General features: G+C 36.5%; 4 protein-coding genes across 4 annotated transcripts; 1 reads left to right on the forward strand and 3 right to left on the reverse strand.

Annotated features, from left to right (window-relative positions):
• Positions 1 to 16200: 16200 nt before the first annotated feature.
• On the reverse strand, positions 16201 to 18924 carry LOC109011068 (receptor-like protein EIX2). The gene is made up of 2 exons (XM_018992117.2): positions 17819 to 18924; positions 16201 to 17703 (listed from the first exon to the last, which is right to left on the reverse strand). Exon 2 carries the CDS (start codon positions 17608 to 17610, stop codon positions 16447 to 16449), a length of 1164 nt encoding a protein of 387 aa, XP_018847662.2. The 5' UTR covers positions 17611 to 17703; positions 17819 to 18924; the 3' UTR covers positions 16201 to 16446.
• LOC118347974 (receptor-like protein 53) lies at positions 17970 to 18887 on the reverse strand. Its single transcript, XM_035688683.1, has one exon. The coding sequence runs from the start codon at positions 18885 to 18887 to the stop codon at positions 17970 to 17972; it is 918 nt and encodes a 305-aa protein (XP_035544576.1).
• A 3694-nt stretch (positions 18925 to 22618) lies between the features above and the next one.
• On the reverse strand, positions 22619 to 34580 carry LOC109011067 (CBL-interacting serine/threonine-protein kinase 23). The gene is made up of 15 exons (XM_018992116.2): positions 33721 to 34580; positions 32787 to 32849; positions 32486 to 32557; positions 28339 to 28446; positions 28094 to 28174; positions 27692 to 27745; positions 27483 to 27608; positions 26546 to 26635; positions 26281 to 26400; positions 26061 to 26189; positions 25330 to 25446; positions 24638 to 24694; positions 24462 to 24536; positions 23384 to 23459; positions 22619 to 22991 (listed from the first exon to the last, which is right to left on the reverse strand). The coding sequence occupies exons 1-15, from the start codon at positions 33898 to 33900 to the stop codon at positions 22957 to 22959; spliced, it is 1383 nt and encodes a 460-aa protein (XP_018847661.1). The 5' UTR covers positions 33901 to 34580; the 3' UTR covers positions 22619 to 22956.
• Positions 34581 to 46932: 12352 nt separating this feature from the next.
• LOC109011065 (DEAD-box ATP-dependent RNA helicase 1) lies at positions 46933 to 57899 on the forward strand. Its single transcript, XM_018992108.2, has 10 exons — positions 46933 to 47157; positions 47740 to 47921; positions 49202 to 49436; positions 49608 to 49862; positions 50476 to 50630; positions 51376 to 51553; positions 53661 to 53848; positions 54298 to 54502; positions 56781 to 56886; positions 57339 to 57899. Exons 2-10 carry the CDS (start codon positions 47809 to 47811, stop codon positions 57440 to 57442), a joined length of 1539 nt encoding a protein of 512 aa, XP_018847653.1. The 5' UTR covers positions 46933 to 47157; positions 47740 to 47808; the 3' UTR covers positions 57443 to 57899.
• Positions 57900 to 63268: the final 5369 nt, after the last annotated feature.

Here is a 63268-nt window from a genome sequence, read left to right on the forward strand (position 1 = left end):
GGGTTTGAAATTTTGACACGAAATCCTTAACGGGTCGTGTTCGTGTTGACCCATTAAGTGTAATGTACATACATTGACACGACACGATCACGACCTGTTAAATCAAGATTTGACACCCCTAGTCCAGTCCGTTGACCCATTAAGAAAATAGACACGACAATCATCGAACACCCCTAGGTCCGTTGTTAGAAAAAGGAAAATCGAAACTGGACCGATTTTGACCGGTTTTAAGAAAAATGAAACCTGTACCAAACCGAACCAAACCCGATACAAGACCAAACCCACCAGCTCGGTCTGGTCCGATTTACCGGTTCACCTGTTTTTTTTTCCACCCCTAAACTCCACAATATTGAGCTCAGGACTTGATTCCTATTGAGACAAAGAATGGGGGGTAGGGTTAGGGGTGGGCAGCGGGGTCCCGCACCCCGTCGCCCAGCCCTCGTCTGCCCCGCCCTCACAAGGGAGGGGCAGGCCTCTGTGCCACAGATGCGAGGGGCGGGTAGCCCCTCACGCATATGAGGCCTCCAGCGGAGGCGGAGGCCCAGCCCTGTTAACAAAAAACCTCTCATAGATAAAACGATGTCGTTTTGTTTATAGGGTTTTTTTTTAAACACCCCAAACGAAATAACGTCGTTTTGTCATTATAGGCAAAACGGCGTCGTTTCATCTTGGTTAATTAAACCCCGCCCCCCTCCCCCCAACCCCTCCTCTTCTCTGTCTCTCTCACGTCACAGTTCTCTCAGTTCTCTCTCAGTCTCTCTTCGCTCATCTCTGTCGCTCTCTGTGGTAGTCGTCTTTGCTGTAGCTATCGCTCTCTGTGGCGGTTGCGTCATCTTCGCAGAAGGTAAGTCCTAAATCCGAACCTCTTAGTTTTAGTATTTTAAATTTTCCTTTTGTTGAGTTATGGAGATTGCAAGAAGGTTAGGATTAAATGGAGATGGAGAATGGGATTTGTGAACTGTGTGCTGTGGAGAATCTTGATTTTGCATGTGATTTGTTAATGTGAACTGTGAATGTGATTTGTGAATGTGCATGGGTTTCAGATTGAAACCCTAAATTAGTTTAGGGTACCAATCCTTTAGGGATTCGGATTGGAACCTAATTTAGGGTTTTCAAATTCTGATTTTTCAAATATTGGAACCCTAATGAAACTAATTTTTCAATTTTGGTTTTCTTTCATTTTAAATAGTAAATCACAGAAATGTCAGTGCATCATGTACAAGTGTTTGCACATATGCATGTGCTTGTGCATTTCTATGTGTGTGTGTACATTCGGTTTCATTAATTGAAAGTGGATGGACGTCAGTGTATGCCAAATTTCCCCAACTGGAAATTATTCCCTGAAGCCCATATGACTATCTCTACCATGAATGTAATTATAAAGTGAACATGTGATTCTGAATGCAAATTATGGTGTGTTGTATGTGCAAATGATATAAAAATAGCATTTATATTATATTGTGATGCATATAGAAATAAAGAAAAAAAATTATAATAAATCAGAGTTGATTGTGTTATTTGTGCATGCTTATTATATGATGTTTATTTTGATTTTGCATGCTTATTTTATAAAACAAATTATAATAATGAAAATGTTAGTGGCATGTTGAAATTTGATTGTGCATGCTTGTTTTTTAAAATAATTTAACAAATTATAATAATGAAAAAGTTTGTCGCATGTTTTGAATGTTGATCCCTAAGTGTTGATCGTTGATGTTAGTGGCATGTTTTTGTTTATTTTCATATTTATTGATTGTTTTGGAGATTGTCTTCCTCTACTCTTTCAGATTTTAGTACTAGTTGTCCTACCCCTATCGGGCCTACCCCAACACCTAACCCTACCCAGGCTACCCCAACACCTAACCCTGCACCCATCACTAACCCTAGTGACAGTTGTCCTGCCCCCAAGCCCATACAAAGCAAGAAACTCGTTTCCATAGTTTAGTCTCATTTTACCAAACTAGAGAATAGTGACCCTAATATCCCCAAGCAAAGTGTATCCATTGTGGTAAACTCTATGAATGTCACTATAGGAAACATGGTACATCACAGTTAAAGGTGCACTTAGAATAACAATGCAAGAAGAGTCCAATATTGAGATCCTTACAAGAAAATAGTCAATCTAGACAAGAAATTGGACTTAAAAAAATGGCGGATGGGAGTAGTAGGGTTTCTACGTTGAAGGGGTATACTAAGTATGACCCCAATGAGTGTAGAAGAAGGTCAACTCGTATGGTTATTGTGGACGAGCTACCTTTTCAGTTTGTGAATGGGAGAGGGTTCCAAGAATATTCTAGTTGCTTGGAACATATGCTTAATATTCATTCTCACCACACTGTGATAAAAGATATTAAAAAATATTACCAAAAAGAAAAATATTTGTTGAGGAGCCAATTGGCGGGTTAAGTTGTAAGCCTCACCAACGACACTTAGACATCCGTCCAAAATTATAATTACATGTCTTTGACTGTGCAATTCATTGATTGTGATTGGAAACTACATAAGAAAATTGTGAAGTTTTGTCTAATTTTCGATCACAAGGGTGAGATGATAAGGAAATCTTGGAGGCTGCAATAAAGGAGTGGAGGTTGGCACAAGTTTCGACAGTTACAATTATAATGCCTCATCTAATGATGTCACATTGGGATATCTTAAGACCTATCTTAGAGAGTCAAATAAGACAATCTCGGGGTGGTGATTGTTTGCATGTTAGATGAGTTGCACATATTTTAAATTTAATTGTGTCTGATAGCTTGAGAGATGTTGATGACTCAGTTGCACGAGTTAGAATGGCTGTGAGATTAGTGAGATTTTCTCCTACTAGATTGGAGAAATTCAAAGCCGCTGCAAAGAATGCGGGCATAACATCTAAGAAGAGATTTTGTACTGATGTTCTTACAAAATAGAACTCAACCTTCATGATGTTGGTGGCGGCCCAAGAATATAAGGCAACTTTGAATTATTGGGTGATGCAGATATTCAATATGTCAGATATTTTGATAAGAACGAAGGATTAAAAAAGTCTATTGATGATGATTGGGAGGTGGTTGCTAACGATGTCGCATTGGGATATCTTAAAACTTGTATTAGAGAAGTAAATAAGACAATCTTGGGTGGTGATTGTTTGCATGTTAGATGTGTTGTACATATTTTGAATTTAATTGTGTCTGATGGCTTGAGAGATGTTGATGACTCGGTTACACGAGTCAGAATGGCTGTGAGATTTTCTCCTACTAGATTGAAAAAATTCAAAGCCGTTGTAAAGAATGTGGACATAACATCCAAAAAGGGCATTTGTACTGATGTTCTTATAAGATGGAACTCAACATTCTTGATGTTGGAGGTGGCCCAAAAATATAAGGCAGCTTTTGAATTATTGAGTGATGAAGATATTTAATATGTCAGATATTTTGATGAGCACGGGAGATTAGGAAAGTCTATTGATGATGATTGGGAGGTAGTTGTTATCTTTGTAGATTTTTTAAGGTTTTTCTACGATGTGACATTAAAAATATCTAGTTCTTTATACCCTACCTCTAATGAGTTCACTCAACAAATATGTAGGGTGAAAGAAAAATTGGATGAAATGTGTATGAGTGACCATACTAGGATGCAGGAGATGTCATTGATGATGAGGGTCAAATATGATAGTATTGAGCGGATTTGGGTAGGACCAATATTTTGTTATATTTGACTGTTGTTCTTGACCCCCAGCTCAAGATTGATGGCATGATATATGGTTTAGGACTTGTACACAGGTCAGAGACACCCCCGATAGATTGTTTAATGAGTTTACCGTGACTAGGGTTGGTAGCACACCTACACCTACACCTACCCCAGCGCCTCCTCCAGAAGTCGGGACAGGGAAAAAGCGTAGGCCCAAATCCTCTCACAGAACCCCCAATTAGTCCGTCAATCTACAGAGGTGAAGTCAGAGGTAGACTGATATTTGGTAAGGATCTTCATCCATATACGGAAGGGTTTGATATATTAGCTTGGTGGAAGATCAATGTCGTGAAGTATCCCGTTCTTGGAGAGATAGCTTGCAATATTTTGGACATCCCTATTAGCACCGTAGTCTCAGAGTCGGCCTTTAGTACCGGAGGGCGCATATTGAATCCATTCCGGAGTTCTTTGTCCCCTACCACTGTAGAGGCATTGATTTGCATGTATAATTGAGTCAAAGGGATTCAAATTCATGTTCTGGATGTTCTTGACTTTAATGAGGCCGACGAGGAGGAGGGTGTTGATCAACTTGGATCTAGTAATCGTTGATTTCAATGTTTCATTTTATTATTTTGATTTATTTTATTTATATTTATTTCATCAGTATTAAATTATTAATTTGAAATTTAATTGTTGTAGCCATGCATGATACAAAATCTACCTCAACTCCAGTATGACTTCACCATATTGGACCCCGAACTACCATTGCCATTTGCCCATAGGTTTGTACAATTTGTATTGTCCCTTAATATTTTTTCGTATTTATTTTATTGTATCTAATTGTTTTTATAATCTTACTATCATATGCACACCTAAAGCCTCAATCCTAATTCCAAACCGAAATTCAAATGATATATTCTCAATATCGCATATTGATCCCCATCATTTCATCTTGGTTAGTCAGATTTTAATTTGTAATTTTTTAATTTGTTTCTTGTTTATAATTCTAATTTATCTTCCGATTCAATTGTTAATGTTTCAGATTTTATAATCTCACGACTCACTGCAAGCAGCACTAAATTCTATTTCCACTCTTGGCCCAGGCCACCCGCCTCAAATGTCAAAGTCAAAGTTCAACTTCAAAGTTCCTCATTGTCACTTTTTTCATTTATGTTCAATTGACAATTGTATTTAGATTTTACATATTCAATTCTTTGTAATGTTGATACAATCACAATGTCTCTTTTATATTTGTAGTTTTGTAATTATTTTCTCTTAAATTGTATTATTATAATAGTTTAGATATTATAGTTTTATTGTAAATTCTATTATTGTAAATTGTAATAGCTTAGGAGTATTAGTAGTACTTCTTTAATATTTATTCTCTTAATTTGTGTTTTTTTTTACTGTGAATTCAATTTATTGTTATTTCAAAAATTTAAAATTATTTTTATTGATGGGCCCAAAATGTCTTAGAAACACTGAAATGGGCCAAGATTTGGCCCAAAACAGCTTCTGGGCCCATGGCCAATTAGGGAGTGCAAACGGTGGAGGAATAGGGTATCCGCCCCCGCACCCAGGTACCCGGATGGGGTACCCCACCCTCGCACCACAGGGGCTGGTATCGGGTGGAGAAATCGCACCCCCGTCCCATGCGAGGAGGGGGCGGGGGCGGGGAGGGGGTGCCCTCGCACTGTATGGTGTGGGTAGCATCCCTAATAGGGGGCTTGGGGGGCTGTTGTATCTTCGATACTTAAGTTAGTTGTTGGCAATGAGAGAAAGAGTGAAACATTTGGTCAAGGAGAATGAGAGTTGGAGTATTAAAGAGTGTAAATCCTTCGCTGGTTGAGGGTGGGGGTAATTATACCTCGTTCGGGCGATTCCCGAGGTAGAGGTAGTGGGTGTGCAGCTTCGTACTGTGGTCGGGTGTCCCTGACATCCTGTTGTGCTGATAACTCTCCAGACTTGGTAGTCGGCCGTTACTAACACCCCAAGAGGCACGTCGTGGCATGCCAAGCCTCGGGATGCATTAAATGCGACGTGACTCCTTGTCATGGAGTGCCCGCCTCCATCCCATTAATGCGGCGTGGTTCTAGTCAGGCACATCCATCCCTCTGACATGTCCGGACACGAAGATTTAGGGACAGAGAATGTCCCTGAATGTCGGCCAGTAGTGGTGTCAGATTGTCCTGCCTTCTGTGTAGGGGTGTAATGGGTCCGATTTTGGACAAAATTTAGGATCAAACCGGTATGTACCAGTTTTGCATTTTTCAAAACTGATTACGCATCTGTTACCCTCCTAAACCGGTATCTCTAGTTTTACCAATTTTCGGTCCGGTCCGGTCCAGTTTTCCAATTTTTTAAAATGTTAGTTTGTCATTAAAATGCACTTATCAAAATTTAGTAATAATATTTGAGTGATTTTCTTTCTTTTTATATATTATATATAAAACTTATATCTAAAAAATATTTTGTATAGTATTATTTTTGTATAAAACTTATATATATATAATTATTTTTTATATTTTTTTTCTCCAACCGATTTGGTCTAGTCCGATCTCGAAAACCATGGAACCGGAATCGAACTGGGTCCAGCCGGTTTGTGTAATGCATGAACCAGACCTAGACCCAGACCCGAACCAAAAAACTAGAAAACCAGCCCAATCGCGCTGGTCCGGTCTAGCTCGGACCGATTTTCCGATTTGTCGATTCAAACTTACACCCCTACTTCTGTCCTCTGTCGTCAAATGTGTTTGTTTTATTTGCATGTTTGATTGATGCATCTGGCCGGCCGGCAGTATTAAATCCCTTGTCCATTTTCTGTTATAATATATTATGATCATGTAATTGATCACAAAACCTGTTTTAATCTGTATGTGCATGGCTAAACATAGATAGCATTAAAATAGATGAAGCACGAAAGACTGGCAAAGAATGTAATATTGCTGTCACAACAGTACTAGATTGGCTAGCCCATCTGATCATGTTCCTTCCACCGTTAAGTTGGATTACGGAAACAACAATTATATAAAAGTACAAAGGTCATTAAATACGAGTTCTATAAGCTTTAGTTTAGGGATTTGGGTCAATATCTGTTCATCTAGAAAATGGATGAAATGCTAGAAAAATGTGTAATAATGACCCGTGGACTTCATGGTTAGTTCACACTCGTATGTGCACTTTCGGATTATCCAATCGTTCAAAAGGGAAAGAACAAAAGAAAACAGTAGACAAAGAACAAAAGAACAAAGAAAATAAATTAGAGTAAAAAAACCAGCTACAACTCAAGAATTATCCATTGGCATTTCCAAACTGAAACATTATAATCATATCATCTCTTAGCAACACATCGGGACAAATACCATGTTTAACCCCCGTGGTAGGGTTATAAACCACCATTATACCCGTGGTTGGGCCATATTCCATGTTTTACCCCCGTGGTAGGGTTATAAACCACCATTATACCCGTAGCTAGGCCATATTTCATGTTTCACCCCCGTGGTAGGGTTATAAACCACCATTATACTCGTGGCTGGGCCGTATACCATGTTTCACCCCCGTGGTAGGGTTATAAATCACCATTATACCCGTGGCTAGGCCTTAACAGAAACAGAACAGATTTCATCGAAAATCCGATTACAATCATATACAGAATTAGAACTTCATGCCAAGGTTTTCAGATGACACATCATTTCAAAACAAAATACTGAAAAGTTTCAGATCATTTCACATGTTCGAGATAAACATAAACAAAATATTCTCATTTGTTCATAACAAAACTTCTAGATTTTCATATTCGCTCTTTTTGCATATTTCAGAAATAGAATACGTAAAATTAGCTCATGTCTACACCAATTATGACAGAAAAATACTTTCTCTTATATAGAATTTATGCATATGCAGAATAAATATCTGAGATTGTTTTTAGATCATCTCTTTTCAAAAAAATAAACACATTTATTCTCAAAGTCAACCTCATTTTATTTGTTTTATGCAAAACTAGTATATGAACCCCGCTTACCTGGACTTCTTAGCTTTTTCAGAATTTTCCTCAAAGATGTCGAACAATAATTAAGCGTCACCTATAAAATAACCACGTGATTCTCATAAATTTCCAATTAATCACGTATTACAATATATAAGCCTAAACTCCTAAATTAACCTATTTAATTCCTCAAAACCTAAAATCTCAAAACCTCGATTTATACAACATCGCTTTCTAAAATCATCAATATTGATTTAATAACCTTGACTAAAATATTTAAAAGTTGACCTATTTATTATTGAAAACAAATTATAAAGTTTAATACTAGATAATATAATTATCTCAAACTATTTTAAAATAAACCATAACTATTTTTAAAAAGACTAAATCATAACTAAAGTGTAAAAACAATATTACACCAATATTATTTACTCTATAAAATAAAACTTTACCTAATAACATGTTAAAATACATAAGTGATTATTCTGTAAGCACAAATAAAATAGAGTACACTAATACATATTTAAAAGTTTAAAGCACGCCAATACAACTTGTACTCAAAGGGTAAAGATATAACTTACCCCAAATAAAATATGCTTAACCAACCATACGGTAGGCTTTGCTATTTGAAACATGCACGTAGTAGTTTACGCGGCAGAGGCACACCGTGAGGGAAGGGAACGTGCGACAACGTATGGAGCTGGCGGAGGTTGGCGGTGGTGGGTGTCGCGCTCAGTGCGGTGGAAGGTGGTGAACTCGGCAGAGCACACACAGAGAGAGAGAGAGAGAGAGAGAGAGAGAGAGAGAGAGAGAGAGAGAGAGAGAGAGAGAGAACAACACGGTGAGAGAGAGCGAAGGCAGCTCGAATGTGCTTCCGATAGCTGGGCCAGGCTGTTTCCGGTGGAGGCTTGCGGTGGTGAAGGTCATGCAGGGGTTGATTAGGGGGTTGAGAACATGGAGGCTAGGTTTCAAAGGAGGTGATGGCGTGGAGGATAGGGGGTTGTCCGTGTTGCAACTACTCTGTTTCGGGGAGGAAAAACAGGGGAAATCCGTGGTTTGCAACAGAGGCTGCGAGAGGCGTTGGGCGGAGGCTTCGCGTGGCTGGGCACGGTGGCTTATGGCTCTACAAGGGGCTGGGCAAAGGCCAGAGGCTTCCTTCGTGCAGGGGGAAGCTTGCATGGGGGTGGTTTCCATTCGGCTGCGTGCACAAGGGTGCTGGTTTTTCTGATGCAGCAACACTCAGAAAATGACGCCAAGTTGCGTCTCGGCAGTCTCGTTTGCGACAGTGGAGTGGTGGTTGGTTGTGGTCTATACTGAGGTTCACGATGGGGGTGGTCTTTTTCCTAGTGGCTGAGAACCGGGCTGGAGGGTGGTGCTGCTTGCAAAGAGGAGTGGTTGGCTACGGTTTTGCGTGGCAGGGCAGCGGCGTGAGGTTCCTCGTGCTGGAAGTATGTGTGTATTTATAAATGTGATGAGAAAACCCTAGAGGGAAAGAGGGAGAGACGTGCGCGGATGTGCTGTGCGTGTGCATGGAGTGGACAAGAGGAAACTTACGGGAATTAAGAAAAAAAATACGGAAAGAGAAGAAAACAAAAAAAAAACATGCGGAAAAAAAAAATAAATGTGTGAAGAAAGAAAAAAAATAGAATAAACTAAAACAAAATAAATAAAAGAAAATTTGGGCTTGATTGGGTCCGGGTGTTACAGATATATTTGCAATGTCTAATCCAAAGAGAGTCAAGGCAACCAACAATAGGGTTCAGAATGAGAGGGTCAAGCAAAGGCAACACAGTCCATAATTGAGTACTCTAAACAATTTCACCCGGAGAAACAAATATTACCGCCAGAAGAAAACCCTTATTTAGATGCCACAACACCATCAAGTCCATCACCTGTAGAATTACAACCAATAGAAGAAAAAGAAGTAAATGTTATTTGCTTGTGTGATTATTGCCAAGGGAAAGCAAACACATAATTCTTGCTTATGTATAACACTAGAGAACATCTCCAAGATCTGCCATCCGCGGGGGAGGGGAGGAGGGAGTTAATGTGATATGCCGTCTACTTTTCTGGTTAAGAAAATCTCTTGTTTGTCAAATCTAAAAAGTAAGGGCATTCACTAAAAGGTATCGGCTTAGAAAATAAGAAAATGGGCCATTCATTAGAAAACTGATAAGACATGTCAACTGACAGCTTCCATAAAGAAACATTTTGCATACTTTAATCTCCAGTAGAAAACTGATATATTTTTAGAAGAATCACAATCAATAGACCATTGGCAAATTGATTATAATTCAAAAGAAATATGAAAATAATCACCAATAATGAAAACTAACCTCCTTTCCTTTCCTCTGCTTCATCCCCAGTTTTCCAAACAATATCTTTCAGCCCAGTTGTGAGACTATTATAGAACTGCAACATTGAGATAATCGATTGCAAACTTGAGCTAATGAGGAAAAAACAAATGATTTCATAAGATGGAAAAATAAAAATATCGAAAGATTCCGATTCTAAAGTCGGCCTGTCCTGTCCAAGCCACATGCGGGAGGACGGAGTTTGGTTTTCGGCTGACAGACATAAAAGCCCAAATGGGCTCAGAAATACAAACAGTAGTCCAGATCTGCAGCCACGTGCTAGGTCCCTAGCCTGATGTGTATCTCATATACCAGAATTAAAAGTGGCCTGTATGTCCAGGCTTTTTGCCACCCCAAGTAGTGGAGGCAATGAGTTGGGTCAAAAGGTCATCCTCCCTGCTTCAGACCATATGGGACAGCTATATAATTTTACAAAATGAAAAGGGGAAAGGATGAATATGGGGTTCTGACAGTGACAGATTTAGGTTGCCTTGTCCCATGCCACATCACATCTATTTTTAACTTTGCCCTTCAATTATTACATAATTACAAAAATTCCATGCACTTTATGTATATGTAAACCCCAAGGTTCACTCTATTTCCCGTGCACAACCATCACATAAGTCACTAGACTCTCTCCCACACACACACACACACACTTATTATCTATAATTACTGAAGAAATGTTGTGGGGATGGGGACTGATAAGTTGCCCATCCTTGGTATGGGAATGACATGGAGGGAGACTTTCAGTTGTGAATTAATTGTGATGCAGGTACGTGTAAAAAGAGACCCAGAGCACTCCACTACCATCGCTAACCCCTCAGGCCTATGTTCCCTGAGTTTTGTCCTTCCAAAATCGCAAGCCATGAAAAGCAAGCAACAAGGACCTTGGTGAAGTCAATAGAGGCAGAATTTCAATAGATAAATATTTTTATAATAATAGATGCCATTAAGTGCAAACGACATTATAGACCATACCTTGTGAAATTCTAGAGTATCTCCTCCAGACTTGCGAACCTCAACCATGTAGTGTGAAGGGGCCACCTCAAAAATCTGAAAAAGAGAATTGTAGACAGTTCTGGACAAATAGATGTACTCTGTTGCCACAGATAAATGACCTTTATGCCCAATTTTTTCACCTTGAAGCTTCAACTGAGATGGGTAAAAAATCCGGGACAAATTGGGGGGGTGGGGGTGTCAAAAGTGAAAGATAATTGAATACTTGATTGATTAATACTAAAGTTGGACTTCTAGATTTCTCCAGTTGCCCTTCAAAATTTCCAACCATGAGAAAGTGAAGCAAAGAGATTAAATGAATCTCATTTGGAACCAGAAGATTAATACCATACTTTGCAAGTGAATACACTTTATTGGGCCTTTTTTATGCAACCAATCATGCAATATAAATATTCGACATTGTGGAAATATTTACTGAATGATTAAATATAAATATCAGAACAACAATATTGGAGTTCTCTCACTCAACTCTTTAACCCGATTTCAATTTTTTAAAAAATCCATATGGCGAGCCAACTTATTAAGAAGTTTGCCCAAGGAAATGCTGAAATATTGATTGTGATTAATGTACCTCGTCCCGTCAATTGCTTGAGTAACTTAACCATGAAGTTATCAAGATTTTGACAAAGAGATTACAAAACCCAACCATTGACAGTCATCAAAAAGCTAACAAAAGCAGACAATTGCATGGAAAAGAGAGTATTGAACCTTCTTGTTATTTTTCTTTACACCAAAACCAAGAGGCATTGCAGCTTCCTCGATTTTTGAGATTATCTCTTTAGCAGAAGATTTGGATGTGAATCTGGTTTCCCTTTTAATAAGTCCCTGGTTACAATAGACTTGTCAGCAATTTCTTAAATTTGATGTCAAGGTGTCAATCCAACATCAAATGACAAGCTAGTTAGCTCTTTCAACTGTACGAAATTTTAAATATAAAATTATAAAAAAATTACATTTTAAACAACCACTCAGATTGTATTATGACCACTAAATTATCAAAGTTGTCATTTACCTTCTATACTACCTCTATTTTTACAACTTAAAATTCTTTAGTGACGGTTTTGATAGTTTGGTGGTCATATTGCAAAATTAATATTAGTTTTTTTTTTTTACAAGTGCAAAATGAATATTAGTCTGGGGGCTTGTGTGATTTTCCTAAAATTATTCTTGATTATCTATATGAGCACTTATTTTGAAGTATCAACCAGCCTTTATTTTCACATACAGTTTGAAAATATCAAAACCTACACAGAATTTGAGCACAAAGTGTACTATTATCACATCCTCAAGCCTAGTAACATGTGGAGAAAAAAATCACATCCTTTTGAACTGCCTTAAGTTAGCATTTAGGTCAACAGATCATCATCCTTTCTCATGTGATATATATGAGGTGTTGTCTCGATAGTTGAAATATCAGGTTTTCCAAGTACAACTTTTTCCATGTCAGATATCACATCCATGTAAAGAATGAACCTCGGACTCCCTCAATGGATATTTTAGATTTTTTGCGTGATGTATCTTAAAAAAATGAAAGCAAAACACATAGTGCTTTAGGCTTACCTTTCTTTTCCTACATATCGTGGGGGATGTGGCATGACTCGCTTTCTTCCTAGGCCTCTAACTCTTGTGGCTTGATACGATCATGTCTCCTAAATGGCTACATTGAGACATTAAGATCTCATTTGTGTCATAGAGTCACTTCACTCAAGTTCTTAGGTGATATCTTCTCCTTCCGAATTAGAAAATCACATAGTACAGTACTACGAGTCCCTTCTCTCAGAATCGGTTACTTGGAGGCCGAAGCTTGATGCTTTGCATCTTAAGGTGATTGATTTGCAGAGCATGAGTATTTTGGAGAGACCTTTTGTAGAAGAAGAGATCTACAAGGTCTTATCCGGCATGGCCAAGGATAAAGCGCCGGGGCCTGATGGCTTTTCAATGGGGTTTTTTCAAATTTGTTGGGATATTATAAAAGGTGATGTTATGAAGGTTTTTAGCGAATTTCACTCTTTTCAGAAGTTTGAAAAGTCCATTAATACGACCTTTATTGCTCTTATTCCTAAGAAACACGGGGTTTCGACTATTGAAAATTTTCAGTCTATAAGTTTGGTTAGTAGCATTTATAAGATCATCTCGAAGGTTCTTGCTAACCGGCTTAGTCCGGTGTTAGAACAGATTATCACTAAGTCTTAGAACACATTTATTAGTAGGAGACAAATTCTTGACTCAGTACTTATTGCAAATGATTATTTGGATTATCGATTACGGGAGGGAGGTTCGGGTGTTCTGTGCAAGCTCGACATGGAAAAGGCCTATGATCATGTGAATTGGGAATTCCTTTTATACATGCTTGAGAGATGCAATTTTGGAGATAGGTGGATTGCATGGATGCGTCATTGTATTTCAACCGTTCGGTTCTTAGTTATGGTTGATGGTACACCTACTGGTTTTTTTGCTAGTTCGAGGGGACTACGGCAGGGAGATCCTTTATCTCCTCTTTTATTTGTCATAGTTATGGAGGCTTTGAGTAGGATGGTGCAGACTGCTGTTGGGGGAGATTTCTTATCAGGTTTTCAGGTGGGCAATGGTGATGGTGGCACAATTGTCATATCACATCTTCTTTTTGCAGATGATACATTAGTTTTTTGTGAAGCAAAGAGTAGCTAGATCCAATCTTTAAAAGCATTGCTATTTTGCTTTGAGGTAGTGTCGGGGCTAAAGGTGAATTTGGGCAAGTCTGAGATGGTTCCTGTGGGTGTGGTTTATAATATTCTCAGGTTAGCTAGCCTCCTGGATTGTAAGATGTCTTCTTTTCCAATGAAATACTTGGGTCTCCCGCTGGGAACAACTTTCAAGAATAGAGCCATATGGGATGGGATAGTGGAGAAGATAGAGAAAAGGTTGGCTGGATGGAAACATGTGTATTTATCGAAGGGGGCCGTCTCACTCTTATCAAGAGTACTCTCACTAATCTCCTCACTTATTTTTTATCTTTGTTTCCTATGCCTATAGAGCTGGTGAACAGAGTGAAGAAACTCTTTAGGGCGTTCTTAATTCTTATGGGGAGGAATGGGGGAGGAGAAGAATTTCATTTGGTTAGATAGGAGACTGTATGTGCCTCAGCTGTGAATGGGGGGTTGGGTGTTTATAATTTGAGAATTTTCAATAAAGCTTTATTGGGAAAATGGCTATGGAGATATTATTTGGAAGGGGGTCATTGTGGAGGGATACTATTGACGCTAGATATTGGGTCGCTTGGGGTGGTTGGTTCTCTAAGGAAGTAAGTGGGGGCTATGGGGTGGGTTTATGGAAGTATATAAGGAAGGGGTGGCTATGTTTTGTAAATCAAGTTCGCTTTGCAGTTGGTGAGGGCAGTCGTATCAAATTTTGGAGGGACGTGTGGTGTGGAGTCCAGGCTTTGGAAAGGGTTTTCCCAGCCTTATACTGTATTGCAATTAATATGGAAGTTTCAATAGCTGAGGTGCAAATATTCTCTCTGGGTGCGCATTTGTGGAATATCCTTTTTAATATGGATTTGCATGATTGGAAATTACCTATTGTTTCAGAATTTTTCAATTTATTATATTCCACGGAAATCTCATTGACACAGCGAGATAGTTTGAAGCAGAGGTCTAATAACCATAAGCTATGTACAGTTAAGGTGTATATAGCATATTGACAACGCAACTTGAGATTACTCCGTTCCATTGGAAGAATATTTGGAGGTCTCGTGTGCCATCTAGAGTATCTTTTTTCGTTTGGAGTGCAGCTCTTGGAAAGATATTGACCACAGACAACTTGAGGAAGAGGGAATGTGTAGTATTGGATTGGTGCTACTTATATAAGAAGAATGGAGAATTTGTGGACCATCTATTACTACACTGTGAGATAACTAGAGTGTTGTGGTATGAGATCTTTCTGAGAGTTGATATTGCTTGGGTTATGCTTATGAGGGTGGTGTATTTATTAGGATGTTGGTCAAAGTTGCAAGGTTGTAAGCACGTGGCAACAGTGTGGAAGATGATTTCGTTGTGTATTATGTGGTATATTTGGACGAAAAGGAACGCGCGTTGCTTTGAAGATAAGGAACGCACAAGGACTGAGTTGAAGAATTTTTTTCTCCACACTCTAATGTGTTGGTTTTCCACTATTGTATTACATGGGACAATGTTCAAGATTTCCTGTCTTTAATTTTTCGCTTTTAGAATGTATTTAGGAGTTCCTTTGTACACATCCTGTGTACAAGGACTTTATCTATTTCATTCATATATATAATATCTCTTTTTTTACTGATAAAAAAAAAAGATCTTGTTTGTTTACGCAACTCCTCTCAACTCAACTCATCTCATTTTATCTCATCATTATAATTCAGGGTGAAAACCGACCACAAATATGATAATAGATAAGCTTTCTCCAGTCCATGCTGGCAAGTTTGCAGAAAATCAATTTCCTTCAAGATCGAGGTGTCTCAATTTTCTGTATTTTCTAAAGGAAGAAGGAAGTTGATCCCCATCAAGATGATTATGGTGTGATGATAACACCTCTACCAAATTCAAATACTGCATTGAGCTTGGAATATTGTCAGATATATTATTGTTTGATAGATATATTATTGTTAAATAGGTTGAAATATGTTTAAATATACAAAGGATGTTAAATAAGTTTAATTTTTTTTTGTAAAAAAATAAAAAAATAAAAAGTTTTGTTAATGATTAATTTGAGAGAGAGAGTGTGAGAGATCAGAGTTACGATGATTTGATTAATTCATCCTTTTGTCCTTGTGATTTTAAGAATGGTTCATATTAAGTTTGCTTTAATTTTGCCAACAAATTGGACATGAGCAGCTAGCAGCAGTACATGATGATCAACAATCTAATTTAATCTCTTGACTGCTACTGATTCACACATATTGTTAACTGAAGATGAACGGCATGCAGTGCTTCAGGATCATCTTATTAATTATCGTGGAGGGTTCCTATGAAGCCTAATTCAGGCAAAATATCATAATATATTGTTATAATTTTGTGTTTTTTCTTTTTTCACTTCTATGGTTCCACAAAAAATTTAATTTCAATCGGATGTGGTGTATAATTCACTTTTACACCCTCCTATAAAAACATGACACGACCTTAACTGTGGAAACCTTAGACTATATATATATATATATGTGTTGGGTATAAAGAACCTGTGATGCCACTTATCATCTTTGAATGGCACAATGCATGTGGTAAGGATAAAAGGTCTAATATAACACCAAAACCAAATATTTTAGAAAAGCTTCCAGCAAATAAAAGTCTAAGCATTCAAAGAACGAAGAAGAAGGAAAAAAAAAAAACATACAAGCAAACTTAGGAGTTTTCCCTGTCGCGTATGACCACATGAGGGAACCACTCTGACCAATCTAATAATTTCCCATAAGATTCATCTTCTCTCCAACTTGATCCTCCTTAGAAAGGGAACCAATTTGACCATAATGAAAACATAAATCTTGTCTTTCATATGATCAAAGCTTCTAAAGTAAGCTTGCCTCCATGAAGTTTTAACAATCAGAGTCCCACAAACTCCCCAAAATCCAACAATAAATCCAATTGCCAAACTAATGTCGAATGATATTGGTGAATCAAGTACTCCCTTTCCGTCCCTGTCATCTTCTCCATTTCCCTCACCTGGTGATCCTCTAGGTTCAGTTTCAGAGCCTGGACACTTGTTCGGAAGAGGTGGGCCACAAAGTAGATAGTTACCTTCATAAATAGATGGGTCATTCAGTGTTTGAAGTTGTCTTCCATATGGCACTTGTCCCGACAAGTTGTTGAATGACAAATTCAAGTGACTCAAAAAGTTCAAAGCAGACAAATTTTCAGGGATTGGACCAGAAAGCTCGTTTCTTGAGAGATCAAGCGATTCTAAATTGTGCATATTCACAATATTTTCAGGAATTTTTCCATTCAAATGGTTCCCAGACAAATTCATGTTGATAAACTTCGATAGGCTTGTAATACTGTCTGGTATTTCTCCTGATAGATTATTGTTTGAAAGGTCTAAAGAATAAACAAGACGGAGAATTGAATCATATAGATATTCATTACCTTTCAGATCCACTAACATTTCCCCAGAAGAATCATAATCATCTCTAGTTCCAGTACTCAAGTTCCCCAGACATGGAGGGATTCCCCCTGACAGATAATTGTCTGCAAGGTCTAAAATCTTGAGACCTGAAAGTAAACATAATTGTGAAGGTATGCTCCCCTCAAAAGAGTTAGATTTCAGTCTCAACCTCACTAAAGATGATAAGCTTTCTCCTATCCATGCCGATAGGTTTCCAAACAATTTGTTTTCTCCAAGATCGAGGCTTCTCAAGCGTGTGTAGTATCTAAAGAAGGAAGGAAGCTCCCCTTCAAGATGATTTTGGCTTAATGATAACAGCTCTAGTGAACTCAAATATTGCATTGAGCTTGGAAACTTGCCGGATATGCTATTATTTGAAATGTCCAATACAAAAAATGATGACAAATTCTTCCAATGAGGAGGGAGTTCCCCAGATAAATAATTCTTTTTCAAATAAAGAGTTCGCAATTCTTTTAACATTCCAATAGAAGAGGGAATTCCACCAGTCAGAGAATTTGAAGAGAAGTCCAAATATAACAACTCGGGCAGTAGTTCACCTATGTTTTCAGGGATCTGTACAAAAAAAAAAAAGTACTCATGAGAAAAAGTGATCAGTGCAAATATTGGAACAATTGAATTATAGTCAATGTAATCTGCCAAAGGTTGATCGAATTGGTAAGTGTGGTACCTGTCCCCGTAGTCCATTATTGGGAAAATATAATTCCCTAATATTTGAGCAGGAATTCCAAAAGTCGTGCGGAATTGTGTCGGAAATGCCAACATTGACAAGACGAAGATTCTCGAGCTCCGTTTGATTTTGAAGCCATGCTGGAAACTAACTATGGTCCAATCAACACATTTTCTATTACGAGACTCCAAAGCTTAAAAGGAGGAAGCCAATCATGATTTACTTTTACGACCATTGTCCATTTGGTGGACTCTGGAACAGACAAAAACAAATCTTCCAATCGAGAGAGATTCTGAAAATGAGCTTCAGTTAAGGCACCTTCCCAAAAATTGGAACCCAACTGCAAGTAAACCAGCATTGATAGATTCCCAATGGTTTCTGAAATGCTTCCATTCATTTGATTTTCGAAAAGGGAAAGTTCCTGCAAGGATGACAATTTCCCAACAGAAGATGGAATTGAGCCCCAAAAAGAACAGAACTCGAGGTCAATAGTCTTCAATTTCTCGAGCCCTCCCAATGAGTGTGGCAGGATACCTCCAAGCAATTCATTGCCTCTCAAAGATAGTGATTCTAGGCTGGATGTAGAACATTGAGACAAACCATCCACAAGCCCAACTATCTCCCCACTTACGTTGTTGTAACTTAGATCAAACGTTTGCAATTGGCAAAGGTTGGCAAATGAGCTCGGTATCTCTCCAATAAAATTGTTACCAGATAATTCCAATATACGCAAGTTGGTCAGGTTTCCCAGACTAGATGGTAACTGACCTTCAAGTTGGCTATTTCCCAGGTCAAGCTTGACGACATGTCTTGTTCTGTTGTCACAACCAACGCCTATCCATGTACAGCAATTTTCACCAACCCAAGAAGAGAGCCGACCTGATGGATCTGTAAGACTTTCTTTGAAGGCAAGAAGTGTTTTCCTCTCCTTCTCTAAGCATTTGACAGTTAGGCTTTCGGTGCATGAAGCGTGTTTAATAAATTCCAAACAAGGAGGTCCCAACAGAAAGAGGAAGAAGAAAAACAGAAAGAGATGAGCAATGGAAACGAAGTTGTGGGAACTAGCCATACTGCTCTTGAAATACTTGCATGAACAGCTAATGATATTCTTTTGGGAATTAAGGATACATGTCCTGCCACACCAAATCAATATATAAAGTTGATGAAGCACGAAAGACCGGCAAAGAATGTGATATTGCCGTCACAACTACACTAGGTTGACTAGTCAATCCGATCATGATTCTATAGGACGTGGATTATACGGCCTACTACTTGGAATATTTACACCAATTAAATTTCAACGTTGCTTTTATATTGGGGTAGAAAAAGAAAATTGAAAGTGCTTTGATTATTGTTTAAAAAAAATATAATTATTTTTTATTGACAAAAAGTAAAAAGATATTTAAAAAACTAAGATGTTTATCAAAAACTAATTTTTCAATAGTATAGAAAATTAATTATATGCTTTTAGAGTAATATAATATCGTTTTCAGCTCGTATAGATATATTATAGTGTCCATGCTCAATTTATAAATGTGAGACCCGCTTGTTAGATGATTAAAGAAAAAAGCTCCACGATCGAGAAGACCTCTACAGTAATGTGAATTGTGATTATCGATCTAACCAAAATGAAAGAAAAGTCATGACGTATGTTGATGGTCAAGTCATTAAATTTAAAAGGACATGCACTATTTAATTAAGCATGCAATGGACGTGAAGAAGACGTCCATTGACTTGAAAAATCAGCACCAATAATATTGAAGTATGTTTTCTATGACCCATCGATATCTAGGAGATTTCTTGAAAACTGTGACTTGAAAAATCAGCACCAGTAGTTTTGAAGTATGTTTTCTATGATCCATCGATATCTAGGAAATTTCTTAGAAACCGTGACTTGAAAAATCAGCACCAGTAGCACTGAAGCATGTTTTCTATGACTCATCGATATCTAGGAAATTTCTTGGAAACTGGTGGGATTTATAAGGGTGTGTAAACAAATTGAATTCGTACATATGTGGTTAGACTTTAGGAGTGGAGTATGATCTAATCTTATTTAAACACAACTTGAGTTTACTTGTTGTACATCATTCATAACCTTATAAAACATCACTCAAAGAGTTTGAAATAAAAAAATATATATATGGAAAAAAAAAATGAAAAAAAGAGTTTTACTTTATACAATCTCCTCTGCATAATAAGCCATTTTTGTGAAGGCTCCATATCCTATCAATTGTCGAAATCTTTCTTGGCCACTACCGGGAACGAATGCTGTTTTTTATGATGCTCGTATAATTTCATTACGTCATGTTAATTATATTTCGACTTGTGACCGCGTGGCATATTATTCCGTTAAAACTTAACAGAATAGAAAAACTAAATTTCGAGTTTTTAAAACGTATGAAAGTGATGTTAATAAAAGTATATATCAAAAGCCTTAAGAGTTGACTCCCTTAATTGCCTGGTCATGTACTGGCAATCACCCATCAATACATTAGGAGTGTAAAAAAATCGGTAAACCGGTAATTTGGATCGCACTGGTCTGAACTGGTGGGTTTGGTTTAGTATTGAGTTTGATTCGGTTCGATACCAATTTTATTTTTCATAAAATTGGTCAAAATCGATCCAATTCCGATTTTTTTTTTTCTAAAACCGGACCGATTCATATATATATATATTATAGTTTTTCTATTGTATTAATAGTTATACTAATACTATATCGCTATAATCTATAATACAATTATAATATATATTATAATATACTCCAATATATTATCATTATAGTATTATATACTATAATATACTATTATATATTATATAATATAGTATATAGTATATTAAAACTAAAAAACCGGACCAGAATCGATAAAACTGTAAGTACCGGTTTAGAGAGGTAACCGATGCGAATCCAGTTCTTGAAAATACAAAATCGATACATACCGGTTTGATCCCAAATTTTATCCAAAATCAGACCAAACTGAACCGGTTACACCCCTAATATACATAAGTCATCCCCTCGGATATAAAAGCAGCACCAATACATCAAACACAATAGACCCAAATGTACACTTCGGGATTAGTCCAGATTTTGTTCAAGATACCCAATGCCAAAGGAAAATCAAACCTCAATTGGCTACAGTATATGGGTGTAACCGGTCCGGTTTTGGAGAAATTTTGGAACCGAACCGGTATATACCGATTTTAAAAATTTTAAAACTGATATGAACCGATTCATCACCAAATTTGGAATTTTATATTTTTTCGATTTCAGTCCAATTTTTCGGTTTACTATTTACACGTGTGACACTATATATGTTTAATATTATAATTTTTTTAATACTAAACTTAATTGTGAAAATTTAGTATTTATTATTAACAAGTACTAATTCTTTAATATTAAATTATAGTAGTATAATATAAGTAGTGCGTAACTTTTTAGTGATATTAATAAACTTGAATAATAAAATCAAAATTGTATAATTAATGTCTAATTATACTAGTATATTAATTTTATGTTATAAGATTATTATACTCGAATAATAAGATTAGAATTTCATGTTATGTTAATTAGAAATGTAGCATATAATATATATTATAATAATATAAAAATTATATATAATATAAAAAGTGATCAGATGAAGATCCATTAGTTGTTATTATCTCTTTCAATGTCAAAGGGCTTGTCTTCTACATATATGATGGTCGAGCCCGTCTTCTATGGGACGTTGATTATGTGGTCTATCACTTGCAATATTTACACTAGTCAGATTTCAACGTTGCGTATATATTGGGGTGGAAAAAGAAGATTGGGACTACTTTGGTTCTTGTTTAAAAGAAAAATATAATTATTTTTCATTGACAAAAAGTAAAAAGATATTTAAAAACTAAGACGTTTATCGAAAACCCATTTTTCAATAATATAGAAAATTAATTATATGTTTTTAGAGTATATAATATCGTTGTCAGCTCGTATCGATATATTGTAATGTTCATGCTCAATTTATAAATGTGAGACCTGCTTGTTAGATGATTGAAGAAAAAATCTTCACGATCAAGAGGACCTCCACCAGTATGTGGATTGTGATTATTGATCTAATCTGAAATAAAAGAAAAGTCATGACGTATGTTGATGGTCAAGTCATTAAATTTGAAAGGTCATGTACTGATTAATTAAGCATGCAATGGACGTGAAGAAAACGTCCATTGACTTGAAAAATCAGCACCAAAAGTACTTAAGCATGTTTTCTATGACTCATCGATATCTAGAAAATTTCTTAAAAATTGTGAGTTAAGAAATAACACCAGTAGTACTAAAGCATGTTTTTTATGATTCATCGATATCTAAGAAATTTCTTGGAAACTATTGGGATTTATAAGGGTGTGTAAACAAATTGAATTCGTACTTACGTGGTTAGACTTTAGGAGTGGAATATGATCTAATTTTATTCAAACACGACTTTAGTTTACTTGTTGTATATCATTCATAACCTTATAAAAACATCACTAAGAGTTTGAAAAAAAAAATAGAAAAGAAAAAAAATGAAGAGAGCTTTTTACTTTATACAATCTCCTATGCATAATAAGCCATTTTTACGAAGGTTACATGTCCTATTAATTGTCAAAATCTTTCTCGGCCACTATAGCATATGAATGTTGTTTTTTATGATGCTCATATAATTTCATTCTGTCATGTTAATTATATTTCGACTTCCAACTGCGTGGCATATTATTCAGTTAAAACTTAACAGGACAGAAAAACTAAATTTTGAGTTTTTAAAATGTATGGAAGTGATGTTAATAAAAGTATATATCAAAAGCTAGTTTAGAGACTCGCTCACGTACAGAGGCAATCATCCATCATATACATAACTCGATACTAAAAATACCCGTCCCAAAGGAAAATTAATTGGCTACAGTACAGTAGTTTTCACACAAATTTGAGAGATGTGAACCAAAAATACCCAATCATACGGCGAAGAAAGTATGTACAGATATATTTGCAATGTCTAATCCAAAGAGAGTCTAGGCAACCAACAATTGGGTTCAGAATGAGAGGGACAAGCAAAGGCGACACAGTCCATAATTGAGTACTCTGAACAATTTCACCCGGAGAAACAAATATTACTGCCAGAAGAAAACCCTTAATTAGATGCCACAACACCATCAGGTCCATCACCTGTAGAATTACAACCAATAGAAGAAAAGAAGTAAATGTTATTTGCTTGTGTGATTATGCCAAGGGAAAGCAAACACATAATTCTTGCTTATGTATAATACTAGAGAACATCCCCAAGATCTGCCATCCGCGGGGGAGGGGAGGGGAGGGGGGGAGTTAATGTGATATGTCGTCTACTTTTCTGGTTAAGAAAATCTCTCGTTTGTCAAATCTAAAAAGTAAGGGCCATTCACTACAAGGTATCGGCTTAGAAAATATGAAAATGGGCCATTCATTAGCCTGGTTACATGTCAACTGATATATTTTTAGAAGAATCACAATCAATAGACCATTGGCAAATGAATTATAGTTCAAAAGAAATATGAAAATAATCACCAATAATGAAAACTAACCTCCTTTCCTTTCCTCTGCTTCATCCCCAGTTTTCCAAACAATATCTTTCAGCCCAGTTGTGAGACTATTATAGAACTGCAACATTGGGATAATTGATTGCAAACTTGAGCTAATGAGGAAAAAACAAATGATTTCATAAGATGGAAAAATAACAATATCTAAAGGTTCCGATTCTAAAGTTGGCCTGTCCAGTCCAAGCCACATGCAGGAGGACGGAGTTTGGTTTTCGGCTGACATAAAAGCCCCAATGGGCTCAGAAATACAAACAGTAGTCCAGATCTGCAGCCACGTGCTAGGTCCCTGGCCTGATGTGTATCTCATATACCAGAATTAAAAGTGGCCTGTATGTCCAGGCTTTTTGCCACCCCAAGTAGTGGAGGCAATGAGTTGGGTCAAAAGGTCATCCTCCCTGCTTCAGACCATATGGGACAGCTATATAATTTTACAAAATGAAAAGGGGAAAGGATGAATATGGGGTTCTGACAGTGACAGATTTAGGTTGCCTTGTCCCATGCCACATCACATCTATTTTTAACTTTGCCCTTCAATTATTACATAATTACAAAAATTCCATGCACTTTATGTATATGTAAACCCCAAGGTTCACTCTATTTCCCGTGCACAACCATCACATAAGTCACTAGACTCTCTCCCACACACACACACACACACTTATTATCTATAATTACTGAAGAAATGTTGTGGGGATGGGGACTCATAAGTTGCCCATCCTTGGTATGGGAATGACATGGAGGGAGACTTTCAGTTGTGAATCACTTGTGATGCAGGTACGTGTAAATAGAGACCCAGAGCACTCCACTACCATCACTAACCCCTCAGGCCTGTGTTCCCTAAGTTTTGTCCTTCCAAAATCTGAAAAGCAAGCAACAAGGACCTTGGTGTAGTCCATTGGCAGCACTACACATGCATTTTGATAGCTTGGTGGCAGAGAAATCACCACTACTAGGTGAGGAAGCCTAGGAACCATGGCCTATGCCAATGGAGGCAGAATTTCAATAGCTAAATATTTTTATAATAATAGATGCCACGAAGTGCAATCGACATTGTAGACCATACCTTGTGAAATTCTAGAGTATCACCTCCAGACTTGCGAACCTCAACCATGTAGAGTGAAGGGGCCACCTCAAAAATCTGAAAAAGAGAATTGTAGACAGTTCTGGACAAATTACAGGAAGAGGAGAGGGGAGAGGGGGGGGGGGGAGGGGGGGGGGGGGGGATTTAAATAGATGTACCTCTGTTGCCACAGATAAATGACCTTTACGTCCAGTTTTTTCACCTTGAAGCTTCAACTGAGATAGGTAAAAAATGAGGGACAAATTGGGGGGTGGGGGTGTCAGAAGTGAAAGATAATTGAATACTTGATTGATTAATACTAAAGTTGGACTTCTAGATTTCTTCAGTTGCCCTTCAAAATTTCCAACCATGAGAAAGTGAAGCAACGAGATTAAATGAATCTCATTTGGAACCAGAAGATTAATACCATACTTTGCAAGTGAATACACTTTATTGGGCCTTTTTTATGCAACCAATCATGCAATATAAATATTCGACATTGTGGAAATATTTACTGAATGATTAAATAAAAATTTTCTCATCAACTAAATCTTTTAGAATAATTGGTAATTTAACGTAGTATCAGAACAACAATATGGGAGTTCTCTCACTCAACTCTTTAACCCTATTTCAATTTTTAAAAAAACCCACATGTTGAGCCAACTTATTAAGAAGTTTGCCCAACATGAGGGGAAATGCTGAAATATTGATTGTGATTAATGTACCTCGTCCCTTCAATTGCATGAGTAACTTAACCATGAAGTTATCAAGATTTTGACAAAAAGATTACAAAACCCAACCATTGACAGTCATCAAAAAGTTAACAAAAGCAGACAATTGCAATAATTGCATGGAAAAGAGAGTATTGAACCTTGTAGTTATTTTTCTTTACACCAAAACCAAGAGGCATTGCAGCTTCCTCGATTTTTGAGATTATCTCTTTAGCAGGAGATTTGGATGTGAATCTGGTTTCCCTTTTAATAAGTCCCTGGTTACCATAGACTTGTCAGCAATTTCTTAAATTTGATGTCAAGGTGTCAATCCAACAACAAATGACAAGCTAGTTAGCTCTTTCAACTGTACAAAATTTTAAAGATAAAATTATGGAAAAATTACAGTTTAAACAACCACTCAGATTGTATTACGACCACTAAATTATCAAAGTTGTCATTTACCTTCTATACTACCTCTATTTTTACAACTTAAAATCCTTTAGTGACGATTTTGATAGTTTGGTGGTCATATTGCAAAATGAATATTAGTTTGGGGGCTTGTGTGATTTTCCCTAAAATTATTCTTGATTATCTATATCAGCACTTATTTTGAAGTATCAACCAGCCTTTATTTTCACATGCAGTTTGAAAATATCAACACCTACACAGAATTTGAGCACAAAGTGTACTATTATCACATCCTCAAGCCTAGTAACATGTGGAGAAAAAAATCACATCCTTTTGAACTGCCTTAAGTTAGCATTTAGGTCAACAGATCATCATCCTTTCTCATGTGATATATATGAGGTGTTGCCTCGACAGTTGAAATATCACGTTTCTCCAGTACAACTTTTTCCATGTCAGATATCACAGCCAAAGTCAAGCATACCATTTGCTTTTCAAAGAGAGTACTGAGGTTGAGGCCCTGAGATGTAGAGATGAGCTCAAATGCATTCATGGTGACAGGAGCCACAGGCTGCCCTTCTTCCCGCCTCTCCACAATAAGCTCTCCAGAATCCTGTCCATGGTAAACAGAAATTATAAAGTCACAATATAACCAAAAAACCAAAACAATAATAAGAACAATATAACTACAACATGAATCTTACCCCAATTTCATTGAAAATACCATCCACATCGGCGAGACTAACATCAGCTTGCTCAAAACTAGGCGGCTTGTATCCTTTCTTAAACCACTCATTCTCAATGACCTCAGCAATTGTAATTCGCTGTTTCATTTGATTGGCTCAGATATTAAATACACAAGAAATACATTTTTTATTTACGTAATAAGCAATAAATACATTTTTATAAGTAATACAAAAGAAATACATGGTTGTAAACAATAATAATGAACAAGAGACAATGACGTACTGTTGAGGGATTAGGGTCCAGGATTCTTTTGATCAGTTTCTTTGCACTTGAGGAGAACCATGGAGGGCATGTGAAGTCGGCCTTGAATATCTGGATAGATCATAGAGCAAGCATAGAGCTTATAAACATCAATGATCAGATTATGGAGCCTTATAAATGAAGAATATAAAGTTCACATTTTAAAAATAGCAAGCACTCAAAGATCAGACAGACTAGACCTGCCCAAGAGTCCCGCCCCAATAGGAACTTATGTTGTCTACGTATGCACCACAAATCTTACAACTGCATGGTTTACACTTTACAAGTGGCGTACACTTAAAACAATTACTAAATTATCATTTGTCTGGGACCTGTGCTCTTTTCCTTGAGTATTGTATACATAGCATTATTGACAAGAAGATACACAACAATGCAATAAGATCTATGCATTCAAATCGCACTTGAACAGAGAATGCCCTATCAACACCATACAATGTAAATTGTGCATCATACAATCACCACAAGCAACCAGAAAGACACACATAGTAAAAGTTTTAAGCGGAAAAGACCACAGTGATGACACATTTGCAAAGATGTTCTATTTTTTGCGTAAATACAAAAAAAGAAAAAAAGCGAAGGCCCCCAATTTTTCTTCTGCTCCCATTCTGTTGCCTTACAAGAAGCATGGCTTCCACGTACGCACCACTTCATTGACCAACTATCGCTCAGTTTTGTTAAAATCATTTAGAGTGTAGAAAATTAACTGCCTACGTCATCTTCATCTGTAACAAGTTCACTGCCTTTCGCCACTTCATTGACCAGCTATCACTCAGTTTTGTTAAAATTGTTTACAGTGTAGAAAATTATCTACCTACTTCATCTGCGTCTGTAACAAGTTCACTGCCTTCACATGTACATTAGGAAGTATGAGTTAACAGAGAACCAGAGAGCAATTAACCTTTTTATATAATGCCATGAGGTTGGATTCTTCAAAAGGTAAATATCCAGCCATTAAGACAAAAAGAATCACACCACATGACCACAGATCTGCCTTTGCTCCATCATATCCTTTATTGTTGATCACCTGGAAAAGTAGGGTGTGAATGAAAAATAGGTTCATAAGATTAAGAAATAGTAGTTTGCACTTAGAAACAAGACCTAATATACCTCTGGAGCAACATAATTTGGCGTACCACATGTTGTATGAAGTAACCCATCTTCCTAAAGAGAGGGATAAGATTATCAGTCATAAAACCTTCACAAATTGATTATGCCAAAGATGCCTCATACTTCGCCACAGTATCAAAAATCCAAAACAGACTGTTAGGCACAGACAAATCAAACTGAAAGGTGAGGCTTCTAGGGGCCAGTAGCCACTAACACCTCTCATATTAAGTTCTCGATAACTTTTATTATGATATTCTTTTTGTGCAAGGCAAATTTTTCTATAGGTAAAAGTAAGGTTTTAATGAACCACAATGAAAGGCATTTCCCAAGTACACAGGAAGTATACACAAGAAAACACCTAATTACACTTTTTTGTGTAAGGCATCAAGTCTTCATACTCACTCGAACTTGTTGTGGTAGCGCACTCAATCCAAAATCTGAAACTTTGAGAACACCATTAGCATCAAGCAGTAAGTTCTCTGGCTGTGAAAAGACAAACGAAAATGTCATCAGTTTTTTTCATTTTGAGATAGTTGAAAAAAATACATACAGATCAGTTCATCACCTCCAACTGAATTATTTAACTTTGAAAACATGGGGGCTAACATTCCGAAGACATTAGCAGAAACAACAGTAAGGAATCACACCTTTAGATCTCTATGAAAGACACCTCTGCTATGACAGTAGTCCACAGCATTAATAAGTTGCTGAAAATACTTTCTAGCTTCATCTTCCTTCAACCTCCCCTTACTTGCCTAGCTCAAGAGATACAATGCAAAAACCAGTTATTATATATATATATATTTTTTTTATCATTAAAAGATAGATATTATATATATGAATGAAAAAGGTATAGCCCTTGTACACAGGAAGTATACATAAGTGCTCCTAAATACATTCTAAGAACGATAAATTAAAGACAAGAAATCCTGAATATTGTCCCCATGCAAAACAATAGTGGAAAACCAACACATTAGAGTGTGGAGAAAAAAATTCTTCAACTCGGACATTGTGCGCTCCTTATCTTCAAAGCACCTTGCATTCCTTTCCGTCCAAGTACACCACATAATGCACAACGAAATCATCTTCCACACTGCTGCCACTTGTTGACAGCCCTGCAACTTTGTCCAACAACCCAACAAATCCACCACCCTCATAGGCATAACCCAAGCAACATTAACCCTTTGAAAGATCTCATCCCACAACGCCCTTGTTATCTCACAGTGTATTAAGAGATGGTCTATAGATTCTCCATTCTTTTTACACATGTAGCACCAATCCACCAATACACAACCTCTCTTCCTCAAATTGTCCGTGGTCAATATCGTCACAAGAGCAGCATTTCAAACAAAAAAAAAAAACTACTTTAGAAGGCACACGAGCTCTCCAAATATTCTTCCATGGGAACGGAGTATTGTCAAGATGTGTAGTCAAGATGCTATAATACGCCTTAACTGTACTTATCCCGTGATTATTAGACCTCCACTTCAAGCTATCTCGTTGTGCCATAGGAGTCTCCGTGAAATATAATAAGCTGAAAAAAACTGAGACACTAGGTAATTCACAATCATGGAAATCCCTATTAAACAGAATATTTCACTGGTGCGTACCATGAGAAAATAACCGCACATCCGATACTGAGGCCTCCCTATTAGCTGCAATACGGTATAGAGCCGGAAAAACCCTTTCCAATACCTGATCTCCACACCACACGTCTCGCCAAAATCTGATTCGATTGCCTTCACTAACTACAAAACGAATTTGATTTGCAAAGCATGGCCACCCCTTCCTTATATACTTCCATAATCCCACACCATACCCCCCTCTCACTTCATTAGAGCACCAACCACCCAACCCAATACTATATCTAGCATCAATAATATCCTTCCGCAGATCCCTCCTCCTAATGATATCTCCAAAGTCATTTCCTAGTAAAGCTTTATTAAAAGTTTTCAAGTTACACACACCCAACCCTCCATTCACAACTGAGCCACATACAGTCTTCCAACTCACCAGATGAAATTTTTTCTCCTCTCCCATGCCTCCCCATAAGAACGCCCTAAAAAGTTTCTCCATTCTGTTCACCACCCCTACAGGCAAAGGAAACAAAGATAAAAAATAAGTGGATAGGTTAGTGAGAGTACTCTTGATGAGAGTAAGACGGCCCCCTTTTGATAAATACACTCATTTCCAGCCAGCCAACCTATTCTCTATCTTCTCCACTACTTCATCCCATATAGCTCTATTCTTGAAAGTTGCTCCCAAAGGAAGGTCCAGATATTTCAAAAAAAAGGAGATAGAGGATCTCCCTGCCGCAGACCCCGCGAATTATCAAAGAATCCAGCCGGTGTGCCATTAACCAGAACTAAGAGCAATAAGCACCTTGCCGGCTCCCACACCGACACAGAAAGAACTGCCGGTGGCGGGCGACCACCATGGTGTGCCGATAAGGCCACTCCGACGGGAAGACAGGGATGACGGCGAGGTAACAGAGGATCTGCTCATTTCGAGGGCTGCTTTCCCAACGCTGTCACCTGGCTTTTTGTTGGAGAACATTCAGTCTCAGCCGCGAGTGGTGGTCGAAGGAGCAGATGTTGCTCTTGTGCAGTTACCGTTGGCAGAGGACGGGTTTTTGGTGGGTTTCATGTCGCTGCCTTGTGGGTTATCGCTGGAAAATACACAGACAAGGCCATGTGGTGGATGGAGGCCCAATGGTGAATCCGGTGCAGTCAGTCATTTAGGAACATGGCTTTTCATCACTGGGGTCTCCGATGGGTCTTGTTCCTTCCAGTGGGGAGTCAGATTCAGTGTGTGGATCAGAACTGGCTTTATTTTCTCCCGTCAGCACAGGTGAGGAGGGGGTCATCCTAACTCCTTTGTGTACACTCCCTCCCAGCTCTACTTATGGGAGTTGTTCGTCAAATTGGGTGTTTAAGAAGGTATAGGAGATTCAAGATGTCATTGGGATTTCGTTTGGAGCTTACGAAGAACAATTCAAGGCTCTTCTTATAGCACTTGAGGATAGTCATTCGAAGTCAGCCACAAAGTAGGATAGGGAGCTTAAAAGGCTAACTTGTTCCATTAATTATGATGTGAAAGAAGGGAGTGGTGGAAGGGACAGATCGAAAGGGAGGGGCAATATAGTTTTCTTATGAAGACTAAGATTATATCATGGAATGTACGGGGGTTTAATGATCGCAATAAACGCCTCCATATCAAATCATTATTGTGGATGTCGAAGGATGATGTGGTGTGTTTTCAAGAAACAAAGATGCGTTTCATTGATAGGAAAATTGTGCGAAGTGTATGGGGGTGCTCGTATGCGGGATGGACTTATTTGGCTTCTTTGGGAGCCTCATGTGGAGTGTTAATTATATGGGACAAAAGAGTTGTTCAGTTGATCGAGGAGTGTATTGGAGAATTCTCAGTCGCAACTAGATTTAAAAATGTGGTTGATGGTTGGGAATGGGCATTTGTAGGTTCATATGGACCTAACGTGGATAGGGATAGGAGAAGGTTGTGGGAGGAGTTGGCGGGTCTATACTCATTATGGGATGTGTCGTGGTGTATGGGAGCGATTTTAATACTATTCGCTTTCCTAGTGAGCGTTCAGGACATTGTCGGAATTCTCTGGCCATGGAAGAATTCCGCGAGTTAATCTTCGATCTTGACCTCATGGATCTCCCCCTGGTAGGAGGTGAATACACTTGGTCAAATGGGCGGGTGTGGTCGAGATTGGATAGATTCCTTGTATCTCCTACGTGGGAAGCTCAATATCCGGAAGTTAGTCAGAAACGACTAGCTCGAGTCAGTTCTAATCATTTTTCTATCCTTTTGGATTGTGGGGGTATTCACAGGGGGCGCCGGTATTTCAAGTTTGAAAACATGTGGCTAACAGCAGATGGGTTTGTAGAGATGGTGCGTGCTTGGTGGACTTCATATCAATTCATGGGTACTCCAAGTTACATTCTTGCAAGTAAGTTAAAGGTACTGAAAAAAGATTTGAAGAAGTGGAATTTGGAGGCTTTTGGTCACATTGATAATCAAAAGTCTACACTGTTGGAGGAACTGCAAGAGCTTGAGGATAAAGAGTTATTGGGAGATAATTCAGATGAGATGTTATTGAGGAAGGGCATGGTTATGGCAAACTTGGAGAGGGTTTTGTTGTCAGAGGAAACTTCATGGCGTCAAAAATCCAGGACCCTTTGGTTGAAAGAAGGTGATAGGTGTACGAAGTTATTTCACAAAGTGGCTAATTCACATCGGCGTAATAATGCTATTGAGTCACTTCAATCAGGTTCTCAGGTGTTTTCTTGTCCTCCCGAACTAGAAAACCATATAGAACATTACTATGAGACTCTCCTCACAGAATCGTTTCCTTGGAGGCCAAAGCTTGATGCCTTGAACTTTTTGAGGCAATTGACTTGCAGAGTGTGAGTGTTTTGGAGAAACCCTTTGTTGAAAAGGAGATTTACAAGCTTATATCTAGAATGGCTAAAGATAAAGCGTCGGGGCCAGATGGTTTTTCAATAGGTTTTCTTCAAACTTGTTGGGACATTGTGAAAGGTGATGTTATGCAGGTTTTCAATGAATTTTACTCTCTTCAAAAGTTTAAAAAATCTCTAAATGCGACCTTTATTGCTCTCATTCCTAAGAAACACTGGGCGAGGCTCGAGATTTCTGTCCTTGACCAGTTATTATATAGAGTCGTTAACATATCATGAACAAGTAATTTAGGCACTTTATTACAGATTGCGTATGTTAATCATCAGCAGCAGACAATCACTATCTTACAATTTTGTCGAACAGCTCCCCACCAGTCACAAATTCCAAAACAATGTATATCTTCATCTTGCTAGCCATCACCTACACCAGTAATACTGCCCAAAATCAATTTGGATGCAGAAGATAGTCAAGAAACATTATAATTAAGTACTGAACATGTGGAAAATCCAGAACATAGAAATTTATCGCTGTAAAAGGTTAATATCAACGACTAAAAATAAAGCATGAAGAATATACTGAATGACTAGTCATGCCATATTATTGCGATAAGGTAAAAATTAAATTAAAGGAGGCAGCTCTGCTCTCTAACCTCATACATGCGGATAACATTTGGGTGTCTAATCAATTTCATTGTTGAAATTTCACGTTTAATCTGCAAGGATAAAACAGTCAGAAAAATAGTTAATGTAAGACATATTGATATTCAAACTGAAAGAAATAACTTTAAAACTTCAGCAATATTTTTGCATGGCCACATTCATACATATATCACATTTTTCACATACTGCCAGTACGGGGTGAAACTCATCTGGCAATCAAAATGTTGCTTCTTTTCTTTTTTTTCTTATATCTCCTAACTAGAGTTGATTGCCACATCTTCACTATAATACGCAAAATTTCCCAAATTTATGACTCCGTACAAAAGATTATCTTTTAGCATCCACACACTTGATTCAAAATCAAGTCATATAAAACTTAATTATCTAAACTTAATAGAATTCGATTCAATCAATTTGCAATTTTATTCAGCTGTTCCGGATAAAACTGAAATAAACTGAGTTCCACGTCTCTTCAATTCTTTTTTTTAACAAGATGTTATTTTCAAAGAGTTTACAATTTTTCCCAACTAAAATGCTAGGCAAGTCTACTTCTTTCCCTCGTAACAGGAACATATAATAATAATAATAATAATAAATTCGATACGACTTCCTGTACATTGTATTTGGTCACAGAATGACAAGATGATTTTGTCACCTCGCCAATGTTGACTTTTGCTTTGTTTTCATCTAAAAGTAACAAAAATTTCTTCGCCAAGTTCCTAGTTATTTTCAAGGAAACCAAACAGTCAATCACCAAATATTACCCCTCCAAATTGAGAAACCAAGATTTAAAACAAAAACGAAAAGCTTAATTATTCAAAACATATAAATTTAACAAAATCCGTACAAATGCAAGGAATTAATCCAACCAAAAAAGAAATCATCCATCATTAGTAAAATCCTAACGAAAATGGGGAGTTAGACCTGGCCGATCATCTTGTGCTTGAGAACCTTCTCTTTATCGAGAATCTTGATGGCCACATTCTCGCCGGAAACGACATTCCGAGCGAACTTAACCTTGGCGAAATTGCCTTCACCCAGCGTCCGACCCAGTTCGTACTTCCCCACGCGCGTCCTGTTGCTATTGCTCGACCGAGACGCCATATTCTCCCTCTGGGACCTCCCCCACAGCGCAATTCCTCCACTCCAGAATCGGACTCCTTCACAAACTTGTTTCTCTCTTTTTGTTTGTCTCTCTCCAAAATCCTTCCACTCTCAATGTCTCTCCCTCTCTAGAATCAGATTTCCGCTCTCTTTAGAGCTCAAGGATCAAGACCTCTTCTTCTTGCAGGGTTGCCAAACCTGAGACTTCGAAACCCTCATTTTTCCTTTTTTGTTAAATAAAAACTAAAACGGAAACAAAAAGGCACTAAAATTCTCTAAATATCCTTATCGAAATCAAACCCGGGCTTCCAGCTTTTGTTGGAAATACAGGCCGTTAGAACAGATATAAACCTCATGAATCATTTTCAAACCGACCAATGAGGATACCGCAATTAAAAGGCTGTAAGAATCATAGCAAATTACGGTATCGTAAACAGATTAATAATGAGAAAGCGAAATCAATGAGAGGCAGAGATCTGGAGGGAGTCGTGGATTAGTGCGTAAATTTCCTTCTCTGCTATTTTCGGAAAAAGGAATTGAGCGGTTGGCTGCTCTTGGTAGCTGAAGCTGGAGTTATCAGGCCGGTGTGAGCGAGTGATTGATTGGAATTGGGTATGTATAACTTCGTATTGTGCCTATGGGTCTGGTGCATGCGCGTGCGTACGCGAGGAAGGCGGAAGGAACTAGGGCTGAGCCGTGATGTGGTCGCTTGCTTCATGCGTCATGCGGTCGCGTCTTGGCTGGCGCAGTCGTGTCGTAGAGCGATTGGTTGCTTCAGTTGAGAGCTCAACGTCTCAGCCGTCCAGGTGGATCCCATTCGTGATGCGTCAGTGTTACCAGTCAGAATTAAACAAGTAAGTTTACGTACTACTCTTATATTAATATTATTATTTTTATATTTAAAATTTAAATTAACATTATTTTTAATAAAATTTATTTTTTAATTAATTATATTGAATAGATATACATATTAATATATAAAATCACTTATAATTAAATTTTTCGATAGTTCGCCACTCTGCGCGTTGTGTTTGAATGCAATTCATAATTGGCAATGTTTTGTGAGAACGAGAACTGGATTGGAAACTCTTCCATTGTGTTTGGATATTGAAGTAAGTTGAATTGAGATGATAAAATATTGTTAGAATATTATTTTTTAATATTATTATTATTTTAAAATTTGAAAAAGTTAAATTGTTTATTATATTTTATGTTGAGATTTAAAAAAATTGTAATGATGAGTTGAGAGATGTTTGGTAACCAAACGAAGCCTTCGTTTTAACTATTTTAACTTATCTCATTTTCTCTAATTTAATTATTATAAATTTTTTAAATTTTTTTAAAAAAATATAATAAACAATTTAATTTTTTAAAATTTTAAAATATAAAATAATATTATATTTAACATTCATTCCACGATCTAAACTTTCTATAAAATAACTACACCTCGAGAATCTCACCAATTCATGTAAAAAATCTTTTTTATTTCTTTATCTTTTAAACATTTTTTTAACACCTTAAATATTTTTAAAAAGTAAAAAAATTCACAAAATTATTAAAAATCACTTCCAACTATTAGAAAAAAACAATCGGTACTCACTCGGTGGATATTCTCGGTTTGATTAGGATTTTCCTTTTATACCTACACGTGCACGCTATCATAGAGTTAAGAAATGGAGAAATGCTACGGCTCTCAAATTTGAAATTTAAAAATTGTCTCGAAAAGAGTTAATTTTTTTTTTATATTTTTTTAATTATTATAAACATTTTTAAAAAAAATAAAAAATTCACAACATCATTTAAAAATATTTTTTTAATCATTCGGTAAAAAATAAAAAATCTTATTCGAGACCCAAAATATTTCTCTAAAAAATGAGAAGCGGTAGGTAGGTTTATAAAAAAAAAAAAATAAATCTATAAATAAAAAAAACTTATAATCTTATTACTTGAGAAAAATGATAGAATTACAATTTTTTTTTATAATTTTTATATAATCATATGTTAAATAAGGGATATTTTTATAAAACAATTTATAAAAATAATATTACTTTATATAAATACCATCAATTTAACATTTTTTTAACATATGGTTATATAAAAATTTTAAAAAATAATTATAAATGTATCATTACTCATTATCTGATATCTACTTTATAATAAGATAAAGTTTAACACTATAAAACGTGTTAAAAGTCGTATTAATTTATAAACTTTTTCTATAAATCAAGTATTTCTCTAAAAAAAATAATAGAATAATGCTAACTACAAATCTAAGCAATACAAGCACTTTATAAAAATGTAGATTTTTTTTATATGAATTTCATTTTTTTTTTTTTTTGTCAAAAGGCATACACGAGAGTTGTAGGCTTTAATTTCGCACAAATAATTTTCTATAATTAACTAATATAGGAAAATGTATTTCCATTAGGTGGGATATTTTTAATTAGTTTTTCATTTAAAAGGTTAAAAATAAAAAGAAAAACTTGCTTTCACCGATATTTGATTCAAGAATCCGAGCGTACTATTGTACTTGAGAAAATTCTGGAGAATGGAACAAAGTCACAAACACATGTTGGACATGAAACTTCCGGATAATCATGATGTATAATATTCAGAAGATTAGGTCATTATGGACATACATTGTATGACATATAAAACTCTCCTAGTCTCTCAATAATTAAATTAATCAAGAACAATACCATGCAGTGTGTGTGCTATATATTATTTGGAACAACAACAATAATAGTAATATTATTTCTTCAAAGTCATTGATAGAGTATAAGAAAAAAATATGTCAATGATTAAATAAACACTCAATTATTCATCGAACAACACTGTAGATCTGCTTTATTGTTCAAACGTCTTCATCAATTAAGCAGAGGAACGAACAAGTGGTACGAAATGGTCTTGTTTGCATTGGATAGTTTTTGAAGAATTTCATGCATAAGTTACTATTTACTTTTACACTTTACGTTTATAGTTTTTTTTTAATAAGATGTAAGTAGGACTGTACAGGAACCGCCGAAATCGGCCGTGAACCGGTCGGCGGTCAAGAGGAATTGAAGGAAAATCGATATCAGCAGTTCAGGACCAATTTGAACCCCTAGAAAACCGTTGAACCGGTCGATCCGGTCTATTTATATATATTTTTTAATATATGTATATAAAACGACACCGTTTCACTTATAATAAGTGAAACGACGTCGTTTTAGAACTTGAAAATTAACAAAAAAATTATAATATTAATAACACCTCCACGCCCCTTTTCTTCTTTCCCGAGTCATCTTCTTCCTCTCTAACCTCTGCAACTCTTTTATTCTTTCATGGCAGCGACGGCGAGACACTTCTTCACTCTTTTTCAGTTCCTCCTCCTTCACAGAAGACCGTGCCGACACATGTCGAGACGGATATGATCGGTTTTCTCTCTCCAAACCCTCGGTTTCGGCCGATTCAACAGACCAGTGGTAGACGTCGGTGATGTCTCGGTTTTGTGCCGAAACCGACACCGAACCCATCGGTGTACAGCCCTAGATGTAAGGGTATTTTTCATAGGGTGTAGGGGTATTTTTTATAGAGTGTAGAGGTATTTTTATAGAGTGTGCAAGTATTTATCATAGGATGTGAGGTAATGAATAGTGGCTGATGAGAATAATTTTATTTTATTTTTTTAGGCAACTGGGTGCAGAAGATTCATCTTAGATATATGTTCTTATTTATATGTTCTTAATACCATTGATTGATTTATACAATAAACTAAATGTAGGAGAGAAATAAATTATATTATAATACATACTAAAATATTATAAATATATTCTATAATAAGAACGGTAATAATCTAATATAATATTCCAAAGAGTTACAATACAATGAGATTTATCGAATGCAACTCAAGCAAAACTAATGATTCTGGTTAGAAAAAATAAATAAAACCAATGATTATTCGAAACTCAACAATATATGTTATAATTAGTTATGAATGTTTAAAAAATTAAATTAAACTAGCATAGTTTATCATTCGGACAGAAAAAGTAATAAAGAATGGGGCTGGAGTGTTGGCTACGGCCGTGGCACCGACCATGTTAAGGTAGGAAACATTTCAATTATAATTCAATCTATTTAATTATACTAATAAGATCTCTCAAATTGACCAGTTAATTTCAAGAATGATTTGTGTTGAATTTGCTCTTTGCCATCAAAATTGCAAATTCTAAATATCGCACATCGAGTTTAAGTTTTATAGAATTGAACTTAAAATTTATATGACTATACTTATTCAATTAAACAGGTTAGGCGCTCAATATTTATTGATAAATTTTGTTTTTAATTCATATAAAATTCATATGTGTGTTAGACAATTGTCCACCCTAATTTGATTTCCTTGAAAATGCCATCTTTTAATTCTTATTGTGAGTTTTTTTTTTTTTTTTTTAAAAAAACCATGATTTTTTAACACTTTGAAGTTAAAGTTCATGTGGTCCCCAAAATACATTTGTTAGTAAAAATACATTAAGGTTTTGTTGTGTTACATAAATTAGATGGGATATAAGTTAAAAGTTGAATAAAATATTTTTAGAATATAATTTTTTTATATCATTTTTATTTTAAAATTTGAGAGTTTAAAAAAATTATAATGATTATATGAAATGAAATGATATTAGTATTAGTAACCAATTCAGGCCTAAATTAATACAGTTATACAAGATGAGAGAACGAAATACTCTTAGGCCTGGTTTGTTTAGTGTAATCATCTCATCTCATCTAATTATTATAATTTTTTTAAATTTTTAAATAAAATATAATAAATAATTCAACTTTTTTAAATCTTAAAAAAGAAATGATATTAAAAAATTATATTTTATCAATATTTTATTTTATTTTTTAATTTTTATCTCATATTATTTTATCTCAATTCAACTTAACTCAATTCACTATCAAAACTTTAGACATCTTACTCAATGGTTGTTGAAGTTTGATCTTCCTTCGTGAGATCAAACAAGCAACCGTGATTTGATCGTTCCTTGAAAACGACCCTTTTAACTTACAAAGACTTTCGCATTAACAGTATTCAAAGCGTTGGCTAAAGCCAACTTTTCTCTGCCTTTTTCCCCCTTACTTTTTGGAAAGTCTCAAGTCGAAGATAAGCTGTAGCCTGAAAACCTGGCAAGAGGCAATTCTTGGGTAGAAGTAGGGCATGTTTGCATAATTGAAATATTTTAGAATTTTATAAATAGAAATTAAATTATTTGAGTGAAAATGTTTGAATGAATTTCAGAAAACGAGATTTAAAAAAAAAAAAACTGAATAAAAAAATTATAAAATTAAAAATTTATTTAAATATAATTTTTAATGTAATTTATATTTTATTTTAAAATTTGTAAAAATTATATTAATTTTTGTGTTTGAATAACAATTATGTAATAATTAGATAAAAAAGTCAAAATTTTGAAATTAAAAACCGTTTTATGTTTGAATAATATTTGCGAATGATTATAAATGAAATTATAAGAAATTTTGGTAATTATGATAATTCTCATAGTTTCCTAACATGTAAAAATGAGTTAACTTGGCTATAACTTGAAGAAGCACACTAAACACATGAAAAACAAGAAAGTAATTGTTACGCTGTCAGGAAGAAAATTCAATAGTCTTAGGCCTTAGGTATTATCAGATATTTTTAAATATTTTCTTACCAAATATTAATCAAGTACAGAATATTTTTCAATTCTAAATATTTAATTTTTTTATTTAATTATTATAATTTTTTTAAATTTCAAAACAAAACACAAAAAATAATAAAATTTTTTAAATTTTTAAATAAAAATTATATTCCAATAATATTTTAATTTTATAATTTTTTTATTTAATTTTTTTTTCTTTCATTTCTCAAAATTCTATACAACTCAAATCAAATAATTCATTACTATTCACAAATTATATCACTATTATTCACACATATGCCTAGATATTCTAAGTGTCCAAACAAACTATTAATTCTTAAAACTACATATTTTGAATGATAATAATCGACTCAACAAAAAGAGAGAACATGTTTAAGTTTTTAGAGGGAATCGGAGAAGTTATTATTAATACATGAACTTCGTCAGTTACAGAAACTAAAACATGAAGTACATGAACTCCGTCTTGAGATCACACTTCTCAGTTATACTAGACAAGTAACAACAATTGTGTGTGAGGAGGTGTTGAGAATTAAAAAAAATTAAAATTAAATTATGTATTGTTGCAGTTTTCTCATCTTATATAAAAAAATTTCATCTCATCTAATCATTACAATTTTTTCAAATTCTCACACAAAATAAAATAAACAATTCAACTTTTTTAAATCTCAAAACAAAAATAATATTAAAAAATATATTCTGATAATATTTTATTGAACTTTCAACTTTTATCTCAACTCATCTACGAAAATAAATGAAGCCTAATTGGTGGTACTTGGTGATGGTGGTGGTGGTGTTTGAAATAAACTAGGTCCAACTCATCAAATGGCTCTCACTAGAGAACAATAAAATGAGAGAATAAGAATAGACAATTAGGGGACAAAAAAAAAAAAAAAAAGATGTCAAAGAGAAAATAAAAAAATGAACGAAAAATGAGAGAAACAAGGGAAAGCAAATAGGCATGCTAATAAAAAATGGAATAAAGTTGTCATCACTCATCACTCCTAAGGTTAGGGATAAAAAGGGATCCGACCGGACGAGAAAGGGGACTTCTTCAGATTCTTCAACCTTACGATAAGAGCTCTAGAGAGAACATCTCTTCCAACAAATAGATATTCAACTTCTATTATACAATGAGAAATAAGAGACTATGAAATATTGTAAAATATTCATATTATAGTGGATTCGTCTTTCCAAACGACCTGTGGAAGTAGGCCTAGTGCCGAATCACGTAAATTTGTGTGTCTTCATCTCTTATATTTTTTTTTATATTTTTTTTCTATTCACCGTCATGTATGTACGACGCCGTACGACAGCATTGGACCATTGTCGGAAGCTCTAGACCACACCGATCAAGACCTAAAATGTTGTCGTGGGCTAGAATGCTTCTTTCTCTTATATTGACATGTTGTATGAATTTTTGGCATTGGGTGAGAGGGTGGACCCCTAGCTTGAAAAAGATTTCCTTAAATTAAGAAGATATGAGAAGATAAATAAAATATTTTTATTTGTAGTCGTCATTAATATTCTCTACAAACTTTGTGAAGATTTAAATCATAATTTTAGTTTTTTGTTTGCTAAACTTTATGAATACACTTTTTAATTAAGTCATTATATAAACTTTTTTGTTGTTATGATTTTTGTGAAATGCCTATTTTCTTTAGGTTTTGAATTTATTTTTCATTTCTTGCTCTTTAATTATTTTTATTTTTATTAATTATCATTTTGTTAGCCGTGTTCCTAAAAAAATATAATTAAACTATTTTTTCCAACCTAAAATACTTGATCCCTCTAAAATTATAATTTTGACCTCGTCCCTGCTCTTCGTGCCGCCAAGAAAGATAAATTCAAATTTACAAAAAATTGTGACTTTATATTTAAGATTAATATAGAAAGTCAGGAGAAATATTTTCATATTTCTAAAGTCGCATTTATAAACCATGCTGCTTGTTATCCAGCAATGGAAGCTCTGCGCTCCCCTTGTTATGATTATAAGATTGTGTTTGGTTGTTAGAATGAGTTTAAATCATTCGAAATTAATCATTGATGGAATTTATCATTTTTCAACTTTCCATACAAAAAATTAAACTCATCTCAACAGCTTACTTTATATATCCAAACACATATTTCAACTTATTTATATTTAAGCACATCTCAATGAGATTCACAAAATATTATTAATTATAGATAAACTCAAATCATTTAAAATTACCTTAACATCCGAACGCAGCCTAAAACTCAAGTCTTTGAACTGGACCCTTTATTGCAACGGACTTTGTGTCCATTTTGTACATGAGTAGTAATAAAACTTACAACCTATTCACAATTTATATTCAACTTTTAATATAATAATATTTTTTATTATATTTAAACCCATGAAACCAAAAGTAAAAATCAAAATAAAATTTAAAGTAATATTATTTTATTACATAGTTGAAAACAAGTTCTTATAAAGTATTAATTCTATCATTTCTCTTTGCACATTGGATTTTATAGTAATCATATTTACATTTATAGAGTATGTAAGTTTCGCAAACTTCTTTTAGAAAAAGTAAATAAATATAAAATTTATATGAAAAAATTAATTTTTAATGACAAATTTTATTATTTTTTAAAATAAATGTGTGAGACCTATACACTAAAAAACTATTCATTACTCATAACTTTTTGCCCTCTTTAATGTGATGTATGGATTATGTGCAATTGTGCGAGGCACATTGGGCTTTACGCCCTCTTGAGAGGGCATTCTATTTGCTTATTACTATTAGTAATTGAAAAAGTCTATAGACAACCGGCCTGGGAGTACTCTCGCGGCATCGCGTCTGACGTGACAAAAAATTTGATCGATGTTGTTCATTACAGCTCAAAGATAGAAGGGGTTATGGTGGCCTCCATCCCTTTCATTTTCCTCTTCCTCTACCTCTCATTTTGTTTCCCCTCTTTCTCCCTCAAAATTTTATTTTCCCCTCCCTCTCCCTCCCCCCGTCCATCTCCATATCTAGGAAGCAAAGTGCTTTCCCTCGCAAGCCGGGCTCTCGTCGAGATTCTTGGAGGGGTACTTGGCGGTGACCATACCGACCTCAAACACCAAGTCATCGATGCTGGATCAAATCCCAGTGATGGATCACCACTTGAAAAATGCTCGGATCTGGATACCATCGATATCGGCGATTCTACCAGCCACGATCTTGCTGATTATTTTCTTCGAATAGGTGGCTAGATAGTTGTTCAACATAAAAGTCTCCAGTGGTAGTAATTTCTCGAAGAGAAACAAGAATGGGAAGAAAAAGGAAGTATATCCTAGAATAACCCACACCAATATTATAGCATGCAAGCTCATTCATAGACACTCCCAAAATGACCTAGAATAAAAAAGTATACATATAGTATGAGCTTGCACGACTACCAAACCATCCAAGAACCACAAGAGCCATAAAGATGGAAATTAATGGGCCTGATTTGCTGAGGTTTCAGAGGTCTCCCTGTTCTCATTCTCATGTGGTACCTAGATAGGATGACCAACACCATGCTCCTTTGCAATCTCTGTCATTTCCATCGTCTTGTCGTTATCTCAACTGCTACAACTATCCTTGAAAGAATGGAGTAACTGAGAATAAAGGAAGGTACGGTGGGAGGGAAAAGGGTGGACTTGCAGAGGTTAGAGTTCTGTAGAGTTCTTGTATTTGTAGTCTTAGAAACTTGTTGTTTGTTTGGTTGTATCAAGGAAGAAACGGTATAAATGTAGAAGAGTTGCTGCGATGGGGCTAAGAATGCATGCAAAGTGTTTGATAAATTGTTGAAGAGAAAATCACCAGCTGGTTTGGCCATGGGAGACTCGTCGAGAATACTTTCTCTTTCAACCTCACAGTCTGCATTAATAGCCTGGGCTACTTTCTCTTCTTCATGTTGTCTTTCGTCCATTTTTTTTAATCATCCACGTCAGCCAATTACGCCGCGGTTTCCCATCGCGATTGTACGTAGCAGTTTTGTTAGTAATTATCCAATTCTATAAGCACACAATAATAAACCACATGCATTACCAAAAATGAAAACTGCTACAAAATAATAATAATAAAAAAAATTCTTTTTACAGAAAGGTCTCGATAACTTTTGTTATATGAGTAAGTCCCTTTCTTTTTTCTTGTCGTTGAGTCCGTGGACGTTTTGAGCACTTTTCTACCCTTTGTTCCCATGGTTGGGGCAAGCATGGGGGCACAAAGAGCACCACGGGGCGGACAAGCACTTATGCTTGTGGCATCCATACTCAAGAGTTGAGCTCTCGAACGATTTGATCAATTCCATCTGTGCTTGAAACCTAAGAGAGGTTAGGGTGGGGTGAGCACTTAAGCTTTTGGTGATTGTTCTCAAAAGTCAAAACTCCTGTGTGATTTGATTAATTCCATGAATGCTCGGATCCTTGCTGGGACATGTCAAGTTAAACCTACGATGGGGCTCGTTCTCTTGGTCAAGTTAAACAAATCGATCGGATCACATCGAAGCTCCCGATCATGAAAAGCCTACTCTCTCCAAAAGTATCAGACCCCAATATAATTGATCAGATTACATTGGATTTCGGGGCCCAAACACGTAAATCATAAAGGGACAGTTCGGATCATGCTGAAGCTTGGTGCCCGAGCATGTATAACATAGAGAGACAAATTGGTTCAGTGCTCTAATCTTGAGGTAAACAAACAAAGACTACTCGACATCCAAGGGCTGGTAATAACTCAAAATGGAGCAATAATGTTTAGTTCTTGAGAAAATAAACAAAGAGTGTCCGAGGGGAGCAACACGAGTGCACTTTGCCTCTCCATAGTGCTCGTCCAAGATCGAGCACTTTCTCATTTACTTGTTCAGTTGTGTCCTACTAGATTGTGATTTTCACTTTTACATGAATTATCGGTGCATGGTAAACAAATCAACAAAAGCAACTCAAAATAATGAGTGATGATAGGTGAAGGACAAACTTGACAAAAACTTGAGGGATAAAGTTTGTACGTTGCTCAAAAAATAAATACACAAATAGAGTTTCATCCCAATTTCAAAACAAAAGCGAGGGTAAAATAGGAATTAAAATTCAAAATACATACACACTAGAAGTCTTTAATAGACTTGTTGTACGATATATTACAGCTAAGAAAATATTAAAATATGTTAGCTTACCCATCAATAATATGTTAGTGATATTGATAAAGGAAAACTCTAAACGCAAGCATCGTGTGTAGGGCCCCGCAAACGACCTCCTACGTGGAGTCGAAACGCACCGTTTGATATAAATAAAATTGTACATTTTGAATTGAATACGATTAACCCCTCCTCTTCTGTCTAAACGGTGTGTACATTTTGTCTTTATTTCTTCTTCTCCCATATTGTTTTCGGTTCCCATACGCCTCTTCTACTTCTCATTCTCCTTCCCATTACAAAACGAAACCTTGCATTTCAAATGTTGGAAACTCCCTTCTCAGGTTTTTCTTGGTGTGGTGGTTTATGCAGCTTCCAAGGTGCAATGCTCTCGGGACTAATCAACCAGAGGTTATAGAGGAAAAATGTGAAGTGAAGGAAATCGTGTAACTTGAGTTTGGGAACAGATATTTTGATCTGAATGAGAAAGAAACACTTCTCATGGAAATTGAGTGGTTAAAATCTATAGTTGCCCAAAGACTTCAAATTAGAAATGAAATAGAAATCGAACAAATATCTATAGATGGGCTGTAATCATTTGCAGAAGAACAAAAATATCAAAAATCACAAAAGGTACGGGTTGAGTCTTACACCTCTACCCCATGGTTCCCCACCCATTCATTTGACGAATTTCACAACTCACACACTTCCAAAGTCCCAAAGCCAAAGAAAAGAACCAGTCTTACCTAGTTTGACGTCGAAATGTGAGAGAGACGGTGTGGGCTGCTGCAACTTCAATGATAACGGAGACATACCGATTTGAGGCAGAGGTAATCGAGAGAGACGACCAACCAATGAAACCACTTTGAGAGAGACAAAAGAGCAGGAAAGATCTGAGAAACAAAACTACTGGGTGTTTTCCTTTCTTATTCGGACGTCCATCCTCTTTTTTTTTTTTAAATGTAATAATCGAGGCTGACATGGCAAATCGTGCTCATACATGCCACATTTCTGCCTGTATGTAGCATATTGATCGATAAAACAATTTTGAAAATAAAATAGATTTTTTCTTCTCATTGCCTTTAGGCCAAGCCTAATTTGAACCCAGAGAAAATGCTGCGTTGCAGGTCACATGTTCCCTCTACTTCTCTTCGTCTCTCAGGTCGACGGATCTTCTCAATTGAAAGATCCCTTATATGGATAATATACATTTCATATGGATAATACACATTCCAGTTGACCGCGAGCCTAATTCTCGTTTGGTTTCAAAAATCCTCTCAACTCATCTCAACTCATCATTACAACTTTTTCAAATCCCAACATAAAATATAATAAACAATTCAATTTTTTCAAATCCCAAAATAATAATAATATTAAAAAATAATATTCTAATAATATTTTATCAACTCAACTCAACTCAACTCAACTCACTTCAACATCCAAACACAACTTAATTGTTTTGTTCCGAAGCAAATATATTCACGAGGCGGTTTGTCCTATTCAGATGTTTACGATCAAAAAGTATTGGATTATCTTTCGGATAGGCCCCGAAAGGAGAAGGAGGTCTGGAATGCCAACAGGCGCCTCTTATTGAATTGCTCAATCATGACCCGGCTCTCGAACGGGTCCGGGCCCGGGCCCGGGCCCAAGCAATATACCCAGCGCCTAGATTTTTTTTGTCAAAAAAAGGTTTTTATTAAACCCTTCTCTTCCTTTCCCCTCCCTAACGTCTCCTACTTCCTCCCGACGCATCCTGCGCAACCCCCGACTTCTCTCTCTCTCTCTCTCTCTCTCTCCCTCTCTCTCCCCCTCCTTAGTCCTTTCTCCCCTTCGACTCTCCCTCTGCCTATCTGTTGTTCTCTGCTCCACTGCGCCGCGCCACGACCGCCGTAGCCCATCCATTGCCGATTAGTTCCTCTGCCTCCGTCTCGCTCTCGTTCTTGCGCTCTCCTCTCTCTCTCTCTCTCTCCAGATCGTCCCCCAGGGTCCTGCGCCGCACGGACTCCCATCGCACTCCACCTGGCCGTCCCTTCCTTTGCCACCAGTACGCCTCTCAGTTTTTCTCTCTTCTCTCTGCACGAAGCCGCAACCCGTAGCGGCACCACTGTCCTCCTCTTCACGACCACCGTTTCCAGCCACTAGGTCTCTACCCTGCAGTCGCCACCTTTCACGCCTCGCACTCTGTCCAGCCAGAACACGTTTCCGCATTTAACACGTCGTTACCCAGGGTCAGTAAGTCTCCTTCCACTTCTCCGTTCGTCTCTCTGTTTACTCTCTCCGTCCGTATTTCTCTCTCCCAAACTCGTGTCTCTCTGTCTCGAACGCTCTGTTTGTCCCCTCTGCGGGTACCGCCGTCGTGACCAGTGAAGGCCGCTGCATCACACGCACAGCTGCGCCGCACCACTACATTTTTGTTGCACTACCCCGTCACCAAATCCAGCCAGCCACCGCCGCAAGATTGGTAAGACGCTCTCTTTCTTTAACCATGCACATGTTAAAACAGTGGCTAACTTGTATTATGGAGTGACTAGACAGTTTTAGGAATCAATTTGATTGTGTTGCGGATTTGGTTAATGGTGTTGATTGATTGGTAGTAAGTTGAAGTATTGGAGTTCGGTTTTAAGTGTTTCCTGACATAGAGAATTTCGGCGTGAATGTCTCGGGTAGTCGGAAAGTTTGGGTTGATGCTTGTAGCACTGAGTAAATTGTAATCGGTTGAAGGAGTGGATTTGTGAGTTTTTAGAGAATATGTAGCAGTGTTGAGTTTTTAGAGACTATGTAGTAGTGTTGAGTTTACTTTCTTTGGAAGGAAAATCTTTTACCTATAAAAAAAAGTTTACTTTCTTTGGAAGGGTTTTTGAGGTATTTGATTTTGGAGGATTATTGTATCTAAGTTTTATATTTTGTGGATTTCAGGTTAAAAGGGTTTTGCTTTTCTTTTGTATACTTCCTGTGTACATGGGTTTCGCCTGTTACATTTGTTGAATAAAATTTTTTTTTACTTATAAAAAAAAAAAGGTTAAAAGGGTTCTGCTGGATACAGGGCGTGACAATTCAACAAAAACTTTCTAAAACCCTAGTGATAGGTTTGAAGAGGTTGAAGAGGTTTAGAATGGAGGAGCAAAAGCTGAGAAGCGTGCCTGTGCTGCCATGGATGCGTAGCCCTGTTGATTTTAGTCTCTTCGAGGAGTGCCCACTCGATCTCCTTCCTTTCCTCGATTCCAGGTACCTCTTTTTTATTTCATTTTCTTTTGCTACCCAATATTTATGTTATTTTTATTTGGCAAAAATGTATTTATTGTAAATTATAAATTCTCCTTTTTAAATTTTCGGTTCCCTTTTTTAGAGCAAGAATTTCAAAGTTGCGTGATGATTGTTTATGTTTCTTATTCGAGACTACTAGGTTTGATGCAAATTGTTGTATGTGCTTGAATTTATTATTATGGCGTTGTTGTGGTGTGAGCCTCCAAAATATTGTAATGTTATATAAGGGCTCACTGTTAGTTGATTTCTATAATTTTTTTTGATTGGCACTGGGTGTCTAGGAACAACGTCCCGACTAATCCCGAGAGTGCACAGGCTCTCAATAAGGAGTTTCCCGCAAGTACACATTGGGTAATTCAAAGGGAAAATCCCTCAGTCTGATGACCCCTAGAGATTTTTTGCACTCAAGGGGATTTGAACCATAGACCTGGGGGAGCATACACTCAAGCCCAATGCCTTTACCACTTGAGCCAATCCCTAGGGGTTTGATTTCTATAATTGGGGTGGTGAAAAATTTCTTTTATGGTGAAGGTGGACAAACCTAATCTTATAAAAAGATTAAATCAAGAAAAAATGGAATTGATGTGTAACTAAATTGCTACCAGCCTACCATTATTAACTTTGTGATGACTAACATACGCATTCCATTTCTTTAGGACTTCTATTTTTGGCCAGATGTTCTTGGTGAAATATAAGAACAAGAGGTTAATCTTATGGTCAAGGTAGTCGATTTCTTAACAAATCAGATACTGTCACTTGGTCAAGGGCAGAAATTTAATTATTGAAAACGAAATTGAATTTTAGAAAAGAGAATAGAAGTCATTAGTGGCTTATTTTTGACATTATGTGTTATAGTGATTTAAAGGTGGGAGTTTTGAATCAAAGAGGTTATTGAGGAATGGAAAAGCGAAGGGGGACGTTCTTTTAGTTTCTTTATTCTCTTTCCCTACTTCATGTGATTTCTCTTGAACTGTGCTCCTTCCCCAGACAGTGCAACAAAAAGAATAATTTCAATGAGTGATAATTGGAGAAGCAAAAATACATTTATCATGTGAGTAAGCACTTAGTCTTTCCTTGTCTCACCCAAACTAAAACCTGTAGACATACTCATAAGTCCCTACCGAGGAGTATCTGCTAAATTCCACATTTCCAATTTTTCATTGTTAATTTGTTCTTTATTCCCTTTCTTTTGTTTCCTTTCTTTTTGGTATTTAGTCTGTTGTTAATTTCTATCAAGTCAGGTTGAAGGTGCCTCTCCATAATATGGGCATATCTTCCCTCTTCCCAGTGCAAGTTGCAGTTTGGCAAGAGACAATTGGGCCAGGTGATTTTGAACGGGACCTCTGCATAAATTCTCCAACTGGAAGTGGGAAAACTTTAGCTTATGCTTTGCCAATAGTGCAAAAGCTATCGACTCGGGCTGTTAAATGTCTACGTGCTTTGGTGGTGTTGCCTACCCGTGACTTAGCAATTCAGGTTTAGTGCTTTCCTATGTTTGCATAATTTTTAAAATCCTTAATTCATCAGATTCTACGAATTACATGTTGGATCATTTGGGTGTTTCAAAACTCAACCCATTTTGCTTACTTTCACCTGCTGTTCAATCGATTCCTTCAAACAGGCCTCTCCTTTTTCTCTTTGATTCAGGTTAAAGAGGTTTTTTCTGCAATTGCACCAGCAGTGGGCTTGTCTGTTGGTTTGGCAGTTGGTCAATCTTCTATAGCGGATGAGATTTCTGAGCTTATCAAGAAGCCTAAGCTTGAGGCAGGCATCTGTTATGACCCCGAAGATTTTTCGCTTGAGCTACAAAGTTCCGTGGATATATTGGTGGCAACCCCTGGAAGGCTAATGGACCATATTAACTCCACTAAGGGCTTTACCCTTGAGCATCTGTGTTATCTTGTAAGTAGCATATTGTGCCACTTGCAATTTTACTGTTGTACTGCTAATGTATTTAATGTTTATATTATCTTTCTATTGACTGAAATTCTTTATGAGATTGTCATATTTACACAGTGGCCTCAGATTTTTATTTATTTATTTTTATTTTTATTTCTTTTATATGAGCTACCATATTTGCACACAGAAGTGTTGTTTTTTTTCCCTTGAGAGAACCAAGAAGTATTCATGTGGTTGAAAAATTGGAGATATTCAGAACTGATAATTAGCTTTAGCTTATAATGGTAATAAATTGTTTTGAATTCTGTCTGGATAAAATGTTTTGATTTCTGAATGAAGTTTAATTCACCTGAAATTGTGATATGTGAAGTTATATTGTACTTGTGCCCATTATTCCAATTATTAAAGAGTACTGTTCATCTTGGTGGTTAGTGGATTATCTACACATCTTATCAATCTAATTGGGCATAATTGGTGGTAGATGGCTCATCAGTTGGAAAATAAAAACTCTTTAATCAATTTATTTGTGGTTATTGGGGCTTCCAATAGGTTATACTTCTATTTTCAGTCATTTATTGTTTTCTAAAGCAAATGTTGAGGAGGTAAATTGTTTCAGGTGGTTGATGAAACTGACCGATTACTAAGGGAAGCATACCAATCCTGGCTACCTACCGTACTTCGATTGACTCGATCTAGTGATGAAAGTTTCTACCCTTGTGCTTCGAATTATCTTCCTCCTACATTCAATTCCTTAAAAACCATAAGGAGATTGTGAGTTCTCCGTGGATTTACCTCCCTTTTCTATATATTCAAGCGAACTACATTTTTGTCTTAGTGGAATGTGACATGCATGGTTTCAAGTGTTACACAATTAGGAAGGCCAACATGTGGCAACTTTGTTAGGAATACTATATCTTATTTATTACTGACACTGCATTAACATTTTCATTTTTTTTTCATTTTTTTTTTAAAAATTGTGGCCGCCCAATTGGATACTCTACTCAACCAAAGGTTTGATACCAACAAACAGGCTAAGAAGAAAAAACTCCGTATCCTTCGGTTGGCATTTTTTGCCAAGGCTCATTGCCATAAACTTTTACTATAGTTTTGTGTGCCTGGTCAACCAACTTCGTTGCCCCTAATACCTAGTGTTTTATTTGAAACTAATTATTAGATGAGGCAATCATCTCTACTGGGAATCCTTTTACCAATTACTACACCTAATGACTACTCTATGCTTCAACTCTTGCTCCCTATACTGATTCTTTTATGGGGACTCTCTTTGTTACATGATTACAATAAAATTCATTCCATTAATGAACAAAATTTGTTGAGCTATTATAGTACTTATTGGGCATTACTTTAATCCCTTTACATGTAAAAATACAATGAAGTATTCATTTTAAAGATTTATTTTGTCTCAACATTGCCCTTGGTAACATGTTTCAAAGATGAAAATGACGTGATATGATGTATTGAGCCTTACCTTTGAATGTTAATGCATTATTTGTTGCAGTGGTGTTGAGAGGGGGTTTAAGGGTAAACCTTCCCCCCGGCTCGTGAAGATGGTGCTATCTGCAACATTGACCCAAGATCCAAGCAAGCTTGCTCAGCTAGATCTGCATCACCCTTTATTTTTGACAACTGGGAAAAGGCGTTATCAGTTCCCAGAAAAATTAGAATCCTACAAATTGGTATGGCATCATAACTGTACTGATAGTGTTTGATTTTGTAACCATGATTCTTGGTCCGTTTCAAGCTCTAAATGGACATAATTAACAATCTCACACTTTCATTTAAATGTGGTTTTTAAATTGGAAATATTGTGCTTCCTGTGTGAAAGCAAAACTGATGTTTTATTTTCGATAGTTAATGGCTTACTTCGATGTCAATCTTGACCATAGGTAAGTTTTAGCATACTTTTGTTCTTGAAAATCTGTTTTGCTTATCTTCAACGGAAGTCTTACTTCTAATCTGGAAACAATCAGATGATAAAATCTCAGTTTTGGCCTCAATTCCTTATATATTTATCTTTGGAAGGGAGCAGTCTTGGATACATTTTCTAAACACAGACAAAATTGCTTGCAAGTAGCAGTTTTTTTGTACAAACTTGATGCTGTGATTTTAAGGAGGAAATTTTAGCAATGCCTTTTGTGCTGCGATTAAGTTTCCAATTTTGAAAGAAATCAAAGTCTGTCTCAGTTTTGTGCTGCATTGAAGAATGTCCATCATATAATCTCTTGTGGTGCTTATTAGAAAATTTGATCAATAGAGCACCCTTCCTAAGACATGATCACATGCATCATGAAAATTGAAATCTCATAAGCCAAACAATTTGTTTGATTTCAACTAGAATAAACATGGTATATACATTAGAAAACTCATGCAAAGTTTGTAGAAATAAGAATTTCAGCAAAATAGTAGGTAGCTCATTGCTGTTAAAGCTGTGGTTATTTCTCCCTCTTCATACTTTGCACTCAAGACAATGGGGGCTGTGTTACAGGTTAAATGTTTCCATACCCTTTTTGCCAGCAACAATACACATCAACTACCTTCCAAGGCATAAACCATTTAATCCTAATACTGTGAAGAGAAAAAACCAAAAGTATTTTGTAACTGCAAGTAGCAATTCCTACTTAGCTAGGACATTATTTGTACTGAACTTGGCTTTTGCCTATTCTTTTATTAATATACTTACAATTATCAAAAAAAAAAAAACTGCAAGTAGCAATTGATCAATAGGCTCGTGACTACACACCATGCCAATTCACAGCAATGAGGTTCCTTTAATGAAGTTATCTAGAGTAGTAAACTCTAGTTAGGTACTTCTCATGTATACTCCCTTTGTACTTGGGCTTTGCCTATTATAATGAATAAAATTTCTTGATTATCAATAAAAAAAAATGAAGTTATCTAGAGTATTTAAAAATAACGTTATCCAGTGTTAGAAACTTAGGATTCTGTGTACTTGGGCAAGGCCTATTTACTTGATTCAATAACATCTTATTATACTTATTTTTCCAAAAAAGAATTCTTTTCACTTCCACCATCCAGATGGAAAAAACCACCTTTCTAGGAACTTGACTACCCAGATACTTCATCAAGGGAATTTCATGCCACTAGGCATGCAATTGTAAGAGTGAAAATATAAGTATTAATTTCTGATTGTCTCTAATCAATGTTAAATGAGCACCCTGCTGCCCAAGTACTTAAGGGAATTGCATGGCACCAGGACCTCTTAATGCCCGATACTAAGAGTGAAAATTGTAGACCACTAGGCATTAGCTTCCAATGCAACATATCAAAACCTCTCTTCTTCAGCATGCATGAATAAAGCAATCTTGTGAGTAGAAGATGATGGTGAGCAGGACAGAGTCTTTCTATCTTGTTGCAGGCAAGTACTAACTTTAATGGCATGCTTAAAATATAGGTATTAATTTCTTATTGTCTCTAATCAATGTTTAATGCGCACCCCGCTGCCCAAGTACTTAAGGGAATTGCATGGCACCAGGACCTCTTAATGCCCAATAGTAAGAGTGAAATTGTTGACCTGTAGGCATCAGCTTTTAATGTAACATAGCTAAGCCTTCGATCTTCAGCATATTAGAATACAGTATTAGAATACGGGAACCTTGTGAGTAGAAGATGATGAGCAGGATAGAAAGATATAGATATTAATTGGTGGTACATACCAATTTCATGGCACGTTCAAAATATAGGTATTAATTTCCGGTAAATGCTTCTAGTTGATGTTTAATGGGTGCCCCATCCCCCCCTCATTTTTAGTACTCCTGTTTACAGGTTTGTGAATCAAAACTCAAACCGATGTATTTGGTTGCCCTTCTGCAAAATATAGGAGAAGAGAAGTCCATTGTTTTCACATCATCTGTAGAATCAACTCATCGTCTATGCACCTTACTAAATTTTTTTGGCGATCTACAAATTAAGATCAAGGAGTATTCGGGCCTTCAACGTCAATCAGTAAGAAGGTAAATCTGGTTTTATTTTATTATTTAATGACTTTCATGGTAAACTTCTTAGCCATATCTTCCTGGGTAAAAAGACAAAAACTGTGTATGATAGCTGCTAATAAACATAAAAGCATGTGGCACAAAAGAAGGGCATGCAGTTATTATTGATTGCAAATTGTCCGGAAAACAGGAACTTGACATTTACTAATTCTCTTACTTGCTTTAATTTAGTTGGATCATTACCTTAGTAGTTTTCATTGTCTTCTACATATTTTGGTCGCCACATTCAATAGCCTATAACTGAAGGACAACAGACTAGGTGAAGAACATCCATTAGCATTTTATTTGAGTCTCTTGATGTAATCTCACCTTGGTGTTCTTGTTTCCTAGTTGATGACTCTAATTTGATGTATTGCAGTTTGTGAGTTTTGTGTAAACTATAATGAAATTGAGATATTGTACTGCAGCAAGACATTGAAGGCATTCCGGGAAGGGGAGATACAAGTGCTTGTTTCCTCTGATGCAATGACACGTGGAATGGATGTTGAAGGCGTTAGAAATGTCATTAATTATGACATTCCGGCATACATAAAGACATATGTTCATCGGGCTGGTCGAACTGCAAGAGCAGGCCAGAGTGGGCGTTGCTTCACATTGCTGCGTGAGGATGAGGTATTTTGTTCTCTTGATTGCCTCCCAGACTGGGGCATGTTTTATGGTAACAAGGCGAAAGGTTCAGAATCTGTCACCAAGAACTCATACATAACAGACATACATACACATTATTTTGGTGTTCCTAACTCTTTTGAAGTCCAAGGCTGTAAGTCATCTGGGCCAGTGTCAACACTAGTTTCTTGAAGTCTCTTGTTCATATCTCTCATCACAAGGGACTGATGAATAATGTTTACCTTGGCTGTTAGATTGGCTTATAGATTGAACCCTTAGCTCAATCTCATGCTGGCTTGATCTTAATCTACTTGTTTTGAACCAAGCCCAGCTTGTTAAACTTGATAAATTTATACTGACCTGGCACATTGAATGTCAGTTTATCCAAAAATGGGTACACTTTGTCTTACAACCTGATTCAAGGTGTAAGCTCTGTGCAGGCCAACTAAATTGTGGCTCATCTCCATCAGCCCATGTACCCTACTAAGATTCTATGCCGAGAGGGTGCTAGTGGGTCATTTGGGTCAACAGCCTCAACGCTGGGTCCTTGATGATTTGATTTTATTATTCAAGACATCTTTTTGGCTTATCATGCATATTATTGGGATAATTTTAGGCTTAATTAGTGTTTAGGTTGGTGTACTAAAGCAGCTAGTGGAGCTTATGGGGTTAGTTTGTGGAAATTTATTAGAAAAGGATGGGATTCCTTTCTCCAATAATTTCAGATTGAAGGTGGGAGATGGAAAGAGGATTCTCTTTTGGCATGATCCGTGGTGTGGGGATACTGTTTTCAAGCTGGAATTTCCTACCCTTTTCAGAATTGCTAGGGATTATAATGCAACTATTTATGATTCTTACTGCAGTAGTAACAACAAGGTTGAATGGAATATCATTTTTACAAGGGATGTTAATGACTGGGAAGTGGATGAAGTTAAGACTCTGCTGGTTAAACTCTATAGTTCAAAGTTGGTGCTTGAAAGAGAGGATAGCATGGTGTGGATTCCTGCTGGAAATGCTAAGTTTTCAGTCTCTACTTATTACAGAATTTTGTCAAGCCTTAGTAGTTGTGTTTTTCCTTGGAAAAGTATTTGGAAAGTGAAAGTTCTCTCTAAGGTTGTTTTTTCTCTGTTGGGCAGCATCTTTGGGTAAAGTATTGACTACTGATAATCTTAGAAGGAGAGGTCTGTTTATTGCTGATTGGTGTGTTATGTGTAAAATGGACGGAGAATCAGTAAATCACCTTTTTCTTCACTGCGAAGTGACAAGATTCTTGTGGAATGAGGTTTTGAGTTGGACAGGATTACATTGGGTAATGCCTAGAGAAGTGGTGGATCTGTTGGTAGGGTGGAGGGGTTTGAAGGGCTGTAAGAAGGCGGCGAGAGTTTGGAAGATGATTCCTCCCTGTCTTATGTGGTGCATTCAGCTTGAAAGAAATGAGAGATTTTTCGAAGATAAAGAACGCTCATTGGGAGAGCTTAGGGATTTGTTCTTGAGTACTTTGAGTTCTTGGGTTAAAGCTTTTGTAATGGAAGATAATTTTCTGCATTTGTTTTAGTTTTCTGGTGTTAGTTTCTTTTCGTTTTTGGAAGTTGTAGGTGTTTCCTTCCTGTGTACTTGGGCTTATGCCTATTTCTTTGAATAAAATTATTACTTATAAAAAAAAAAAATTAGTGTTTGGGTATGGACCATTTTTTATACCAATTTTTTTAAAATTTTTTTATTGGGATAATATTCTTCAATTTTAGCACAGACAAAAAGGAACGAAAGAAGGACAAATGGAAAGATGAAAGAAAAGAGATGAATTGCAAAAAAAAAAAGGCTTAAATGCCATTCTTGTGAATCTTTGTTTTCCTAGAAAGAAGAAAAGTGGAGAATAAGGGGGGGGGGGGGGGGGGGGGGGCTGGGTTGGTTTAAGAGATGGAAACAAAAGTACAATGGCGTTTATGTTGCATCAGATGGGCCTTGAGAGTTTTGGGTGTGTTTGATGCCATTCTGTTCCCTAATAGATTGCACTGTATGACACGTGTAGCATTGATATAGGCTTTGAGATGATGCTGTTCTCTTTTGTATACATCCTGTGTATTTGGGCCATGCCTATTTGATTCAATAAAATATCATTTCACTTACAGAAAAAAAAAAGTAATTATAGCTGCTGCATATCTAAATGTCCTGATAAAAATTGGATATCAGCCTGTAACAGTTAGAAGACGGATTTTGTGTTTGTGCAGCATGTGATCCATCTATGGTTTTGCAAATTGCATACTCATTTATTCCCTTGTTTCAGGTTAGGCGTTTGAAGAAGATGTTACAAAAAGCTGATAATAAATATTGTCCTGCTTACTCTATCCCTTCCAGTTCAATTGAGTCGCTTCACGGAATTTACACATCTGGTAATTCTTTACCTTCTCTTTGCCTAGTGCTAAACTTGAAGCAGATCAATAGATCACCGACACTTGGAGTCACTCATATGTGCTATTAATTTCAGTGGGGATATCTTCAAGATTGGACAAGACAATTAATTAAATATTGATTGGTGATGTTAATAATTCTATTTACTCTATGGTTTGCTTCAAGGATTTCTTTTTGTTTTGAAAGATTTATAGACGCCTAGGGATTAATTAGACCACATCCAATATTATGTTTCTTTACCCCTTCATCTGTGTGAACTCATTTTCCAATGAAAGAGATATTTCTGGTGAGATCCTGTTGAAGGGTTGGTTGCATCTTTAATAATAAAAGTGCTTTAACTTCATCGAAGTAGAATATGGCATAAATGCTTGCTAGTAATAAACTTCTGCATTTATGCTAATAATAAACTTCACCATTCTTTTTAATGTGCCAGCACTGGAGAAACTAAAGGAGACGGTTGAATTAGAAACATCCAGGAAGCGCAAGATTGGTTTCAAGTCTTCTAGAGAACGTGAAGGAAACAAAACAAACCATTGAAAGGAATAATAGCTTGTGATCCTCCAACCTTGAAGCTCTGCCACAGCAGATCCCTTTTTGGTGTTGAATGGGAAGAGAATGTCACTCTGCTGAAAGAGTACTCGAGGTTTTGTGAGATCCATGAACGAGAAATGTTTTTCAAGCATTGAAAATTTCAATGGTGTAGTAGAAAATATGCGGTATACACAATTTGGTAGCATGACTCTTTTTTTACCACATTTTGTAATATATAGGTCCTAATTAATATTTGGCTCTGGTGGGAAGATATCTACCCCCATTGGCTCCCAATCATTTTGTTGTTCCTTTGGAAAAGCAATTAATCCGATATAGTTTGCATGGTAACCCTTCAAATTTTCAGATTGCAGGCTGCCTATACTCCGATGTATACATGTGGTTTTTGATAGATAATATGTTTCTGTGTTGATTCATATTTGTTTTAGGTCAAGATTGGCATTTGAAACCATGCCTTGTATCTTCTAATCTTTTGGAGTATATATTTTCTTAGTCGAGTCAGATCCGCTTTGCAGGTTAATCTCTCGTTTTTTGTGACCTTATACAGCTAGGTTTGGATTTAGAAACACTCTCAATTCATCTCATCCCATCTCATTCTATTTCATCATTATAACTTTTATAAATTTTCACATAAAATAAATGAAACAATTCATCTTTTTCAAATCTTGATATTAAAAAATAAAATTTTATTTAATTTTTAATTTTCATCTCAATTTATCTCATCTCACTATTTAAATTTAACCTTAAAACCTCCAAGAAGTGGGGTCGGTATTCTCATTGGCTTGGCCAAAATCAAACATAGCTAAAATTTGGATAATATGTATTAAAAAAACTCTATTGGATTGGGCATTGTTAAAATAATTTAGATTTTAGTTATACTCATTCACCATATATGGAAGATTACAGTAATTTCAACAAATATTAAAACAATAGTTTCTCATGTACAGCTTTACGTAGGTATTGGAAGTACAGACATGGTAGTTTCTTGGAGGTGTTTATGTAGGTGCAAATTTCTTATTGACATGAACATGAATATGTTGCTAGATATTTAGTTAGTAATTAAGAAATTTATATAGAATTTTAGATGAGTTTAATTAAATATTTTTGACTATTAGCATTAAATGACTTTTGTTTTTTTTTTTAAATATTAATTTAATTAGAATATAATTATTATTAACATTTAATTGGTAGAACTACAAAATGTGATAAAAATATATTAAATAAAAAAATTATTAAATTAATAATATTATATTATTATATAGAGAGTAAATAGATAATCTAATGTGAGGATTAAATTTAAATGGAATAAGTAAATATAAATTCATGTGATATTAGTTAAATTTTATAGATGTATTTGGCCAAGCTAACGAGGATGCTTTTAGGTTGTAGCTTTAGCGTTCATGTTCATGCATTCTTGAACCCTTTAGATGACTAATAAGTTCATGCAACCTTTACTATATCGTAGTGGAACAACACATGCAATATTTAGTTATAGAGTTAAAGTTATTTTGCTATAACTCTTTTTGCAACCCTGTTCCAAATGGAGGGTAGTTATGTAAAATTTGAATTAAATAAATATGAATTTGAATGAAATAATTATATGAATATTATTCTTATTACTTATAATATGTTAGTAACATGCACAGCATTTTGAGGTTAATAGGAATTAATTTCTACAAGTTCTAAGGTTCAAGTAGCAAATGTTAAACCATAAACATGAATGTTGGATTTATTTACTGATAGAGAGAAGATCTATATATGCACAGCGCAGATTACAACATAACACTCATTCCATTCCCGCCATCCATTACAACATAGGCCCTCCACAGTCTCAACAAGTCTTGGTCTTCAAACCAATTCTCCAGGACTTCTTTAGTTAAAAGAAAAGGGGAAGAAAATAGGTGAAAAAAAGGCTCCAGCTTCCGTAGGCTGCATACAAGGCCTACGAAGCTTTCGATTTTATTTATTCTCAGCCTTCTTGCTCTCAGTGTTCAAAGAGTGAAAAAGATCTCTGAACCCCTATCAGAATGGACTTACAATCAGCAACAGCAACATGACCAACTGCTGAAGAACAAGCAGTGGTGGAAATTGATGAAAAGGAAGAAGAATAACAAGTTGGAGATGCAGCACGAGAAGTGTTAGCGCAAGCATCTCTTTCTTCTTCATTTATCGTATCCAACATCTTGGATGCTCTTTGCCTGATGACACTAATATACTGCGGGGGTGCAACCTCTGAGACAAACCTTGCGATGCGTGAATTCGCCATTGTTTTCTTCTAATTACTAGTCTAGTGATGCAATAAAGAGCAAAGGATGGAAATGGAGGGTGGTGTTTGAATCCAAAAGGAAAGGAAAGGAAAGAAAGAAAGGGCATGTAAAAAGGATCGAGTAGGCTTTGTTGTTGTGGATGAGGATGAACACAAGGTATGCGATGGGATTTATAAAGCATGAGAAAAGACATCAATCCAAAAGAAGTTTCAAAATCATATTTGAACAGTTAGTGCCGCCTCTTGCTTTTGGTATTAATGGCGAAAAGCATGATGCTTCCAAGACATGATCTCCAGTGGATAACCTTTGAGTGGAAACAAATGTGGGCATGTGTCAAAGTATGGATGGAAAATGTCTCATCTCTAAGAATGAGTCCTACTGGGATCGATAGTCCCCAAATTTGCACTTTTCTTCGCTAAACCGGTGCATCCTGTTGTGGTGCCACGTTTCATCAATACTATGGCTTGATTTTGACTTGAACATGATCGTAACAATCTAATTCGCTCTTCCGAGCAGACTGGTCTATTTGGTCGGTTGAAATTTAGTTTTTAATTGGGACATCGATGGAATCCCATATATATATATATAATATATATTATTTTAGTAGCTTACACCGTTCGTTTTGCCTTTATTCATTAATGTGATACTTTTGATATATGGGTTTAATTTGTGATGACCGATCGATCGAGTAGAAGGATATGAACGAGTCTAGGCGGCTAGGGATAAGGAAGAGAGAAAACTTTTTACTTCACCTAGGATTGTACAAAAATTAACGGGACCAGTTGTCGGAGTTCGGAACTGGCAGAGAACCGGTCAGCTGATGCTATAAATTTAATGAAATTGATGGCGGCCGGTTTGGTCCTGGTCTAAATCAAATTCAAACTGCTGACCCAGCCGATAATATATATATATCTTATGTAAAACAACGTCATTTCTTTTAAATGAGTGAAATGACATCGTTTGGCTTTAGGGTTTAACACCCTCGTGTCCCCCTCCCATCTCCTTCTTCTTCTCCCCCGATTGAATTTCTTGTAGACTCTTTCTCACCTCTCTCACACACAGCTGTTGCTGCTTCTCACTCACGTCGTGCAACCTCTTCGTCCAACAACCGACGACATCCATCTCGTTATCTCTCTCACAGAGTGTAGCTCTCCTCCGTTAACCTCTCCTCCCTTCCTTTCCCTCTCCTCCATCACTCATCTCGCCACCCATGGAAAAATCTGGAACTTCAAATGGTTCATTGTGTTGGGTTTTGTTTTGTGGATTTCTTGGTGTATGGTGAATCAGTGATCGTCTAGCAAGCTTGTCCCTTTTTGGTGTTTGGTGATGAAAAAACCGATTTCCCAAACCGCCCAATTGATCGGTACCGATTGTCAGATTCTGGTTGGTTCTCTTTCTCCTTGTCGGCCAGTTTCAATCGAGACTAGCATATATTCTCTCTATCGGTGCGGTTTCGGTTTTGGGCTAAAACCCTCACCTACATGTTCTATTTTCAGCCCTAACTTCATCTACTGGGTCAAGTAGCTGCATGCATGCTGCTTTATACTAAACCCGATTATTATGTTAACAAAATTAGTTCATATATTTGAACCTCTGGCGCTGATTGGTTTGGATTAAGGATAGTTTAAGAAATACTATAATTAGGTACTCATGTCTAATAGTGATGATGCTATCTAAGAAGAGAGAATGATAATTAAACAGCTAGCTAGCTAGAGATCATAATTCTTTAATTTTATCTAATTAATAACTGCATGCATGGGTGTTTGTTTGCTTTGCTAAGATTCAATATCTTATATAATGCTGCATGCATGCAACTTGTTATTTGAATTTGCTTGTAATGTAGTATCGATAAATTGAAATCACGGACACAGAGATTAGCATACAGAAAAGTATGATTTGCAATTTATGGGATTGGTTGGGTATATGTCTCTACGTACAGTGTGCACGTGTTTTCTTCATTTCCTCACAACTCATGAAGCTAAAACCCGACTTTAGCATATGCATATATATATATATATAATATAGGACCGATTTTTAGTAGCTATTTTAGTACTTTCTTTGCATTTTATTTCTTGTTTTGTATGGATCTTGAGAAGGGAATTTACTTTCCAACTTGGGCCGTGTGGGGATTGGTCCCCCTCCGGCTTCAGGTCCCAAACCGGTCATAGTTCAATACAGAGCCAACGAAGGAAAGTGGACTAGGCTGGGCCTAAAAGGCCCGTAAGATACGGTGATAGGTCACGTCACTTGCTTAGCCCACTGCCCACACCGCCAGACAACAAGCATGCCGCATTAAATGACATAGAAAGCCAGCACACAATGACAGAGCTGGACGTCCACTCACCTCTGTGGCCAGGGTAGTGCACACGCCTCCCATCCCTTACTTGACATAGGGGACAGACTGGAGGAGCACGCATAATACGGTAGGGCGATGACTGACATGATAGGAGGAAAACTTGACAGCAGTGCGGTGTCCCGTACCCCTTGCACGATCTACGGGTAGTGGGTAGTGACCACTACGACCGGGTATATAAACACGTCCTAGACTCAAGTAGAGCTCTGAATGTTTTTCTCCTAGCTTTCTCTCCTCACAAAAAGAGTTTTTTGACTTAGGCATCAGAGGTGTCCCTCACCACCTAGAGCCCTCATCTCCCTAGGTCTTGCAGGTCATCATGAGGAATACCAGGGTTGACTAGGCTACGAAACAAGACATCAGCAGTGGCGTTGTCTGTGAGTTCTTTGAATTAGCATGTCATTTGTTTTGTAGAGGGCAAATGACGAGTTTATGGAAGATGTTGAGCCAAGCCAAAATGAGCACATCGAGTCGCAAAGTGTGGCAGAGGTAGACGCGGCGGGAGAGGAAAAGAGGCAGATGCACCATGAGTTGAGGGGGCTCATGGACCAATGGCCAAGAGAATAGGTGCGTCATTGTTTGTGGACCAACTGCTCACTAGTACTGATTTGCCATATAGTGTGGAAGTCATGGCTGCATAGCTTCCACCCAAGTTCAAAGTCACTCAGATGGAGATGTATGACAGGTCTAAGGACCCTTTTGAGCATTTAGAGACGTTTAAAGTCCACATGACTTTGCATGGGTTCTCGGGCAAGATCGCGTGCTAGTCTTTTCCCTTGACGTTGAAAGGCGCGACAAGGGTGTGATTTGGGTTGTTACCCTAGGGATCCATTGACGGGTTTGGAGAACTGGCTTGCCTCTTCCTGACATAATTTATGGTTAGTAGGAAAAGGAGGCTACTGGCAGCATACCTCTTGATTGTTAAGCAGCATGACGACAAGAGTTTGAAGTTGTACTTGTCCCTGTTCAATAGAGAATGGATGACGACGGATGACTAGAACGGATTTTCGATCACCCTACTAAGAGGTATCTGGCCAGGAAACCCATTCATGCAAGAGTTGGCGTGGAAAATCTCCACCACGCTACGAGAGTTTATGGATCATGCAAATAAATTCATCAATGCGAAATGCATGTTACGGGCCCTAATGACTCCCAGAAAAATTGAGTTGGAATAGGCCAATAAGAAGGCAGGCA

The sequence above is a fragment of the Juglans regia genome, chromosome 3 (assembly GCF_001411555.2).
Source record: "Juglans regia cultivar Chandler chromosome 3, Walnut 2.0, whole genome shotgun sequence".
In the NCBI taxonomy this organism is placed as follows: Eukaryota; Viridiplantae; Streptophyta; class Magnoliopsida; order Fagales; family Juglandaceae; genus Juglans; species Juglans regia.

Bases quoted from the DNA above. Each gene is read 5' to 3' on its own strand.
- LOC109011067 (XM_018992116.2), bottom strand. From the start codon at position 33,900: ATGGCGTCTCGGTCGAGCAATAGCAACAGGACGCGCGTGGGGAAGTAC. The intron at 27,609-27,691 runs GTATATTAGGTC...CTACTTTTCCAG, and splicing joins CAAATTATGTTGCTCCAGAG to GTGATCAACAATAAAGGATA. The intron at 23,460-24,461 runs GTATGGTCTACA...CCAATGTTGCAG, and splicing joins ATACTCTAGAATTTCACAAG to TTCTATAATAGTCTCACAAC.
- LOC118347974 (XM_035688683.1), bottom strand. From the start codon at position 18,887: ATGGCTAGTTCCCACAACTTCGTTTCCATTGCTCATCTCTTTCTGTTT.
- LOC109011068 (XM_018992117.2), bottom strand. From the start codon at position 17,610: ATGTTAAAAGAATTGCGAACTCTTTATTTGAAAAAGAATTATTTATCT.
- LOC109011065 (XM_018992108.2), top strand. From the start codon at position 47,809: ATGGAGGAGCAAAAGCTGAGAAGCGTGCCTGTGCTGCCATGGATGCGT. The intron at 50,631-51,375 runs GTGAGTTCTCCG...TATTTGTTGCAG, and splicing joins TTAAAAACCATAAGGAGATT to TGGTGTTGAGAGGGGGTTTA. The intron at 53,849-54,297 runs GTAAATCTGGTT...ATTGTACTGCAG, and splicing joins CAACGTCAATCAGTAAGAAG to CAAGACATTGAAGGCATTCC.